At 53.2% G+C, this 72,089-nt stretch overlaps 1 protein-coding gene across 1 annotated transcript; it reads left to right on the top strand.

Moving 5' to 3' along the window:
• Positions 1-23,069: 23,069 nt before the first annotated feature.
• Positions 23,070-60,867, top strand: LOC144937830 (netrin-G1-like). Its single transcript, XM_078865336.1, has 10 exons — positions 23,070-23,535; positions 28,747-28,977; positions 31,657-32,072; positions 37,710-37,882; positions 39,021-39,047; positions 43,366-43,494; positions 47,553-47,621; positions 49,712-49,879; positions 53,261-53,395; positions 55,787-60,867. Exons 1-10 carry the CDS (start codon positions 23,143-23,145, stop codon positions 56,062-56,064), a joined length of 2,019 nt encoding a protein of 672 aa, XP_078721462.1. The 5' UTR covers positions 23,070-23,142; the 3' UTR covers positions 56,065-60,867.
• The last annotated feature ends 11,222 nt before the right edge of the window (positions 60,868-72,089 follow it).

Raw genomic sequence — 72,089 nt, 5'->3', positions numbered from 1 at the left:
CCGCGTGAACTGTGACCAATGGCAAGGCCACGTTGCGCTTGTTTCTCCGGTTACAAAAAAGAAACGGCCCCATGCCATCATTCACCCAGACACAAATGGTGGGGCTTCGCAGAAGGGCCATCGCCCGAAACGTTGCCTGTTATGAGTGTATTTTATGTTGACGTGGCAGTATTATTAACAGGGTACGTGTTGAGTTGTTATTGTGAGTTGTGTTTGTTCATCAGTGCCAGCGTAGCAGAGGAAGCAGCGTCGCCAAAAACGCGTGCACGGTGTGAGCCACCACCACCACCAACACCACCACCAACACCACCACTAACACCACCACCAACACCACCAACACCACCACTAACACCACCACCAACAACACCACCACCAACACCACCAACACTACCACCAACACCACCACTAACACCACCACCAACACCACCGCCACGAACATCACCAACACCACCAACACCACCACCAACACCACTACCACTACCAACACCACCACTAACACCACCACCACCACCACCAACACCACCACCAACTCCACCACTAACACCACCACCAACACCACCAACACCACCACTAACACCACCACCAACAACACCACCAACACCACCACCAACACCACCGCCACGAACATCACCAACACCACCAACACCACCACCAACACCACTACCACTACCACCACCACCACCAACACCACCAGCACGGGTTGTGGCATTTTATGAATCGTTCAAGGCGGTGCATTCATGTCCATTACAGCCGACAGTTCCAAATGAGATATACAAAAAAAAGTTCATATTATTGGGGCGGGGGATGATTAACGTTAATCGCCGTTTACCGCAGGCCACATTCATCATTTCCAATTTTCCCAACCGCTGCTCTCATTTCGGAGCCCTCGAGCAGAGCAGAGGAGAGAGAGAAAACACCCCACGTGGCTAAACGACGCCGTTGTTCAAACGATCGCGCGATCATCGTCGCGTAATGAACGACACGTGTCGATGGTGGTCACGTGTTTGTGTCAACTGCGGTGGCGCTTTGTGACGTAATAACGATGCAAGGAGCCCCCCTCCCCCTCCCCCGTGTGACGCAATAACGAGGTGCGGATCAACTCCCAATGCTCGGCGTACCATGACGAAGGGAAACTACGACAAATACAAAGATCCCCCGTATAGCCTTTAACAGGCTGCTGGGGCAAGTGCTGTTAGCGTGCGCATGTTATTAACGCGGGTACGGCACACAGGGGGGGGGGGGGGGGGGTGGCAAGCACGATGCCTTGCCGCTTTACACACCGTGCCAGGTACTGATTTGAGGCTTAGTCGACCTAGGGGAGGCCCAGGACCGGTTTAGATAATCGTCGACGGTGTTGATCGGAATCAAACTCGGGCCGCCGGGTCTGCAGTGTGCACACAACTCACCCACAACTTGATAAGCCACTTCGTTGAGCTACCACCTGTTGCCAGGTCGCTTCTGACAAAGAAGCTAATAGCTCAGTGGGCTTTACCTGGTAATTAAAGTAATGTGTAGATACAAGGTGCTTCAATGAAATGTTCACACTCCCGAGAATTTGCAACAACACCACCACAAGAAGTGCCCCTGCGGGCTCTGGAGACCACCTGGAGACGATTCCAGGCACGCGTTGACAACGATAGCGAACGAGTGGAGACTCTTGGACTTTTTGAAGCTATTACCATGCATTTGTTATCATGTCCATTAACAATGATAGTCCCATATGAGTGCTAAAACAATGTTGAAGCATCCTATATTTAATAGCTTCGTTTACCTTTCCTATACTATGCACTGCTATCGTGTTTTTGTACTATTATTACTACGTGTTGAAACATTATGACCTGCTCCAACTGGACATATGTCGAATAAAAGAGCTTTACAGCTCGCCGGATTCCTCCAAGTATAATTAAACATTCTGATGATTCTGACATTCCCACTTGGGCCGACGACGAGGGCAGTGGCACTGGTTGGCATGAGCCGAGCGCGTGCGCCCGCAGCCCTCGCCGATTGTCGCCAGCGCTCATTAAGCCTCGCGTGGCGCTGTGCAAGGCGAGGTCACGGGCCAGACCCCGGGGCCAAAGGAATCAGGAACCGCACGGCGAAACAATTACTAATCCCACGGGCGGATGGGTCGGGCGGGGGAGGGAGGGGAGGGAGGGGAGGGAGGTAGGCAGAAAGGGGAGGGAGGGAGCGGAGGGGAGGGGAGAGAGGGAAGGGGAGGGAGGGGAGGAAGGGGAGGTAGGGGAGGGGAGGGAGGGGAGAGAGGGATGGAGGGAGGGGAGGGCAGGGAGGGGAGGGAGGGGAGGGAGGGAGGGGAGGGGAGGGAGGGGAGGGAGGGAGGGTAGGGATAGAGGGAGGGGAGGGGAGGGAGGGGAGAGAGGGGAGGGGTGGCAGGGGGAGGGTTTGTATGCAAACATATTCAGAGCCAAGAGCGGCCCATCTAAGGTGGTACCGCCTCGATTCTGCCCCGGGCATGAAGACCACAACGGATTCGAACCACGTGCGTGTGTCCTTGCACGTACGTGCACGAGTGCAATTGTCACCCTCGGTAATGTTTATTGTGTCTGTAACTTCTTTGTGTAATTGTGGCTATGCTCGGTGCTATGATTAGAGCTGCGCCAGCCGATTTGCGATTACTGGAACACGCGGTCACGCACATGACCTGTGTGTGTGTGATATTTGCGTGTCTGTGTGTTTGTGTGTACGTTTACACGCGCGGTGGGGAGCGGTGGCGCAACGGTTAGCGCACTGCGCTTAGAGCTGGTCGAAATTGAATCCCGCTTACCAATCACAATATTTGAGCCGGTCTTGGGCCTCCCCTAGGTCGACGCAGCCTCAAAAAGTTGTACCTGGTGCGATGTGGTAAATATCGCCACTGGGGAGACAAACGCGGCTGGGCGTGGTGTTGGCCACCCGCCCCGAAATTGCGCCGTCCCGACCTTCATGGGTGCTCGCTAACAGCACTAGCCCCGACAGTCTGTTGAGGCTTTACGGGGGATCTTTGTCTTTGTTTACACGTGCGTTACGTCGCGATTGTGTAGATGGCAGGAGAGAGAGAGTTTATCAGCGCTGCACGTGGGCTCGAAGGAGGATGCTGCTGAGTGCTACCGTTTAGCAACACGGGGTGTGACGGTGGAAGCAATAAGGGCAGAGTGACAGAGCGACGCAAGGAGAGGCAGGGGCTGGAGAGACATGGCAGTGCTGGATCATCAGTGAGATGAAACTTTCCATCGGCTTCCACAGAAAAGCTCCAGTGCCGGCTTAGACAGCAGGACTGTCCTGCACCCGCCGCTCGCTGTTTGACTATATAACTATCAACACCTGCGTCGTCGCCATACCGCTATTAACAAATCAAATGTTTCAACAAAAATACTCAACACATGTATTTGATCATACGTTACCACGCGCTGACCGGGCGTTTTGAAAGAGTTGGCAGTGCCCACACTTTACCTCCACCACGCACTCGACCTGCCGATCGGGTGGGAAGGAAGCTGGGAGATTTGAGGAACTCTCAAACTATTTCGATTAACTGCCCCACCAGGAGATTGAACAGCACCAGCGAGCCGTGGAATGCAGTCCAGGGCGCCAACAAACCCTTCCATCACGGCCCAATTCCAAGCCGACGACAAGAGACGCATAAAACGAAAGAAACACTCTTGAACCTTTTTTTCCCCACCCATATTTTTCTAAATATGATTAACAATTCCCAGAACGGCTATCTCCCTCTCTCTCCCCCACTCTCTCTCCCTCTCTATACGAGCTTCGCCGGAAGTTCGTCCTTTCTGTGCGGCTGTCACTCAATTTCTCCCGCGTCTCAGAAAACCCAAATCTCCAAAGACTCAAAACAAAAAAAACACCCCACTATAACTGGCTGCGGCCGTTCCACTCCGAATGAGATTTCACGGACTCGCGTTGGCAGTGGCATTTAATATGAAGCGCAAAGAGGGCCTGAGAAAACGCCGCCTCTGCGAGTTGCAACCAAAGGCAGGGCCAGAAATACCCCGGCAAGGAGCGAGGGCGGATTCATTGTTTCCGTCCCAACGTCTTGCACCTTGCCAGGGGGATAGCGACGACGGGTTTAATGTGCACGCCTCCGCGCACGGGACCCCACGGATCCTTGCAAAGCCACGGGGCAATACAATACGCCCCACAAACCGCGAAAACTCATGCTGTGGTGTTTCCGTAGTAGCGATGATAAGAATACTAATAATACAATGTGGGATTATACGGCGGTAGAGAAGACATTTTTCGTAAAATAAAATAAATAAATAACTGGAATCACACGCCGTCTGCTTTCACAGTGGACGTTAAAAATAGTTTATTTATTTATTACCAGCGTGGTAACAACTTCGGGTTTTCGTGGTCGATGCCACCGTCCGTTGTTAGTTTTTGTTTCGTAACGAAGGGCGGTGACGCACGGGCATGCCATTGCGTGCCCGCGATACAGCTCCCAAATCTGCCAAATTGCCCGCAAGATAACTCAGTCATCACGCCCACCTGGCACACCCTGATTGCAGGCCCGGTGTTGAGTCAATCGCCGTGCGACACACAGGGACAGCTGCCACTGGTGGGGAGGGGTGCCCCTTACATGATGTAGGTTGCTTACCGCGTGCAAAGCACTCGGAGGACCCTACCGGCGTAAACATATATATAATTAGAAATGCGATCGAATGTAAAGATGCCATTGATAGAGCCAGTCAGTCATCCATTGGTCTCCATGTGGGTCTATGGGGTTCTATATCAGCCTATAAGATCCCTTTGTGGGTGTATGGCTTTAGACAAGTCTATGGGGTACATGCGTCTCTGTGAGTCTCAGTCTATGTGCGAGTCGATAGTTGCTTGTGCGAGTCTACATGATAGAATGTGAATTTATATGGCATCTAAATTTGGCCACATTTCAATGCGCCATACAGATACAGTGGGAATATGAATTTTACACAGCACTCATAGGTCTCCATGCAAGTCTATGGGTCTCGATCCAATATACGGGTTTCTACATGAGTCGTTTGGTCCCAATATGTAAACAGACAATGACGTATGATGTCAACTGCATATATTCATGTCCGTTTTCACTCACTCAGATGCCTGGCAGAGGCACCACCGGTGCTCCTAAGTGCACCACCGTCGCTGTGTTTAGCCGCACCGGCGCTCCGCTGGTTGTTGTGAGCGTCGCTCCTCCACCCATCCTCCACCCAACCTCTCGCAAAAAAGCCTTCAAGACAAACGCTGTCGAAACGCGAAAGTAAATCGTCAAAGAGCCGACTCGAGATGATACATTAAATATATAAAATCACAACGCCTTCGTAACTTCAGGGACACACCAGACAGGGTGCGGAATTGGATTCATTTTTCGCCTCTTTCCCCGCCCCAGATAAAAACCTAAAAATCTGGCGACAAAAAAAAATAGTGCCGCTGAACACGGACGCGGTGGGGTGCCGGGCGACTCGGGCTACGGCGGCAAACGCGCGAGGGTGAACGCGGAGTGATCTTAACATCGCCCCCCCCCCGACCCCACCACCCAACCACACACGATCCCCCACGACCCCTCCCCTTGCCCCCTCCCCCCTCCCCTTCCCCCCAATGCCATCGGCCCTGGTTGCTTGCACGGGAGACTCATGAGCACCGCTGGTCCGCGAAAGGCAGAGCGGCACCTCAGCTGCTCTCCGATATTTTTAATATGTTAGATAACTGTTTCGTGTTGTACAAGTGTGATGTTCGGCACGAAGTACCGACGTTTCGCTCCATGTGCCGAGAGCTCTTACTTCGCCGGCACAGAGTCGACATTGCGCTCGGCAAGTTTGTGGAGCAAAAGAAAAAACGAGACGCGTGTGTGCACATATTATTATTATTATGTATTATAAATGGACTCGAGTGGCGTTAATATTAAACGGCTCATTTATTTCCAGATTTTTCAGATCTGTCAATCCAAACATTTGTCCTGGCGGTTTCACGGCAAGATTGAGTGTGCTTGGCGACCGTGCATGTGGCGGGGGGGGGGGGGGGAGCCGACGCCGTGGTGATGGTTCAACGTGCTTGAAACGTCGTTAGGCACACACGAAGCGCGGAGAGAATTTCCGCTTAATCATGAAAAACACCTCCGCCGTCAAATACTCATCTTGATGAGAACAGATCTCTCTATGTGTGCATCTCGCGTAATATTAATATCACTCACACACACACACTCTCTCGTGCTCTCTCTATCTCTCTGGCTCTCTCACTCTCTCGCTCTCTGTAGTCTTCGTGATTTAAAGAGGCTGTCGAGGTGTAAATGGTTCTCTCGATCGACTTGGAGATCCAGAGGTCGCCGCTTCCACGTCCCCAGGCGGGCTGTTGAAAGCTTTCGGCAAGTTTCGAAAATCGCCACCGGCTCCGTCCATCCGGAGGCACCGATGGCCCAAGTCACGCGCGTGGGCCGGGTGGGGTAGAGTGTGGGGTGAGTTCTACAGTAATTGATGAGCAGGTTTGAGGTCATCAATTTGCTTGGCTCGAGATCCCGGGTTGAAGCAACAACGGTATGGCCGTAGTCTGGAGTCGAACCCAGGGTGTCTGCGGTGCGGCTCAATGCTTCTGACACAATATTAGAACCGCCCCAACCACCCGCTCCCCACCGAGCTACCGGGATACTTCAAAAACACGAGTTATTTTATAGGTCAGATGTTGACGCTACATCTCCTTACATTAACCGGTACGAATGAATTGCAGTGTCTCCCTCTTAGCCTCTCGAGACACGCCATGTCAACATATTTCATTTACGACTTGTGTGACATTTAAAAGCCGAATTTTTCAACTGACGCTGTGGCATTCTTGTCGCGTGGAACAGCATGCGAATGGACATGACGCATCTCGGCCCCATGATTACACCGTTACATTCGTTCACAACGGTTTGTCAATTGACTGCTGGATAAAAGCCCCCTCCACAGTGTGAAATTGGTTGCAGTTCGAGCTCTTTTCCAACTGGCACATCCGAGCTACGGCGGTGCCGTGCCAAGCCAGCACATCGTGGCTCACAAAGGCGCCAGGTTGATTGTTTCCACTGCAGAAGCAGAGCCGTGCCGCTCACGTTACACGCAAACGAACCAGCCGAGACGCGTGGAGATGATGTAGTAACGCCGCATCCTTACGACGTACTGACTGACATCGCATGCAATTGACGCATCATCAGCTCCACCTCTACGTCTGCTTGCCACCCTCCCTGCCTCCACACGGCCAGATTCAAATGTATTTAGGATAGTGTATGACGGTTCGGTTCTGGCTCGTCACGGCAAAATAAAAAAAACCACGCAAACCGTGACAACCCCGTGCTGTCTCGGAAGTGCCAGTGGAAACGGGTTATGAGAGGACACGCGGACACACACAGACGAGGGCACAGCGTAGGCGGCACCATGCGCCGCCGTCCTGGTTGTGTATGCGCTGTCGCCTGACCGCGCGCTGCGGGTCCTCTTGAGAGGCGGCACCAGCACCGAGCTCACAAGACGACGAATTAAACGGCGCCTCGAGCGCGCATCCATCAGGGTCGAACGATGATTAAGAATTGAATGCGCCGGGATGGTCCGCCGCTGGCAGCCGCAGCGCTGCCGAATTTTAATCTGCACATTGAACGCCGTGGCCGCTGCATCCTAAATAACCCCCCCACCTCCCAATTCCCCCCCCTCCCCCCCCAGCAAATTCGGCCCAAGGGAAAACTTATCGGTAAGTGATTAAGTCATTATTACCGCACGTCACGGGTGCTGCTGGTGGCAATCTATTACGGTGCGCGGCGAGGGGCGGGGCCGGGGGAGGTGGTGGAGGATGACGGGAGTGGGGGGGGGGTTAAGCGGCACGCTCGGGAGAGGTGAGATCGACCCCTTACGAGCACCCCCGCTTGGAGGGTCAAGCGCGACGCGGGCGAGCGGGAGGGGAGGTGTTAGCGGCACGGTGCCTCTCGCGCTCCGGGCAACCCTGGCGGGCACGGCCGCTTCGCTCGGTGATGGAGCAGCGAGCGTCACTAAAGTGGCCGAATCGCAGGGAGTGGAGGCAGGGGGGAGATATATTTCAGCTGCCCGACATTGTCAAGCCAAAGAGCAAGAGGGGGGTAGGGGGGGGGCGTGAGCAGATTCATTAATTCAGCACCGAATGATGTCGTGTCGCTGCTCAGACTCGGGCAGGTGCCGCTTGGCCACTTAGTAGCCACACCGGACATAGCGAGGGGTATCCTGGATGTGGTGGGCCGGGTGCCCATATAAAACAGCTCTGGCTGCTGCGAGGTTGCGATTGGGCGTGCTGAACGACTCGCCTGCTGTCACCCCCCTCGCACCATCCTCCCGTAAGATGGGGAACCACCCCACTGGTTCAAATTAAAGTGAGTACAGCTTCGCATATTCGACCGTCACATATCCGCCCTGACCAATCGAATTCATCCACATCCCAGTGCGGCATTTGTACTCGGTGTTAACGTTCTATCTACCTCGGCTTGGGGAAGCCTTCATCCAGCAGTGGATAGTTCATGGCTGCCGATGATAATGGTGGTGGTGAAACATGCCGGGATTCATATTGTCCAAGCAGCGTGTAGTTCAGTAGCTCACGAAATTGAAACCGCCGGACATGCAGGAAATTCATTCCGAAATAAACATGTATGTTGAACTTCTTTCGCACCGTACGTAGCCAACCGTGCTGAAGATACAAAGCAGATGCAGCTCACAAGGCATGGCAGCACAGCAGAGCGCCATCGCCATCCTCATTCAAATCACCACCACTATCATCATCACCGCCACCATCATCACCATAAACAACACTGGTCAACAAAAAAAACTTTTTTTCTGGCCTGGACTTTTGCAGCTGTTTTAGACTCATTTCAGGGTGCTGATTCCAAATCTGATCTCAGATTTGCTCTATCACATCTCATTTTTATGCTATCGGCATACCCCATTTTCATTGATTTTACCCGAAATTAACTCTGTCACTTATGATTGCAAGTTGTTGTGAGTCAGTGACTGCTTTAGTGTTAAAATATGGTGCTGTATTTTTAGGATAGTGTGTTTATAATATCATTTTATGTAGATATCCACATTTATTTAATATTCTTCTTCTGCAGTTTTTATTGAAAATGCAATATTTGAGATCTCAAAAACCTGATGTGATAGACAAAAACTGATGCCAGATTTGGAATCAGCACCCCAAAATTACCTTCAAACCGTTGGAATACCTTATACCAGAAAGAGTGTGTTGACCAGTGAATCATATCAGCGATGGTCAATCCACCGCCGGATTGAGGCCACCTCCATAAGTCACCAATGCCTCACCCCCCTCCCGTCGCGAATTAAACCCGTGCCACAAAAATGCTGATGAACAAAGCCGGGTGTCGTAATAAAAAAATAGGGAGGGGGGGGGTCGATATGTACTTCACCCCCCCCCCCCCCAGTCCGCCCGGCACCTCCCTGCACCCCCCCCCCCCTCCACTAATTGGCAAGCTCAGAAAGTGATTGACCCGAACCTGCACTGGCACAGCGAGCAGTCACCGGCTCGCCTGCACAGAAGAGGCCCCAGCGGTACCGGGAAATACAGGCAGGCCACTCGTGTGCACGTGTGTGTGTACTTGCGCATGTGTGCGTGTGTGTGCGTGTGTGTGTACTTGGTGGGGAGCGGTAGTGTAGTGGTTAGCGCGCTGCAATACGGACTTGGCGACCCAGGTTCGATTCCCGCTCACGGCAAACACCAGTGACGATTATCTGAACCGGTCCTGGGCCTCCACTAGGTCGACTAGGGAGACAAAGGCGGTCGGGCGTGGTGCTGGCCACCCACCCCCTCGTGTACCGTTCCGGCCGTCATAGGTGCTTGCTAACAGCACTTGCCCCTACAGTCTGTTAAGGCTATACGGGGGAACTTTATCTTTGTCTTTGTCTTTGTACTTGCACGTGTGTGTATGTGTGTGCGTGGTGAGCGGTACGAACCCAGTTAACCGAGTTCCATTCCCGCTCACGGCCACCAACGCCAGCGACGATTATCTGAACCTGTCCTGGGCCTCCCTTAGGTCGACTCAGCCTCAAATGAGTACCTGGTGCGGTGTGTAAACATCACCACTGGGGAGAAAAAGGCAGCTGGACGTGGTGTTGATCACCCACATCTGCCGGCCTTCATAGGTGGTGCTGGAAATGTCGTGGTGGTGCTAGTGGTAATGATGATAATGGTGGTGGCGTTGGTGTTGGTGGTAATGATGATAGTTTTGGTGGTGGCAGTAGGACTGTATGTATCTTTCCCAAAACAGTTTTGGAATCGGCATCACCTTGGTAGGGTTTGCAGGTTTTGTTCGGCTGAATTGTGCAAATTCCCAGCACCGGCAGCTTGACAAGGCATTACACGTGAATGTTTCTATGCAAGTGAATATTATAATCGGGTATTGTGACAAGGGTGTGACATCAGAAAACTAAGCTCATGATCCACGCAGTCGTCTTCAGCTGGCATTGAAAGAAAACATAACAAATATGTCAATTACTTTCATATTTCAATGTGAATTCTCATTTACATACAGCGGAGAACAAGAGAAATCCACACAGGATTGTCAACCTACTTAGTTATTACGATGTGAACTATATATTCACGACTCAAATCCCCAATGCAGTTCCCAAGTGCTGGAAATGAACATTCGTAATTTAAGAAGCACAGGGTATCAACACGCATTGAAACCAACCGTAAATGGTAATAAATAAACAGACTTGATTGAAACTTGTCTTGAACGTGTACGATACTGACGGGTGGATGTGTACGTGCGTTGACGCTGCTGTTCTTGAGACGTGGATTAGCGATGGCGGAGAGGAGAGAGACGGTGATGAGAGAGTGGCGAGAGGAGAAAAAATGTCCGACGTTTCGCTCCACGTTCAGGAACTCAGGCGACATCCACCAATCACCAGACACTCACCAGATGCTCACAATCACCAGACACTCAGCTCACCATTCGGTCACAGCTTCGCAAACACTGACACTCACTGGACACATCACTCAGCAGGCATTCACAGCACCACTCACCGGACACTGGAACTCACAAGACACAACTCACCACACTTTTCAGTTTTTTTTTCAGTTTTCATTTATTTGGTATGTGAGCCATTCGGCTCTTGAATCGGGTGCAACCGCAACAAACAAAACAAACATGAACAATAAAACATCTTAAAGTGACTATGCGCAAACAGAAACACAGTTCCTGCAGTGAGTCCATGAGTGTCTATGTGACCTGTGTGTGTCTATGCAAACCTATGGGTCTCTATGTGACCTGTGTGTGTCTATGCAAACCTATGGGTCTCTATGTGACCTGTGTGTGTCTATGCAAACCTATGGGTCTCTATGTGACCTGTGTGTTTCTATGCAAACCCTATGGGTCTCTATGTGACTATGTCTGTTTCTATGCAAACCTATGGGTCTCTATGTGACTCTGTGTGTTTCTATGCAAACCTATGGGTCTCTATGTGGCCCTGTGTTTCTATGCACGCCTATGGGTCTCTATGTGACCTGTGTGTTTCTATGCAAACCTATGGGTCTCTATGTGACTCTGTGTGTTTCTATGCAAACCTATGGCTCTCCGTGTGAGCCCGTGGCTCTCTCTTTCTGTTTGTCGCTGGTAACCAGGTTGCGACCATCAACTCTGCCTGTCACATGGTCCTCCCCAGTTTAATATTCACATTCAAGCAATGTATGTATATTAAAACTCTTTCGCACCGTACGTAGCCAACCGTGCTAATACGAATTCATGTCCTGAAGAAGTTCCTCACCCAGCACGTGCAGCAAAACGTCGAACATCGTGCCACACAACACACGGGTAACAACCCGAGCTCACACACACACACCACACACAGAGCGGAGACGTTATTATTAATAATATTACTATTTCTGGCCCATGTTTTATCATCTCCGGCGCCGTGCTCGTTTGCTGCTCACGGGGGCCAAACAGGCGCAGAAGGCTTGTGCCATTTAAAACTTAAGTTATGGACGAGGCACTTCACATTGATCTCGATGGGAGTTACGCGCCCGCTGTAATACATATTGTAAATTACCCCCAAGTCATTTCCAGGCCATAAAAAGTATTTTTCCTGGAGCCACTCAGCCCCCCTATATCGCCCCCCCCCGCTTCCCCCCCCCGCTCCCCCCCCCCACCTCCCCGCCCATCGCCACCCCTGTAAAGTGAGATATGTATTCCAATATGCGACCGTAATTAATTTAGTTACTGGCCAGAAGAGAGAAAAAAGGCAAAGAATTTCATTTGGTCCGCGTGAGTTATGGGTCGGAACGGAGCCGCGCGTGAGGCCTCTGCGTGTGTGTGTGTGTGCGTGTATGTGTGTGTGTGTGTATGTGTGTGTGCGTGTATGTGTGTGTGTGTGTATGTGTGTGTGTGTGTATGTGTGTGTGTGTGTATGTGTGTGTGCGTGTATGTGTGTGTGTGTGTATGTGTGTGTGTGTGTATGTGTGTGTGCGTGTGTGTGTGTGTGTATGTGTGTGTGTGTGTATGTGTGTGTGTATGTGTGTGTGTGTATGTGTGTGTGTGTGTATGTGTGTGTGTGTGTATGTGTGTGTGCGTGTGTGTGTGTGTATGTGTGTGTGTGTAGTGGGGAGCGGTAGTGTAGCGGTTAGCGCTACGCTGCGCTATGAACCTGGCGACACGAGTTCGATTCCCGCTCACGGCCAACACCAGTGACGATTATCTGAACCGGTCCCGGCCTCCCCTAGGTCGACTCAGCCTCAAATGAGTACCTGGTGAGGTGTGTAAACATCGTCACTGGGGAGACAAAGGCGGTCGGGCGTGGTGCTGGCCACCCACCCCCTCGTGTACCGTTCTGGCCTTCATAGGTGCTCGCTAACAGCACTTGCCCCTACAGTCTGTTAAGGCTATACGGGGGATCTTTGTTTGTGTATGTGTGTGTGCGCTGGGGATAGCACTTGCCCTGGCAGCCTGTTCAATGGTTATGTGGGGGATCTTTGTCTTTGTGGGGATTATTGTGCTTTTGGGCAGCGGAATTGTAGTGGTTAGCGGAAATGCGCTACGAACCTGGCCACCCGAGTTCGATTCGCGCTCACGAACAATAAACAGTGGCGAATATCTGAACCGGTTCTGGGCCTCCGATAGGTTGACTTATCACCACCACTTCCACCGCCACCACCATCATCCATCAGAGTGCAGAGCTTCATGTTCTACAATAGCCCACGGAAGCGGATGTCAGAGAACCACGTCAGAGATAATGTTATGTGACTTTGAATCCGCGAACTAGGGGACAACGCTTTCTCGGAATAATGTTCATCGCATGACGGTCAAATCAAATTTATTTTTTATTCTCACAGCTGAAATGTTGCCAAATTATGTGCAGAACCATATTTAATATGATGGGGGTGGGGGTGGTTGTCCAGCCAGCTATTCATTGGTGACCTGGCGGAGACCATCAAGCCGCTATGCATCTTGAGGGTCCCGTGCAATCACGGTGGGCTGAAACCTGGATTCGAACTCAGGTTCTCAGCACGCGGCAGCTCAGAGCTCCGACTCTGCGGCGATGCCGAGTTCGGACTGTTGGTGTCGCGCCAGCAATTTTGCATCGCATTAAACACCTGCTGGGTTAAGATTTCAAATCAGCCGTGGGATGCAAACGACTGTGGCACGAATGTGACTCAGGTCCTGTGGGACCAGCCGAGTACACATTTCCCTGGCAGTCAATCACAAAAAAATCATTTTTTTTTTTTTACTCCAATTCAAATGTTAATAACGCAGCGCACATTTTACACACCACGTGATGTACGCACGGATAGACGGAATGGGATTGCGGGGCTGCGTGTGTTTATCTATATGTATAGTGCGTATCGCCCGCTGTGACATGTGGTTCGACAAACACGGTGGGACATTGACAGCAAACATTGGAACAGAAAAGCTGAAGAGTGCGCAAAGAAGCGCGGAGCGAGGGTGCAGGCGCGGAGCAGGGCAGCGAGAGACTTGAAAGAGAGAGAGAGGCCGTCGGGTAGAAGACGTCCAGAGGCTGGTGGGAAGAGCGAGCGAGCTTGGCAAATGACGCCTCGTTGGAGAGACGAACGAGGCGTAGCTGTTGACGTTCAGCACCGTGGAGACGGAGCGATACGATCAGTGCGGGGAGCGACGTGAATTGCCATCCGTCTACGAAATCTTCTCTTTTAATCTAAATTCCTTTTCAAATTGTATTATCGACCTCTTGATTGCAACGGGACAAAGAAATTATTCGCGAGTCTCGCAGTGAGGAGCGAGAACCCGGATTGGAACCCATGCGCTCTCTCACCGGTAATCAAATCTGTGAATGACAAGGAATTCCATCACATCAGAGCAATTGTGCGGGCCGGAAGACATAAAACAATAATAACAACAACCCTCATAGGTTTAACACAAGAGACACGGACACGTCGTGTACAAAAATCACTCGGCCTTTGCAGAGTATGCTACAACAAAAACACCCATTAGCAGTTCCCGAAGAATTGCGTTGTGGTCATCTTGTCTTATAGGTGGTCACCATCACAATAGATATTTTTGGGTCTTTTGGTAAAGTCACGGAGATAGGTTAAAATAAAATAATAAATATAAAAAAACTACGATGTTTCGATCGCAACACAAGCGGTCGTCTTCAGGAAAAGGGGGGTTAGCTGCCAAAGGCAAACTGTTTATAAGGGTTTGAAATGGGCGTAGCCCAAATGTCAGCAGCCAATGATAATGCGAGTGGTGGGCAGCCAACCCGACGGTGGTTGGTTTTCCACCAATCAAAGGGCTGCCAGGTGAAAGTTAGCATGTTAATGGGAGATTAGCATGTTAATGTGGGGTTAGCATGTTAATGTGGGGTTAGCATGTTAATGGGGGGTTAGCATGTTAATGTGGGGTTAGCATGTTAATGGAAGGTCGCAGAGCCGCCACGCACGAAGTGGCTGTGTGAGCGTGAACCCTGTGGAAGCGCAAGTTTGAAATGGGCGTAAAGCACAACTCACATCCGAAGGTGGTAGGATGGGAACATCACAGCCAGTTATGACTTCAACTGGTTGATAATATTCTTCCAATGACTGCTCAGTTTGTACCCATCTTCTCGGTTCAAATTGTGTCTGTATCTATATATATGTGTATGGCTTCATGGACGAATCTTTGTTGATAGCCAGTGGGCTTGCAAAGCACCTTCGTCTTAGAGAAATCAATTTCAATAGATTTGAGACAATGTCACCAATCTACAGGCAGCAGTGACGGAGAGACAGGCAACTGTGGACAGGTTTGATCTTTTACTAGGAATCATCAACATGGCATAGTCACCGATACTCGCTGCTGCCGAGTCTGCATCTGAGAATCACAGATACATGGTGCAGTTCCCACTCCTACACTGCGGGGGACCGCATTGGCTTGGCTAACACCAGCACTGATCACGCTGCTGTGGACCTCTGAGTCAATCGGCCACCTCCGTCTTTGAGTCCCGTGACAAGCGGTCAAGGAGGTCTTGACGCGAGCGGCCAAGCAAGGCGAGTGAACGAGACGCCTCAGCTGATGAAACACGAAACGCGAGATCGATTTAGTTTTTTTGTTAAAGCTGATCTAATTGCAATTAGCCGGGCGTGACGACGACACACGCCTGTGATCCAGTGTTTAAGAGACAAGGAAGGGGTTGGTGGCTCACGTAGAGATCTGAGTATTGATCCTCCTCTTGGTAAATGTGCATTGGGGCGCCACGGTGGCGAGATGTTGACTACTTCGCCTGGTATGCAGGAGGTCGTGGGTTCGATTCCGACCCTGACACCTGCGTATTTGGATTTTGCGTGTCTCTCTTTCTCCAAAAACACGCGTTCGGAGTTATTTGGCTGTCTTACTTTTCCACACGATAAGCCACTCCGTTGAGCTATCATGTGTGGCCAGGTGGCTTCTGAAAAAGTGGGGCCTTACCTGGTCAAATAAAACAAAATAGATTAAATAGTTTAAGCAACGGGAACGTTCCGCCTCCACCTGTCCCCCCCCGCCTAGTGCGTTCCCACGGCACCCGTGCGTCTCGCCGTCACCGTCTTTAACCGGATTCTAAGGGCGCCCTATACCCAAGGTAGTCGCGTGTCAGTGAAAGTGTGACCAAATTTGCGTCACTTTATTGACACACGTGCACGTGCGCGTGTGCTTTGGGTGATCAGATTTGTATAACTTTATTAGGTGTGCGTCTTATCATCCGAGAGGCGTGCTTGTGCCTCTGCTCTGGGTGTGTGATCTCAGCTTTGTAGAACTTTACTCACACCGAGTCACACGTTGCGTGGGTGAGACGCGGTGGGGTGGGGGGGGAGGGGGGGTGCGTCTTACTTTCCGGAGCGCGTTATTAATCCAGAAACTGCGGTGGTCGCTTCAAAACCCGGGGCGGCGGGCGGGCGGGCGGGCTGGTGTGCGGTTGATGTGAATCGATCCGCGGGATGGGATGGAGGTGTATTGATCATCCGTCAAAGCGCGCCGCTATGATCGCCTCGCTCGATAGTTGCCCCCCCCCCCAACCCATCCTCCCCCTCTCCTCCCCCTCCCTCCTCCTCCTCCTCTTATCTCGCCCGTCCTCATGTCGCGTGTCTTCGCCAACGGAAGAGACAACTTCGCAGACGCGTCCCAGCCCGCAGGGTCCCCCACGTGTGTCCTCGCTTCGCCGCCTCGGATTGAAGTCACTCCTGCCGTGCGCATTGATTCGGCATCAGCAGCAGCAGTAGCGACGGCAGTGGCAGCAGTGGTAGTATAATCAGTAGTAGGAGTAGAAGCAGCAGTAGTATCGACCTGTAGTTGCAGGAGCAGCAGTAGCAACAGGAACATTAGTAGTTGTAGCAGCAACAGCAGTGGCAACAGCAGCAGTAGCAACAGTAATAGCAGCAGCAACAGCAGTAGTGGTAGCAGTAGAAACAAACGCATCAGTTGTAGCAGCAGGCGCATGTTGCGTTTATGCGGAAGCATCAACAACACAACTCCATACGAGATGAACAAAACAAGAAACAATAGAAACGAGACGGACGACTCAAGAAACAATAGAAACGAGACGAGTAACGCGGAGCTCACATTTTAGTTTTCGCGACAGTTATTCCAACAATCGCCACCGCGGTAACATTTTGTTCCACACCTGCCGCGGGCTGGCTGTTGAACCTCGCTGCTCAGCAGCAACGAGGCAACGTGCGAACCGCCTGCCAAAGGCGTCGGTCGAATTGCTGCGTGAGACCCGGCAGGAGATGGTGCAGTGGTGTTACGCTAATTAATCAGCCTTGGTGGGTATAAGGGCGACTCACCACACCACCCATTCGGGCCTTTTGACAGGTGCACTCAGACAAAAACAACCGCAATTCGCCACTAAGTGGCGGTGACGTCACCACGACGCTTGTGCCAGGCTATGTGCACCTTGAGGCCACGTGAAGTGTTGAACGCCCGCTGGCAGGTCACCGGGCAGACCCAGGTGCCACGGGTCGACTGACTGAGACGACTGGCTGATGCACCACCTGTGCCCCCTACTGTGCCAACTTGCTGTGCTTTAGCCACCCGGCGCTCCGCTTGTTGTTGTGAGCGTCGCTCCTCCGCCTCCGTTGTTGTTGGAGGGCGACTGCCTCCAACTGCCCAGTAGCGTCCTTCACGAGCCTCTTCCACAGAGGCCGATCTTGACACCGCTGGTACCAGTCATCGGCAAGTCCACTCAGCTCCACGTCCTCCTGTACTACATCACTCCATCTCTTCTCTAGTCCGTGCCGCGCCCGTTTAGCCCCCTTTATCCGGCCGAACAAAAGCTGTTTAGGCATGCGGTGACTTGGCATGCGGACTACATGGCCCAGCCAACACAGCCTTGCCTGCCGGAGGAGCTCACCGATGATATTTTGTTAGATCTTTGCACCCAGACACACACACCCGTACACGCTCTAAGACAAAGATCCCCGTACAGCCTTACACAGGCTGTTGGGGCAAGTGCTTGTGAGAGCACTTACGATGGCCGGCACGGCACACGCGGAGATGGGTGGGTGGCCAGCGCCACGCCCGACCGCCGTTGACTCCCGAGTAGCGATGTTTACGCATCGCACCGGGTACCCATTGAAGGCTGAGTCAACCTAGGGGAGACTCAGGATAATCGTAACTGGTGTTGGTCGTGAGCGGGAATCGAGCTCGGGTAAGGCGGGTCCGTAGCGCACTGCGATATACACTACCGCTTCGCACACACGCGTACACACAAATACGAAGATCCCTGATGTGGCCGCACCTATGAAAGCCGGCACGGCACACTATGGGGTAGGTGGCCAGCATCGGGCTCGGCCGCCTTTGTCTCCCCAATGCTTATTTTTCCATGCACATAACAAAACTCCATTCGCGGTGACGTCACCACGGCGCCTGTGCCAGGCTAGGTACATGTTGAGGCCACGTTAACACACACACACATATCCACAGAGACACACACGCACGCGCGCGCGCGCCCCAGGGAGTATCGTCTGTGTGGACGAATGCGGAGAGGCGAACACTCTTTGCGCAAAGACTCCCATGACGGGTTAAAGATTTCTGCTCAGCGCACCTGCGCGCAGAGAGAGACCCACAGCGGGGATGGAGGGGATAAAGTGAGGATGTATCCACACACACACATATACTCTCTTACACTTACGCATGAAATAAAGGCAAAGATCCCCTGCATAGCCTCAACACGCTTGTGGGGCAAGTGCTGTTCGTGAGTAGAAGCTTTGAAGGGCGATACAGGCACGTGACAGCGTCACGCCCGGCTACCTTTGTCTCCCCAGCGGTGATGTTTCCACACTGCACCAGGTACTAATTTAAGGTTAAGTCGACCGGTTGAGTCGACCGGTGCCCAAATTCTCCACCGTCATTGGTTCGTAGCGCATCGCGCTAGCCACTCAACTACTGCTCCCCAACGAACACAAAGACAAAGACCCTCCCCGTATCGCCTTAACAGACTGTTGGGGCAAGTACTGTTAGCGAGCACCTTTGAAGGCCGGCGCGGCACACGAGGGGGTGGTGTGGCCAGCACCACGCCCGGCCGCTTTTGTCTCCCTAGTGGCGAAGTTTACACACCGCATTAGGCACGCACGCACACACACACCAACAAACACACACCACGCACACATTTGTAATATCCGTAAACATAACGTACAAACACCGACGACTCCCCCCTATCACCGCGCGTAATTCACACTCACACCACACCACACACTGCATTATTCTCCTCCTCGCTGCTGTCCCCCCCCCCCACGCTACGGCTCCCTCGCGCGGGGAGTAATCACAGAGGAGGAGCAAGCGAGCGGCGCGCGCTCGGATTTGTATTAGCGGAGTCGAGGGATTATCCTGAGCGGCGGGGGAGGGCAGGGGAGCTTATCCCGCGAGGGGTGCATGGGAGGGTTAGGGGTAGGGGCTGAGAGGTAGGCACGGCCGGCGATGGCGCTCCAGGGAACGCGCGCGGCCGCTCCACCACCATCGCTTACGATCCGTCACGACACCGTGAGTAACCGACACGCGCATCATCATCATCATCATCACCACCACATCATCATCATCCATCATCATCTACTACAAAAGCAACGCAACAGCGTAGCGATAGCGGGACAGAGAGCACGCAACAAGTCGAGATCGTCACTCGCTTGTGGTTTAATGAACACGGAGCAGCATCATCATCATCATCATCGTTGTCGTCGTATATCAAGCAGAGCGATCATGAGAGAAACGGTGCACGGGAAAAGTCGAGCTTTGAACATCGCTCGCTCGTGACTTCAGGACGAGTGTGTGCCGAGTGAGAGGCGCTGCGCGATTTGTGCATCGGCCTCCGCTCGCAGTCCCCGCTGCTCGCGTCATCGAATCCTCATCTCGAGTTTCGCTCCTTTCCCGTCAGCCCGGGCGGCAACTCGTCCCTCTGACACCCGTAGGCTCGTCTCGCGCGCGCATAGCGGAGGCATCACAGCGATGCTCCGCTACTGCTCCTGCCGCGGTTCCCTGGCTCAACCGCCTGAATGTGAGATTGTGGTCGTAGCTCTGCGTCTACGTCAGCCGTACGAAATAAGAAAGACGTTCTTCACAGAAGAAACGCACGAGGAAGATCGACCACAGGAGAGTTGCCGAGAGAGTTGCCGAGCTGAACCTGGCACACTCATCGCGGTGCCCAGGGCGGCTCAGCACTGACTGTTGAGCTCTGCGTGAGCGTCTCCCTCTCTCCTACTCAGTCCGGTCACTTGGCCTTTCTAGGCCGTGAGGGGCATGACCGCTCTGTCGACGCCTCGCTGTGACTCTTCAACCGAGGGGGGCGCAATGACTACCTGCCCGTGTCGTGTCGACTGTCCTGCTTTGCGCTTCGTCGGCTGCTCAGCCGGACGATGAGTCGCGCGTCAAGCTCGCCAGCCGTGCAGTCCGCGCACGCTGCGACCATCGATAGAAGCGCCCCCCCCCCGCCCGCCTTGCTGAGCAAACATCGCAGCGATCTACGTGTCCGTGGTGTTCCAACACAACGCGCGCGCTAAACAAAACAAACGAATCGCATGATAAAGACAAAGATCCCCCGTCTAGTCACGCAAGCTGTTGAGACAAGGGCTATTCGAAGGGGGAATTCATCCAGGGGGTTGGTGTTGCCTGAAACGAGGCTCACACGCGGCACCAGGTCGTCTAGTCACTTAGCCGGAGGAACCATGATCGGTTCACGTTTTCGTAACTGACGGATGGTTCGCCGTGAGCGTGAATCGAACGCGGTTGTTGGGTGTGTCCGCAGCACTGCGCTATGGCGCTCCACGATTCAGGCACACTCCGCAACACCGCGCGGGCACGCCCCTCGTCTCGGCCTCTGTGGGTTCGCTTTCGCTTTACGTTACAAGATCTCGGAACCACGAGGTTCGCGTGCACGGGTGGTGGTGGTGGTGTCGCGGGATGTTAAAGACTCGCACAGCATCCGAGTGCGGCATCGGCGCAATAATCTGTCGCGTGAATGCGTAAAGAGCGCGACGGGGAGTGAACGCTCGTTCGTGGACCCAACACGGTGCCACCCGGGACAGACGACAGTCCGACAGACAGACAGACAGACAGGCAGGCAGATCAACAGCCCGCTAGACCGTCAGGCAGACAGACCGACAGACCAATAGACAGACCCCCAGACCGACAGACAGACCCACAGACTGACAGACAGACCCACAGACTGACAGACAGACCCACAGCCCGCTAGACCGTCAGGCAGACAAACCCCCAGACCGACAGACAGACCCACAGCCCGCTAGACCGTCAGGCAGACAGACCGACAGACCGATAGACAGACCCCCATATCGACAGACAGACCCACAGACCGACAAACAGAGAGAAAGAACGACCGACCGAGTCGCCTGGGTTAATGTTGGAGGTGTGAAGACGTTTGAACGAGTTGCGAAACTGCGTGCCTCTTATTCACGCATGGAGCATTCTAATTAAACCGAATTCATTACGAGCCGGCCGTGTGGGGCCACATTTGAATGCAGACACGAAACTCAATTGGTGGAGGGGGGGGGTTGAGTTTTAACCGTGAATACTAAAGGACTTCGCGAGATGACTCGATTCGTGGTGTCGAGGTGTTGCCAACCCTAGGAATACATTTCTCACGCGGAATTTTCTGGAATGCTGCAACATTTGGTGGCTGGCAGCATCATCATCGACACGGACACGATCAGCACCATCATTGCCATCATCGACAAGGACAGCATAATCATAACCGCATCATTGTGACCACTTCATCATCTTCATCGTCACAACAACCTCATCATCCGTCATCTACTACAACAGCGTATCGATAGCGGTTAAAAAAACCCAGCAACAACGGTTGTGGGGTTAATGCTGTGGGCCACTCCATATCGGGGGTAGCTGATAGGAGCAGTCCACTCGTTCCACCAGAGTACACGTGGTTGTGTTGGGGTAGCTGAGTGAGTGAGCCCACTGGTTCCACCAGGGAACACGTGGTTGTATTGGGGTAGCTGAGTGGGTGAGCCCACTGGTTCCACCAGGGAACACGTGGTTGTATTGGGGTAGCTGAGTGGGTGAGCCCACTGGTTCCACCAGGGTACGCGTGGTTGTATTGGGGTAGCTGAGTTCGTTCAATCAGAATCAGTGTATGTATGTAAGTATTTCAGTATCGGGGAGTGGTGGCGCTGTGGTTAACGCATTACGCATCACGCGCTAAGCACGGCTAACATCAGTGGCGAGTGCTATTTAAAAATGCGGTCCCGTGTCTCCTCTAGGTCAATTCTACCTTGAGCGAGTAACCCCAATTCAACTGCGTGCGCCACTCCACCCTTGACACGTGCTCACTAACAGCCCCCCAAACTGATGAGTGATGTCCGAACCGGTCCTGAGCACCCACGTGCGTGGTGAAGTATGGTCATGCAGCCCCACCCCCCACCCCCACGACCCACAGACGAGGGAGCCCTTCTGCACACTTCAGCACGGCGTATTTATAACGGGGGCGTGCATTGTTACAGCATCGTCACCTTTAGCCATGGTCAATCCGCTGCTGGATGAAGGCCTCCACAAGCCGCCGTCACCTCTCGCGATCCTGCGACGTGATGTCATTAGATGATATCTGTAAAGGCGCAGCGCTGCAATTAGCTCGCTCAAGCCACTGCTGGCGGAAGAGCCCTCACTAGAGACAGAGCGGGGGGGGGGGGTGTAAGAAACGTGCTTATTGCTGCTACTGTCGCGCCGGCAGATCGAATCTAACCGGGTGTCGTCTGGATTGCAAGTCCGATGTGCTAACCACGACACCCACTTGGCCACCTCAATTGTATTCATCATATTGTACAAGCTCTGTATGAAAAAAAATGTAAACCACGTTATTCACCACCATCACCATCACCACCATGTCCCGTCTGCTCTCTGCCAGATCGTAGACAAGTCGCACGCGTCCATGGCTGACCTGGCGGAGACTGAGGACGATCAACTCACGACACGGGAGCCACTTGCCACCTGAATCTGTGACGGCGACTCCAGCGGCCGGGACTAACCCTGGACACTGACGGACAGCTCCCTCCGCCGGGCTGCATCTCCACTCCTCCGTCGACTCGCAGCAGACGCTGTTTGGTGGTGAGAGGATTTGGGGCAGGGGGAGCGGGGGTGGGGGTGGGGTGGTCGGGAGAGGCGGGGGGGAGGTGGTGGCGGTGGACAGAAAAAAGGCTTCCCCCCCCCACCCCCTCCGCTATGGCCGTGATGTCGAGAGGATGCGTCGACACCAGCGGACGCCACCGATGAACGCACGAGCCCGCCGGAGACCCCAAGAATTCCTCCTCCTACCCACGAGGGGGTCGCCGCAAATGACGGCCCGACGTGGGGTGCGAGTCCCTGTGCGGGTCGCTGTGGCTTGGCCCACGCTGCCGCTGCTGCCGCCGCTGCTGCTGCTGCTGCTGGGTCTGTGTATGTGCGGCCCCCGCCGGGCGCTGGCGCAGTACGACGTCTGCAAGAGCACCGTAAGCTGGGACTCGAAGCTGCTGGCGCCCGCCTGGGAGTACTCGGCGTGCCAGCCGCCCACCGCCGACCTGGGCCGCTTCGTGCGCGTCAGCCTCGAGCCGCCCGACATCACGTGCGGGGACCCGCCCGAGCGCTTCTGCACCCTGGTGAGGGGGGCGGGGGAGAGGGGGGGCTGGGAGAGGTGGGGGGCTGGGAGAGGCGGGGGGGCTGGGAGAGAGGGGGGGGGGCTGGGAGAGGGGGGGGGCTGGGAGAGGTGTGGGGGGGGGGGCTGGGAGAGGCGGGGAGGTTGGGAGAGGTGGGGGGCTGTGAGAGGCGGGGAGGGGGCTGAGAGAGGCGGGGGGGCTGGGAGACGTGGGGGAGCTGGGAGAGGCGGTGGGGGGGAGCTGGGAGTGGCGTGGGGGGGCTGGGAGAGGCTGGGAGGCTGGAAGAGGCGGGTGGGGGGCTAGGAGAGGCGGGGGGGGGGAGCTGGGAGTGGCGGGGGGGGGCTGCAGGGGAGAACCGCCCGAGCACTTCTGTGGGAGGGGGGCGGGCGGAGATGGCGTGTGGGGGGACTAAGAGGGAGGGGGGGTAACTGTTTGAGAGGGAGAGAGAGGGGGGTCCTGGGGGAGAGAGAGGAACCTGGTTGGAAGAGGAGAAGTGGAGACCTGGGAATGAGAGAGACCTTTTTTATTCAATCCACTACTGGATGAGGGCCTCCCCACGCCGTGCAAGTCGTGGCGACGTTCCTGTGACTTTCTAATATCGGAATGAAGAGCGTTCCAGACGGCCGCAGAAGCGCATATGAAAGCGCGCGATACGTAACCATCTTTGTTCGATGGCTAGCGAACAATCACGTTACAGTGAGGGGTGGTTGAGCCAGATGATGACGATGCAGCCTTCGTATTCGCGAATCGGTTATCGGGGCTCGTCTTGATAGTTCCTTGTTTCTGTGCTGGATTGATCACACCATGGGTATGTCGTCTCGGCATGCCCACACAGCGCGCTTGCTTCGTGGGTGCGTGGGATTCCTGCGATGTCTTCATGTTCACCTCAGCTTAAATAACGCCACCACGTTTCGCTCGGGAGACTGCCCGCGGACACCATATGTGCATTGGATCCATGGGGGAGCAGTCTTGCTGGGTCTACTGAGGCAGGACGCGCACTTTCCTCTCCCCCCCCCCCCCCCCACTTGGCAATGAATGGAGCGAGGGCCCTGCCCGCTAACATTTTATTGCGGCACAAATTGACGTCTTCAGTTGCTGTGGTCCCATGGATTGTCCTAGCCCCTGCCATGGGAATGTGGAATTTCCACAACCGCTTGCTCGGGGGCTGTGGATAAAAATATGAGGAAGTGTAGGCTGTGTTGCTCGTGTACGGTTGGTCTGTATGTTGAACTTCTTTTGCATCGTACGTATCCAACCGTGCCAACTGGAGGTGCGGGGTAAGGACAACACACACAAAAAGCACTTTTAGAAGAAGCGAGTTTTAATTTTTTTAAATGTACGCGTACAGGATGGAAGCTGCCGGGGCGTAATGGTCATCAAACTGAACCGTGTAATCCAGAGGTCGCAGGTTCGATTCCACCTCCCTGCACACGCAGCTGATGCAATGCGGCAAGGTCCTTGAACTCTCCCACCTCTGCAGAGTCAGCTGCGCAGTGAACGTGCGAACGTTGGAACCTCAGCGTTGGGCCATCGTTGTGGCCCAACGTTGGTGGCTCAGCGTGGTTTACTGGCAGCATAACTTGGGCAATTGCAGGGCTGCGCATTTACCTCTTTGCATACGCAAACACATGCATTTATGGCTGGAGGAATCCGATAAGCTATAAAGCTCTTTTTCACAGATGTCCAGTAGGAGCACAGGGTCAGAACGTTACTACAACAAACAGTACACAAGCACGATAGGAGTGCAAAGTAACGGAAATGTAAACAAATCACTTTAAAAATATATACAAATAAAACTAAACTATTGTTTTATCTTGCCAAGTGAAGCCCACTGAGCTCTTAACTCATTTCTGAGCAGCGACCTGGCCACAAACGATAGCTCAACAAAAGTGGCTTACCACGTGGAAATTAAAAGCGCAGCCTATAGCACCTGCATACCAGGTGCTATAGGCTGCGAGTCGCATTCCCCGGGTGCGTGATCTCGTCGCGGCAACTTGCAATGCTGCCGTCTTCGCAGATCACGCGAGCGCGAGGCTCGTCCTAAGTTAACCTTGGGGCCGAGACGAGCGTTTACAGCGGATCAGATAGCAGCACCGAGACCACTAATGAAGCGATACTCAGACTTCGCTCCACTTAAACCACCCACACCCCCCCCCCAACTAGCCCCCCGCCCCCCCCCCCCTACCTTAGCCCCCCACCGCCCACACTTTAATCCAATCCATCTGCCAGTGCCGAGCGCCCTGTTGGGCATCTCTCGCTTCAACCCGAACGCCCTAGCGGGGAATTCGGTTAAACGGACGGAGCGGAACGGGCAATCAAACGCCCCCCCCTCTCTCCCTACCATCACCCCCCCCCCCCCCCCCCGGTCAACACCGGAGACCGATAACAAACAACCACATAAAGAGACGATTGCGATGATAAATTATAATAATTTAAACACTTTGTTCTCGCTCCCAAAGACGAGTGGAGAGGGGCCAGCAGCCAGATAAGTGAGTCGGCGCGACCAATACTCGCCCCAGCTTTGCGGTCCTCTATATATTAAGATATTCTCGGCCAATTAATGAGGGGTGTTTACACGTGAGTATGAAACTCAAGCACCCGGAGAATGCCCCGCGGGTGCGAGGGGGCAACACTCAATCCCGTAGTGATGGGTTGCACAGTTTGCTGTACCGCCTTCTGGCGAGCCAGGGTACGGCTCCTCCTGGACCCCCCCACGGGAAGGGAGTCTCACGACACCTGTGCGGCGATTCACCAACCCTCGCCTTCACAGCGCTGGGTCGCTGGCCACCGAGCGCGTCCACCGCTCCCCGATCCACCACTCCCTTCGGAGGCAGTGCAAGGGCTGGTGGATCACGTGAGGGGCCGTCCATGAATGACGTCACGCAACTAGGGGGGGCTGGGGGGGGTCAGACATTTGTGACGATGTGTGACGAGGGGAGGGGGGGTTTGAGAAATGTGACGTCGCATCAAAATGCGCAAACTTTAAATAAATATAGACAACACGTTCTACTTAATTACATAGACTTTTAAATAAATGTTTTCTCCTACAACATCAGAGTGCAGCGCCACATTAAAGACGCACTACAATGACAATAGTTTAAAGCATGTTTAATATTTTTGTGTGGGGGAGGGGCAGAGCTTTGTGACGTCATATTTGAGGGGGGGTCTGACTTTTTGTGACGCCGTGTGACGAGGGGGGGGGGGAGGTCAAAAATCGCGTGCGGAGTGGATGGGCCAGGAGACGGCAGTACAGCAAGTGGGGGGGGGGGGGGGTCGTGAGTCTGTGTTGCCGTGACGTAGGTGCGAGCGTCATCTCCTCGTGCGCGCAGTGCGCGTGGCGGGTGGTTCCCCAAGGCCCTCCAAATTTCCTCCCAACACGAAAACCAAACGACGCGGTGCACAGGTCGCTACGCAAACATGCCGACGCACGTGTGCATGTACCGCATGCTGAACTTCTTTCGCACCGTACGTAGCCAATCGTGCTATTCGGAGGTGCGTGGATGGCGTAGTGCTGTCCAACATGCGTGTGGCCCTCGTAAGTGTTTAATCGGCAGCCGGGATGAGAACGTGGCAGTGCTGTAGATACGAGCAACAACAACAACAAGCGGTAGCCGCTGGGTGGGGGGACACGTGATCAGGGTGGGGGAGGGGGGTGCCGTGACTGACGGGCAGTGGAGTGGTGCCCACGTGCCCGGCGACCAATGGGAAGAGCTATGGCCAAGATGACGCGGTGCTCTTCGGGAAGAGCTATGCGTCTCCGTGTGAGTCTACGTGTCTCCGTGTGTTTATTATGAGTCGCTATACAACTCTATATAACAGCAGATGGTGAGATACCATCAGGGCAGATATATTGAGCTATTTGTGAATGTATGCATCTCTTTATGAATCTATAGGTCTGTGTGAATCTATATGTCTCTATGCGACTCTCTATAAGAGCAGATGGTGGGATACTGTCAGGGCAGATCTTGAAGGTTGCGATGTGTTAGTATATGCGTCTCTATGTGAACCAGCGCGTCTCTGTGTGAATCAACGTGTTTCTGTATGAATCCGTACAGTAGGTCGTTGCGTGAATCTGAAGGTCTCTGTGTGAGTCTGTCTCAGAGCAGATGGGGGGACACTGTCAGGGGCGATCTTGCGGTCTGTGATGTGTCTGCTGTGCAGCAGCTGTTGGACCTGGCGGAGTGTAAACGCGTTGGTGAGATGAGGTGTGATGATGGCATGAACGCCTGTGGCCACTGTGACATCTTGATCTTGATGCGAGCCAACAGGAATGTGGGCGAGAGAGGGGGGGAGGAAACATTTTCTCTCGTGTGTGGTTTCCACTTTTTTTCACGCCACCCTATAATCGATGTGACTGCTTTTGTCTCAGGGGAAGTCCCTAAAATAGCAGCACAACTTCATGCGACAGTTTCATCCGCATTGGATCATGGCCAGAGTGGCCCCTGATTGGCCTGTTACAGACAGACGGACGGAGAAATGTGGAATGTCCACCACTGGCTCTCCAGAGCTGTAAACAGGAGATGAGCACCAATGCCTGATTGCTCATTTGAGCATGGAAATTCACTTTGACTTGGCACCTGAAGCAGACGCCCCCCCCCCCTCCGACATCACCTGGCCGCCCAGGTGAGCCGCAGGTGTGCGCATGATTCCCAGCTCCGCCTGATGGTTACGCGCGCGACTCAAGCGCTCGCGTGCACCTGGCCCCGTCGATCTTGTTAATGAATCGAGATGATTGCGATCGAGGTCAGTAAGAGGGTTTGGACGGTCTATTCTCAGAGCGCATAAAGCCAGATTAGCGTCGCGCCGCAATGCATCGTGCCCAGTGGTCTCGCAGAAAGCAAATACGAAAACAAACATTAACGCGCCACCATCACCACAATCACCACCGCCACCAACAACGCCACCACTGCCGCCACGACCGATAACAGTGGCTAATATCTGGACCGGTACTGGGCCTCGACTTTATCTAACTTGCTGACCCGCCCCTACTGGGCATCTGTGAAACGGAGCTTCATAGCTTCATCGCATTTCCTCCAGCACTGGGGAGACAAAGGCGGCCGGGGGCATCGAGTTGACCGACCTACCCTTGGCCTTCGCTGGCGCTACTGCTCGCTGGCGGCACTTGCTCTAACAGTCCGCCAAGGGCGACGCGGCGAGGTGGGCGATGGGGACGACATCTGTCTGTGTCTCTGGCTTGCCTTGTGCGCTGGGCAGGAGAACCCGTACATGTGCAACAGCGAGTGCGACGCGGCCACGCCCGACCTGGCGCACCCCCCGTCGCTGATGTTCGACCTCGAGGGCCGCTCGCCGTCCACGTACTGGCAGAGCGCGTCGTGGCGCCGACGCTTCCCCGAGCCGCTGCAGGCCAACCTCACGCTGTCGTGGAACAAGAGCGTGGAGCTCACCGAGGACGTGGTGGTCACGTTCGCGTCGGCGAGGCCCGAGGTGAGCCGGCCGGGAGCCGTGTGGCTCATTCCCATCTCTCACACCCCCCTCCCCCCCCCCCCCGGTCTCCCACCCACGCACCACCGATTGTCTGCGTAGGCTACGAAAGAGGTTCAACATGCATAACATACTTCTGTGTAGAAATAATTATTGTTATTATAATTTAGAACACCTGCTAATTTGCGCCACCCTTATAGCGCGAGGCTGTCGCGAAAGGAAGACGCTTTAATTCACGGATGGATGTTTCACTAACTATTTAACTCTTAATGTTTCCAGTTCTGGCCCACTGAGCTGTGTAGCTCTTTTTCAGAAGCGACCTGGCCACAAGTGATAGCTCAACGAAGTGGCTCATCACGTGGAAATGTAAAGCAACCAAATACTCTAAAGGCATCTTTCTGAATGTGGAGTGAAAAATGGGAGGACCCGGAGAACATGCGAACTTCAAATATGCAGCAGACGTCAGGGTCGGGATCGAACCCATGACCCTGTACACCACGTGGTTAACATCTCGCCACCACGGTCGAGACTAATGACACAGCAGAGGCCAAGGGAAGGAATGGGCTCACGTGCAGGCGCTAGATAGACTGTCGCACGAACCTCTCGTTAGCGGGGTTGGCTGCGTACGATGCGAAATGAGTTCAACATACATACGTGACATACTGTGGCGATTTAGAGAGGCCTTCATCCAGCAGTGGACAGATCGTGGCGTGCCACAACCGTATTGTTCGTCCTTCACGTTGGACACAAAGGCACAGATGCTTCCATCCCAAGGCAGCGCGATAGTTATTTTACAATTAAGGTTTTTTTTATATTTTAGAAAAATAAAAACAAAGCACAGAACCGCGAGAGAGAGAGGGAGAGCAAGCAAGAGAGGGAGAGATTATTTTTTATTGTGTTGCAAGGTTGAACGAAAATTTAATTCTCGAAAAGCCCGGGTGAGTGTCGATTGTTTACGTATATATGGTCCCAGCATGGACATTGACACAAAAATAAAACACGCACACAGACGCGCGCGCGCGCATCTTAGGACTCATTAACGTTTGAGAGCAGAGGCCGTAAACAAGCCGAACAATGGGAGACACTCGGCGTGAACCGAACCGATAGCCGTGAGCATTTACAGCCCCACATCACGAATTTGTGCTCCCAAGGATTCAAAGCAATTTCGGGAGAGAGAGAAAAAATAAAAAGAGAGATAATTTTTTTTTAATGACCAACAAATCTGATTGCAAGGACAAACGGACGGGGGGAAATGCGCACACAGACGCACACCACAAGACACTAACACACACATTTTAACTGCTTCGCGTATGGAAATGAAAGTGATATTTTTGTTGGGTTGGGGCGGGCGGGGGAGAGCTTGGGAGGTGGGTGGGGGGGGGCACAGGGGTGGGGGGGCAGTAATATGGAAGGTGGGTGGGGGGGATAGGGGAGGGAGGGATAGATATTTTTTGCCGTATTCTCCACATGAAGGCCCACTTTGTTCACCCACCTCCTGCATTTGAAAGCACGACTAGAGAGGGGAGAGTCTGGCAACCATCGGGAGAATACGGCAATGCGGCACAACTATGAACGGGGCCGGGCAGAAGATGAGTGGAATTCGTGGACTGGACGGGGCTCGTATTGGGGTCAAAGGGCGGATCATCGCGACCGCAGCTTCGAATGTTGACCCAACTCGCGTTGAAGATTTCATCAGCCGAGAGACGTCTGCTTGGGAACAAATATAATTTTTTCAAGTTTTTTTTTTTACCGCAAGCAGTGATATGTCGTTAATGCCGGCTTGATGATGATGTCTATTTGGTATTTGAACATGTTAACACCTCCTGTATTCTTGCCGGGAAGTGAAAAGTCTTTTCTTTTATTCTCACCATCTTGATACTGGGGGAAAAAATGCGTCCCATATGTGTATTGTATTTTTAGTTTGACCGACGATTGTTTAATCGTGCCCTGACGTCACCCTTCGTGTCGTTTGATTTCAGTCCCTTTTCTTTTTTAAACGATGTGGTTCGTATTGGTCTTGAGCCTTGAAATAAATTACTTTCTTCATCTCTCTATTTTTCTTGTTGGAATTTGTTCGCACGGAAGAATGCAATTTTAAACGGAGACATTTTGAAAGTAAAATAGCAAAACGTGTTGTTATAATAGTCGCAAAATCCCACACTGTTAGATTTAAACAAACGTGTATGTCACATCGATTAGAGTCAAGAACGTCTGCGGTGCTCAGCCGACCGTAGCAGTTCCTCGAGACCATTTCACATTGCTTAGACAATGCTGTAAATTCCACATTACTCTGGCAGAATCCAGTTTAGATTATTGCAAACACACTTCATTTTCACTTAAACAATGACTATCCTTGAAAAAAGGTTTTCCCCTTTTTTCTGGCAACAAAAAAGGTGTTCAGATGTTAAAACACCAAACTGAAACATTTTGCAAGGAATCATGTCTGCATTAACCACAATGCATATATTATCAGAGTATGTTTTTTGTTTGCATTCTGACCACAAGTAACATCTCAGCACCTGTTTTGTTGCCAGAAAAAAGGGAAAAACCTATTCTCACATTTTGGTACTGGCAAAGGAGGTCCCATGAAATGACTATCTTTATAAAAAAAAAAAACATATTGTGAAACCCTTGACCCGCACCCTCTCCCCGCCCGCCCGCCCCCTCCGCGTCTCGCCAAAGGTCATGGTGCTGGAGAAGTCTCTGGACTACGGGCGCACGTGGCAGCCGTACCAGTACTACGCCGACGACTGCGTCGACGCGTTCGGCATGGAGGCGCAGAACAGCCGCGAGCTGCCGCGCTCCGCCGCCCAGCGCGTCATCTGCACGGAGGAGTACTCGCGCGCGTACGTGTGGGAGGACGCCAAGACGGTGCGCTTCGAGGTGACGGACCGCTACGCGCTGTACGCGGGCGCCGACATGCAGAACCTGGCGTCGCTCTACGGACGCCTGGACACCAACCGCGGCCTGCGCGACTTCTTCACGCTCACCGACCTGCGCCTGCGGCTGCTCCGCCCTGCGACGGGCGGCGTGGCGGTCGACGCGGCCAACCTCAGCAAGTACTTCTACGCCGTGGCCAACATCTACGTGCGCGGCAGGTGCGTTCGCCCGGCGGTCCGGCGGAACGGCGGCATCGCGGTCGAGGTCCCGCACGGGTGTGGTTATGGCCGTGGTCGTGGGGATGTATGTGTCTGTATGTGTGTCGAGTTTCTTTCACACCGTACGTAGCCAACCATGCTATGTATGCATGTTTAAAGTTATTTTGCACCGTACGTAGTCAAGCTTTCTATGTTTTATTTCGAACTTTTTTCGCACCGTATGTAGCCAACCGTGCTAATCGGAGGTGCGGGGGGAAGGACAACAACACTAAACACAAAAAAGCAGCTCTAAAGAAATACGTTTTAATCTTGATGATTTAAAAGTGCATAGCTCTCGTTGGCTTCCTAACATCGGAAAGGAAGAGCGTTCCAGACGGCCGCAGAAGCGGGAATAAACAGGTGGCGGCAGCCACCCTCTCATGTCCAGGGTGATTCGACCCTTAATAGAAGAGACCACCAGCATCCTATCTCTCCTGGTAAAATACTAAAAATACAAAAAGTGTATTTTAGTTTAGAGTGGATGGCCGGGGTTGTTCTGATCATCGAGGTCGAGTAAGGTGACAGTCGACGCCGTTGGGAACAGCCCTGGGTAATGTCGGCTGGCTTAGCGAGCCCAATGACTTGTGCCCGCTGGTCACGGTTTTTCTTAAAATGACCCCACGGTCACCGCGACTTAGCGACGTCACCCTCCACTGCAGCTCACGGTAGAACTCCACGCGGTGACGCTGCTCACAACCTCCCCCAACCTCCTCCTCCTCCTCGTCTCTACGCCGAGGCAGCGGCACCGCGGTCACAGCCGCGCGTCGTTTCTCCGCGGCAGCCTCCGACGTGTGGAACGCGGCCATCGTCGTATCCAGCAGCGGTCACTCTGACTTGTAAAAGTCGCTCACTTCTAAGATTCGCTGACTTCTAAGATTTTGGCTTAAAACTTTCGTGACTGCAGGAATTCATATTCTTGATTCTTTCGGTAAAGTCACGTAGATAGAAAATAAAAACAAATTAAAAGTAAAAAGTGAAAATGATAAAAGCAAAAAACCCACGACGTTTTGATCGCAACACAAGCCGTAGAAACGTCGTGGGTGTTTTGCTTTATTTAGTATATATTTATTTATTAGAAAAATTTACATTTTTATTTTCTATCTACGTGACTTTACCGAAAGAACCAAGAATAATGACTCCTAAGATTCTCTTCAAGGCCCCACCTCCTTCGCCCGGCTTTCAAGCGACCACTGAACTTGGCTCCACTCCCCAGAGTCACGGCCACTTACGTCTGTGGAGAAAATAAAAATCCTCGTCATCATTGTTATTGTTGTTGGGGTCGTTACAAGCAGCAGCAGCAGCAGCAGCCGCAACAAAAACGAAGTCTGCTCATCAGAAAAAAACATCGCAACTAAGAATCGACCTTCAAAGTTGTGGCTTGGGTGGAGTCAGGTAGGGCAGTGGGGGTGATGGGGGGGAGCTAAAGTGGGGGGAGGGTTGGGAGATTGGGGTGGGGGGCGATACCAGTAGTAGCCGCATCACCCTCGGGTGCTCGGGAAAAGGCGGCCGACTAAATGCTCCCAAAAGTTTATATTCAGCGGGCGGCGCAAACGGCAATTACAGGACGGGGTGACGTGCCCCGGCCTTCGAGCCAGAGGCCGGCTCCAGGGAAGCTCCGAGATTTCCACGGAGGGTTGCCGGCCAGGCCCGTAATGGATCAGCGGCTGATGTAGGCAAACATCTGTAATGGGATTAGCCCCAGAGACAAATGAGTGTGGGACGGGGCGAGAGGTGTGAGCGATAATGGCCGTAGCATTGCTTCTCTCGCAAAGAATAGCCCGCGCGAGTGGCGAATGCGGCGTTTGTGTTGTGCTCGTTGGAGGCAATCGCCCCCGACAACAACAACAACTGAGGGCGGAGGAGGGACGCTCACAACAACGAGTGGAGCGCCGGGCGGTTAAAATGCAGCGAGTTGGCACAGCGGTCGGCACAGGTGATGCATCGGCCAGTCATCTGAGTCAGTCGACCCAGGACACCTGGGGTCTGTCCCGTGATCTGCTGTTAGCGAGCCTTCGACACTTCACGTGGCCTCGGAGTGCACCTGGCCTGGCACCACCGCCGTGGTGACGTCACCGCCACTCCGTGTTGTTGTGTGTATTGTTGTTGCGTAGTTCGTGTTGTGTAATTTGTTGTGTGTTGTGTGTGTTTTGTGTGTGAGTTGAGTGTGTGTGATGTGTGTGCGTGTTGTGTATATTTTTGTTGGTGTGTGTGTTGTGTTTATTGTGTATATCGTTATTGTGTGTTGTGTGTAGTGTCTGTGTGTTGTGTGTGGCTTGTGTGTTGTTGTGTATGTTGTTGTTGTGTGTTGTGTATATTGCTGTTGTGTGTGTTGTTGTGTGTGTTGTGTTTGTGACAAAGGCGGCGGGGCGTGACGATGCCCTCGCCACCCCTTCGTGCGCCACGCAGTCCATCCCGCGACGGTGCCTGCTAGTAGCACTTTGCCCCAATAGCCTATGGCGAGGCTATACAGGGGATCTTTGTCTTTGTGTGTGAGTGTGCATGAGTGTGGTGAGCGGTGATGCACTGGATTGTGCCCTGCGCTACGTACCGGACGCCTCGTTTACAACATCCCCCCCGCCCCATACATAATTATGACATGGTGAGGCCTTCATCCAGCAGTGGATTGACAACTAGCTGTCAATTATTCTAAGTCAAGTGAGACATGTCCGTGTACAGACGCACACACACACACGTGAGCGCGCTCGCCATCTCCCTACGTAACCCGGGCCGCGATGACTTCTCGTGCCAGGCGAAGAGCGAGCCAAACACGAGCCAAAGAGCTCAAAGTCGTCAAGGCGCTGTCACTACCACGACTACCGCCACACGCACACACACACAGCTCGCCAAAACACCACAAACGTGGCCTCGACGACATGGCAACATGTCTCCTTCCGAATGCCGGTCACTCAGCGGGCGGAACGGAGCGAAGCCGTCAAATTCGATCGCACAGTTTCGTGATGGCGCTTCCTGGCCAGAGCGCACAACAAAAAAAAACCGAGAGAGGGCAGAACGTAGCGAAACGCGGCCCCTTCAACACGCGTGGTGGCATCTCACCCCCCACTGGCCTCCGAACGCCAAAACAAAAACATTTCGAGTCTCCAGAGACTGCACCCGCGATTTCCAAACGGGGGTGTGCGATGATTCTCTTGATGGATATTGAATGTGAAGTGGCTTCGTTGCTGCCACCGCTTCTGCTGCTGCTGCTGCTGCTGCACGCGAAGCGATCAACCGGGCGTCTCGTAGCGGCAGGATGGGTAAATGACTGCGTGACCCTGAGACCCAGGAGGGTGCACGCGAGTCGGCATGAAATCCTCATCACGGGTGGTTGAACGTTTCAAAAAGTTGCTTTTCGTTTTGGTTGTTGCGGATTTTGTTTGTGTTAGCGTTCTGAACTGCAGCGCGCATCGGTTTATTTCTTGAACTGAAAACGTTGGTGCTTCGTAGGTGATTCGTAGATGTTTCGTAGTCGATGCAATAGGTCCGCGTGTGTTTATTTGTTTGTTTTGAGTCCGGCCACTCCGGTGGTAGTTTTAAAGGCCACATTCTCGTCAATAACCCTCCACCATCCGAAAAGGTTGTCACGTTTACACGGGCGTTATTTTTCATTATCATTGATACGTTCCAATGAATCGATCAATACGTTGGCGCGTATTAATGGCAAGTGAGTAAAAGTGGTCATCTTGTCACGTGGTGGAGGGGTTAACGACAATACTTTTGGTTTAAAAGCCACGACCAACGCGAACACAACCGTGGATCATCTTCCATTCACTTCTGTTTTAGTGGAGGGCCATAGAATCGACACCTTCACGCTGCCGCTGCAATGCGCGTGAAATGCCCACATGGGCACGGAGCTTTTGAAGGCAAGGGTTGATGGATAGCATAGAGACCTGTGGGACTTTGAAGCTCGTTGTTGCTGTGAGGTGGTGGCCAGACGATGGTAGCACAGCGAGTGGGGCTCACGAGCCTTGAGTGCGATCCCCTTGTGTGCTTGGTGACTTTTCTCCGGGCACTGCCGTTGCCTCGTTAGCGCAAGGCCCATCTTTTACCGGGTCCGTCGAGAAATCTTGAGATTCGCGCTGCCGGGCGTGTTGAATGCCTCACTCTGCGTTGACGGAAACCAGCCACAGAGATGCCGCATCGCGACTTAAATTCAACCAAATCGATTGCACGGGGTTCTCCTCTATTTACGTATTCATGAAACCAATTCTAGATTTGAAGCTTTCGTGACTGCAAGGATTCATACTCTTAGGTTTTTTCGGTAAAGTCACGTAGGTATTTTTTTTATAGAAATAAAATAATAATAAATGAAAATAAATCTATTAAATCACGACGTTTCGGAGGCAACACAAGTCTCAGTGTTGCCTCCGAAACGTCGTGATTTAATTGATTTATTTTCATTTATTTTCATTTATTCATGAAACCTCCTCACTTTACGACGCTCCATCGACCACGGCTTCCTGTCGAAGCACCCCCCCCCCGCGCCCAAGTGGTCCGTGGCTCAGCGGGAGGTCGCTCGCTCTCCTCTGGCATCCCTTGTGCGACGGAATTCCCCCTTCCCCAGCCGTCGGTGCCGTCGACTCGCTGCCCCTGATCGAGCCCAGGATGAGCAGAGCAAACGTGAGCGCCGGCGGAAGCCAGCAGCTAATTAGCAACAGTGACTGACAAAACCTCGACGCGGAGGGAGGCTGAGAATAACTCGCGTCTTGGCAGCCTCCCCCCCCCCAGCCTCCCCCACCTCCTTCACTTCCTTCCCTCCCACCTCGCTCAACTGCAAGGGTTCTGTCTACCAGTCCACAGTGGAGGAAGAGGTCGGGGGGGGGGCGAGGAGTCCCATGCGATATTCAACTCGATAATGAATTCTCCCGGCGACGATGGGAAAGGAGACGATGGGAAGGCATTGGAAGGTTGAGCCGATTCGGACCGAAGTGGTAAACTCTGCGGGCGGATCGCCGCGGCCTTGCGGGTTCACCTTTGGCTGCCACTACATTCTTTGTTTCAACCGCGGGGCATCATGGGAAAAGGGTGCCTGGGAATATTCGTCGAGGCAACATTTTCTTTCGTCGTTGTACTAAATTCCACGCGTTGGCTTCTCGCGACCGCTGTCGTTATACGAATCGTGATTGACATTTGCTGATTGGTAATTGATACTTCGCGTCACATTTTTAAGAAGGCCCAGGATCGGAGGACCTTTGAGGGGGGGAGCGAGGAGGCTCTCCAGGGGACCTGGTGTGTCTGTGTGTGTCTGTGTGTGTCTGTGTGTTTGTCTGTGCCCGCAGTGCGAGCGGTTGGGTAGCGGTTAGCACGCTGCGCTACGAACCCCGCGACCCGAGTTTGATTCCCGCTCGCGGCCAACATCGGTGATGATTATCTGAAATGGTCTTGGACCTCCCCTAGGTCGACTCAGCCTCAATTGAGTACCTGGTGTGGTGTGCAAATATCGCCATTGGGGAGACAAAGGCAGCCGGGGACGGTGTTGCCCATCTCGTGTGCCGTACCGGCCTTCATAGGCGCTGCTCGCTAGCAGCGCTTGCCCCAACGCTCTGTCGAAGGCTACCACGTGGGGGCGCGTGGGGGTTCTTCTTTGTCCTTTGCGCGCAGGTGCAAGTGCAACCTGCACGCCAACACGTGCCTCTTCAACGACGGGCGCCTCGCGTGCGACTGCGAGCACAACACCATGGGCACCGACTGCAGCCGCTGCAAGAAGGGATTCCGCGGCGGCGCGTGGAGGCCGGGCTCCTACCTGCCCTACCCGTCGGGCACCGCCAACCCGTGTGGGTGCCCGCACGGCGCGCCGCGCGCGCTGCCCACAGCAGCCTCGACGGATTGTTGAGGCTGCGCGGGACACGCCGGTGCAAACACACACACACACGTGGGTACACGGCTACACGCATGGAGATTATATACATGGACACGTGGACACAAAGACTAAGATGTCCCGTACAGCCCCGACAGGCTTCTGGGTAACACGGGCGTGCACAAACGTACGGCAGTGCAAACGCGAAACGAAACTAACAAAAACAATTATTTTTTGTTTGTTTATTTTACCAGGTACGGCCCACTGAGCTCTATAGCGCGGTTTAATAAGCGCCCTGGTCACAAATGATACCTTAGCGAAGTTGCTTATCGCGTGGAAATGTCAAGCAGCCAAATACTTTCAACGCATATTGGTTCTAAATGTGGAGGGGAAAACCAGGGATCCGGAGAAAAATCCACGTGTCGAAGGAGAGAGAGACACACAGACTCCAGATAAGCAACAGGCATAAGGGTTGGGATCAAACCACGACTCGTGTGAACCAGGCGAGGTAGTTAACATCTCGCCACCGTGGCGCGGACACACGCATGGAGATATGCAGATACAGGGTGCTTCAAAACAATGTGAACACTTCTGAGAATTTGCAACAACACCACAAGAAGTGTGCCTCCGGGCTCTGGAGACCACCTGGAGAAGATTCCAGGCATGCACTGACAACGATGACGAGCGAGTGGAGACTCTTTGATTGTTTGAAGCTATTAACAAACATTTTTTTTTTATCATTCATAATAACGGTTTTTGGGTTAGATCGAGTTATTTATAAATGTGTCGTAACCCTCCACCACCCGACACGGCCAAACAGTAAAAAATGTGTCACGTTTTCAAAAGACAGTGCTGATTCTTACTTGCTGCATCAAGTACTGATTTGAGGCTGGGTTAACCTATGGGAGGCCCGGAATCTGCTCAAATATTTGCCACTGTTGTTTTTCGTGAGCGGGAATCCAACTCTGGTGTCTGCCGGTGGTTAACACATCACACCGCTCACTCACAAACAGATGTCCCTGTGCGGCGTCCATGCCACCATGTAAACATTCAAACTCATGCCCCCATCTGCCCCCCCCCCCCGCCTCTCTTTACCCGTGTCGCTTTCTCTGCAGGCACCGCTTCCGTGTCCAGCCCCGCGAGTGAGTACGCTCCGACGGAACACGGGGGGGGGGGGGTAGCGGCGGGGGGGAGGGCACGTGAGATGTTCGATTCATGACTTTCACATTTCCGACACCGCAGATAGACGACGTCGACATGACGGCGCGCTCACGTGGGCTGAGCTCACTGACGACGGCTGCTATTGTGACGAGCTCGGTGGTCATGTGACCGCCCGTCATTTGCCACAGACCACGCTTGAGATTCATATTTGAGATCTTAATTGCAATAATATTTGAGAGAATGACTGTAATAATATTCAATTTTCATTGCTATTGATGCCCGTTTCATGTTAGATGCATTTCTTAATTGATGTGTGAACAAAAAAAATCTGTGATGCTGCCACTGCTGCTACAACTGCTGTGTTTGGGTGTGGTGCACAATCACAGGCAATAACAACAACAACAACGACTCAACTCGTTTCGCGTCATTTTAGCCGGACACAAATGCTGGCCGGATTATGTTGGTCTGGAAAGCCAAGAGGCCAATGGGCTGAATTAAAGGTTCGTTAAATTTTGCGGAAATTCACGGAGCTGCTGCACGTGAGCTGATTTCATTGCTCCGAGCCTGCAATGGACGTCCTCTCAGCCTTTTTTGTCACCTTTGAATGCCACTCCGTCGCTAGTCTCGACCACAGACCATAGTCCCATTGTAGCCGTGATATATTCAACATAGGAGCACTCTTTTTTTATAACAGTATGAATGGTGTTTTCATAATAATTCTAACAAGTGCTGGCTCAATTATATGTATCTGGAAAGCCAATAGGTCCATGGACAAAATGAAATAAATGTGTACGTGGAGGTCTGCTTATTTAAAACATGACAATTGTCATTGGCCCTGTTTTTGCGAGTATCAAAGTATGCAAAATAAGAATAGGTTTTACCCTTTCTGGCAATACAACGGCAGATGTTTAGATGTTCAAACACCAAATATATATATCTTCTTGCAAGGAATCAAGTCTGCATTAACCACACGTACTTGTGGTGAGCATGCTTAACGCAACGATTGCATAAATGTGTAACTGTGTCGCCAACGCTGCTGCTGCTGCCCAGCTGTGCCGAAGCCGGTCAAAGCTTCGGCAGCAGAGGTCACCAAAGTCGTCTCTAAAAACACTCCAAAGCCCCCGCCAAAAACCACGCCAGGTACCCCAAGGGCACAGAGCCACGGAGATTGACTCGCTCCTCGGCCACGTTGCCCACAGTCGTGGCGAAACGGCCGAATCGCATCGTACCACACCTCGGGTTGCCACCTCTGAGATCCACGTAACATGGGGGGGAAGGAAGAATTAGAATAATAACTCGCGATACGGTGGGATTGTCCTGAGTGGCGTTGCAGTGTTGTTGTTGTTATTATGACACAACTGACAAAAAACTTGTGTACCGCTGCTGCACTGGCAGTGAAGCTTAATTAACCAGACCACTCAGCACGCTCGTCAAAAACACTGTGACCTTCGAATAAATAAATAATATAGAATCTGTGTTGTTTTGGGACAATGGCTCTTCTGGATAGCACACCGACAATGTGCCGAGTTTTTTTTTTTTAACCGGGACTGTTCTTAATATTCAGAAAGAGAAACAGATTCTTCCTGGACGGCAGCAACCCTCTCACATGTGCATTACCTGTGGAAGAAAGGTAATGTACACATTACCTGTGGAAGAAAGGTAATGCACACATTACCTGTCGAAGAGAAAATAATTCTGGGGAGAGAAAAAAACATCTCGGCACAGGTGGCAACCCGAATCTCATCACCGCATCGGCGGTGCTGATGACGGTGATGACGGTGATGATGATGGAGATATCGGAACGATTTTGTCCAAAGAAAATACGCAAATGAACATTTGCCAAAATGTGAATTTCCCTCTTGCTACAGTCTAGAACCTGCCAGCCTCATGGGCTATGAATGATAGTGGCACCCCCCCCCCCCCACCCCGTGTGAGGAAGATAGTTTGCTCCACACCTGTGCCACCGTGTACTCTTGAAGCTCTCAGGGTTTGGAGCAAACCACATCTTTTATCGGAGTGGGGGAGTTTGAAATATATTCAACGTCAATGCTGTCCTGTAGGGCTGGCGGGTGTAGTGTAACATCGTAGACATGTGCGCGGCGCATCAAGATTCAACGGAAAGCGCCACCTTTCGTTGGATAATTGTGATTGCGTCTGCTTTTCTCTGTGTTGTCGTATAGAGTTCTTCAATTATAATTAAAAGTGGTGACCGGGTGGCTTCGAGGTCAGAGAGTTAGCTGAGCTGGCACCACTGAGGCACTTGGTTCGAATCCAAGCAGCCGTCTGTGATTAAACCGGGTGCTCCGGTGTGTAGGGTTGATGGCATCAGCCCCGGTCACGCATCACATTAACATTTGTTTTGCAGTTAATTGGGCTAAATTACTGCTCTAAGAATTAAAAATGTCAGATTTACTGTCACGCAAAGAAACCTACTCTCATATACAGAACGAATGGGAAGTGCTGCCCACTACTCCGTGAACCAGGCGTCACTCGAGTGAATCTCTGTTGTAGCTCAGTGATGTCCGCTTCCGTGGGCTGTTCTCGAACGTGAAGGGACGCACTGCGCTGCGAGAGATCCGAATCGACTCTTCGCCTCGTGACGCGACGCAGATTGCGCGATCGGAATAACATTGGGGGACAGAACAAACACCAATTAAGGTTAAAATAAAAAAACAAAAATAACAAGGCTGGTCTCGCTCTAAACTTATGAACACAAGGTCGCGGACTTTAATTTTGGTCAAGATTAACTCGGCCCGATCGATCGGCACGCTCCCTAAAAAAGAGCATCGTATGTCAAGGCTTCACTCTCAGGTGGCACATCAGCAGTGATCGTACTGGTCCTTGTCGTCCGAATATGGAAGCGATACATGAACCTGCACATGATGTGTGGGTCACAAAATTTAATTTCCAAAAACAAATAAAGACGTACAGCCGATGAAGCAAAGATAAGTCAGAGCAGAAGCAACCGTGCAACAACGAGAAATCGAAAATAGTGCACGAATATAAATCAACGTTAAATAACGCAATTCATGTTGCGTGATTCGACATGGGCAGATTATTTCGTAGAATAAGCAGAGTACGATTACTCAATGCAGCTCCATAAACATTAAATAGAGAGGGGGGGGTTGCTATTGCACTGATATGTAAAGAGACGAGGAAACACAAGTCGAATGCAATTGCACCTGATCACAGGGGTGGTAGATCAGCGGATTGCTCGCGGTGGGGGAGATTGACGGGTTACAGGAATTCTGGGCCCGAAGCTGAGTGGCCTGTGCATTGAGACCCAGCCCTGGGCTAATCGCCGTATTCGCGGTTTGTTTTCGTATCGATGTTATTTGTTATTTTGTTGTTGTAGAATTCCAGGATCGGTCGATTGGCCACCAGCGACTCGCAAAGATCTTGGAAATAAATATCGAGGTGCACTTCACGACATGGCCTGGATATTGGGTTTTGCGGTCTTACTATCCGTCATTCTGTAAGAGAGACAGTGTTTGTATAATTGCGTAACAATTTGGCTTCATAATAATATCTGCATTTAGCTGACTTTGCTGAGACCCCGAGTTCAAATGTGAGTTTGAACCGCCTCTAATGAAGCAAATCATTGTTCTCAAGCCTCGCGAATTGATTATGTCAACCAGGACAACAATGACTGCTATAACAACAAACACCGAATCAGATAAAATTTGAAAAATTTTAGGAAGCCATCACAACTGCAGTGGCGGTTTCTTGAAGTATGTATGCATGTTGAACTCCTTTCGCACCGTGTGTAGCCCATCGTGATAATTGTCGGTGCGGGGAAAGACTCATTGTAGCGGATTTTGGCTCGCAATCAAATAAAGACGGTGGTCACCGCATCGCGCGCTTTCAGATGCGCTTCTGCGGCCGTCTGGAACGCTCTCCCTTCCGATATTAGGAAGCCATTGGGAGCTGGGCACTGTTAAATCTAGATTGAAAACAAAATTCTTTAGAACTGCATTTTGTGTTCAGTTTGTTATCCTTCCTCCGCACCTCCGAGTAGCACGGTTGGCTACGTACGATGCGAAAACAGTTCAACAAACATACACGCAAGGACGGAAGTCAATTTTGAGCGTAAGCTCTCGAGGATTGGGGCCGGCGGGACTTTGCCGATCTCGCGCCCGGCGCACTCGGCCGCCGGTTGAGCCGCGGTCTCGCCCGCCGTGGTTCGGGCACTGCCGTCACTGCACGCTTTCTCTGTCTCTTTCTCCCGCACCCCTCTCTCTCTGTCTCTCTCTCTCTCCCGCACCCCGCCTCCCCCCCACTCCCGCCGGCTGCTCGTAGTGGCCCCCAAGGCCGACCGCGTGTCGGCGATCCAGCCGGATCCGGCACCTGCGCCGCCACCGCCGCCACCTCCGGCCGCGGCGCAACCTGCACCACCCGCTCCAGCCCCCAAGCCAAAACCCCCACCAGGTACGGGCTGGGAGAGAGAGAGGCGTGGCGCGTCGCCCGGCGTGCCGGCAGGGAGATGTATTATAACCCGTGTTACTCTCTGGTTCTTTCGGTAAAGTCACGTCGATTGGAAAAATGTACCTGATGACGGACGCTTGTGTTGCGACCGAAACGTCGTGTTCTTTTATTGTTTTTTTCTATCCACGTGACTTCATCGAAAGAACTTCTAGATAATTGTTTTTTTACCCTCTTATCTGGCAAAAAAACTGAAACCTTTTTTAAAAGGAGTCATGTATGCATTGACCACAATACCTGCGTTCCGACCGCAGGTATTGTGGTCAATGCAAACATGACTCAGTTTTGTTGCCAAATAAAAGGGTAGCAAAACAATTATCATATTTTGCTACTGGCAAAAGAGATTACAATGGTATACATAACTTAGAGAGTATGGACTCCTACAATTACGAAAGCTTCAAATCAAGAACTAACCTGTGGTGTTCATTGCAAGGCCCCCACGGGTCAATGGGGGCCCCCGGTGGCCCCTTAGGCGTGCACCCCCCCCCCACCCCCCCCCCCCCCTCGTCAATACACAAATGGAGAAAACACCCCCAATCATCGTGCAGTTGTCAAACCCCCAATGGTTTCAAATGTGTGGCGGCCATCACACTGAAGATGTCTTGTCGGCCCTCACAGTGATGATGTCTTATTGGCGACAGTGCCCCCCTCACCCCCCCCCCTCTGAGAATGAGTGAAGAACGCTGGGATAGCGCATTGAGAGTGTGCGAAGGGCGGAAATGAACAATTAGCGAATACATTAACTGAAATAATGGAAAAAAAAAACATTTAAAAAAACATGCCGGAGAAGTTGAGCAATAAAACAAGTAGACAGAGATCCTGCGAAATTATGTTATTCTTCTCATTAAAATAATGCGACAACATACTTGTATTATTAGTAGCAAATACACACAGGCGTCACAGCCTTGTCGCTGGTGGGCGAGCGGATACCGCGAGGGCGCCTCCCAGTGGTGGCGCGGCCGCCGCTTGCTGCCGGCGGCGGCGGTTCTCGGTTCGAATCGAGCGGCCGCCCCGGTGCAATAGCGCGGCGGTTGTGCCATGGTATACCGCGTGCCGTCCGCGTCACAGCGGACGTGCGATACCCCGGGGAGGTCGTTCGCACGAGTAGGCCATTGTGGGATTATGTCACGGCCAACATTCGATAAACGAATCACGGATTAATTTATTAATTTGGTATGACGCATGAGCAATCATCCTCCCGCCCCCCCCCCCCATATTGCGTCAACAAAACGTGAACACGGAGATTAGCGCACGGATTGCTCGCCATCAGCTTCAGGTCCAGATTTTCTGTAATCCGTTAATTTCAGTGAAAAATATATTGCCCAGCTTAATTCGCGACAACACTGCGTATTTGTTTTTTCCTGCGGTTGTGCTAGATAGCCCTTTCGATGTGAATTGTACAGCGCGTCAATTGAGTGCTCACTTCTTGAAGAAGCTCCCGGCACGTGGTTCGAAACGTCGGATATGGCGGTACAACCCCGAAAACGTGGCGGAGAGCTAATTGGACCGCGTGTGGATGTGTTTGTTTATTTTATTTTTATCACGACCGCCGAATAACCAAGCGTTGTCTGCACTCGTACAAAAAAGTCAATCCTAATTAATTAATTGCTTAATTATATTTTTTAATGAGTGCAATGTTTTCTCTCTTCGGGTGGAGAGGGGGGGGGGGGGTGGTGGGGGGTGGAGGGGTTGTCGCGCTGTCAAACCGCGTCGCGCTTTTCGACGGCGCGCTCAATGTCAGGCCGCCCCTGAGATCGGGCGCTTTCATTCGAGCTGTGTCCTGACCCCGTGGGGGAGGGGGGGGGGGTAATGGTGGGGGGGGGGGGGGTTATGGCGGGGTGGGGGGGTAATGAGAGGAAGGGAGCCGAGAAGAGTAAAACTGTCTTAGCAAAGCACGACCCGGGTCAGGCTAATGAGAGTGAGAGGGGGGTCACAGGTCAATGATATTCGTGGGCCCTCTGTAATCCCCGAACTTCGCACCGTAGTAATAATAATAATAGTTACCCATTTATAAGGCACATTATCATGCGTAGATACCATTGTGCCGTGTATGTAAATCAGGAAATAAACAGAACCTGCTGGGTAAATGGCCAGAACTAGGGGGTGAAGGCCAATTTACAGAAGTGAGTTTTCAAGACAGACTTCAATATAGCCAACGACTATGATTGTCCTACTTACGAAGGGACGTGGCTCGGGGTGGCTGGGAGACTTCGTGGAGTGTTTCACGGTTGCGTGCAGAGACAACCGGTGTGCGTGTCTGTGCGCGTGTCTGTGCGCGTGTCTGTGTGCTTGCGCGTGTCTGTGCGCGTGTCTGTGTGCGTGTCTGTGCGCGTGTCTGTGTGCGTGCACGTGTCTGTGTGCGTGTCTGTGCGCGTGTCTGTGTGCGTGTCTGTGCGCGTGTCTGTGTGCGTGTCTGTGCGCGTGTCTGTGTGCGTGTCTGTGCGTGTGCGCGTGTCTGTGTGCGTGTTTGCGCGCGTGTCTGTGCGCGTGCCTGTGTGCGTGCGCGTATCTGTGTGCGTGTCTGTGTGCATGTCTGTGTGCGTGCGCGTGTCTGTGTGCGTGTCTGTGTGCGTGTCTGTGTGCTTGCGCGTGTCTGTGTGCGTGTCTGTGCACGTGCGTGTCTGTGTGCGTGCGCGTGTCTGTCTGCGTGTCTGTGTGCGTGCGCACGTCCGTGTGCTTGCGCGCGCCTCGCTGGCGCTGCGCTACGAACACGGCGACCCGAGTTCGATTCCCGCCCGCGGCTAACACCAGTGACGATTATATGAACCGGTCCCAGGCCTCTCCAAGGTCCACTCAGCCTCAATTGAGGACCTAACGTGATGTGTACACAACGGCAGTCGGGCAGACAGACACGGGCCAGGCTCGGCTCTGGCCACGCTCTTCATCACGTGCGCCGTTTCGGCCTTCACAGGTGCTCGCCAACAACGCTGGCTCTATGGGGGGGGGGGGGGGGTCACCTTTGTCTTTGCGTGCTCGGAGCGGTGAGGCGAGTTGGTGTGGGCGGGTGAGCGAGCGAGGCAGCGTCCGCCCCGCGTGAGACGCACGCGTGCGAGCAAAGAGGCGAGTGTTTTGTGAGGCCAAGTGTGAAATGAATGGAGGGCCGATTGAAAGTGACGGCCTAACAGAGATGAGTGGACTCTGCCGTAACCCAGATTACACCGCCAGGGCTGCGGGAGGGAGGTGGAAGGGAGGGGAAGGTAGCCACCCCAACACACACGCGGCCCTTGCGTTGTTGTCTCGACACACACACACGCGCGCGCGCGTAGACTTTTGTCGTAAGGGTAAAGGGACCTCGGAGGTAGTTCTGTGGTGTTCCCTTCTGCGGCCCGTTCCCTCCCACACGGAGGATTGCGCTGTTGTGCGAGATTCCTGAACTGATTCCTGAACTGATTCTTCATCTCGCGAGCTGATGGTGGCGCCGTCGGGATAGAATCCCGGGAGCGAGATGAAACAGATGACACTTGTGCATTGAAGATGAAACCAGATCACACTTGTGCATTGAAAATGGCACATAAACAATTCTCAACAATCAGTGCCGAATGTAATTAGACAGTAATTAGACAGTAATTAGGCAGTAATTAGGCATTAATTAGACAGTAATTAGGCAGTATAGAAGGACATGATATTTCCCGCACCTCCGATTAGCACGGATGGCTACGTACGGTGCGAAAGAAGTTCAACACACGTACGTACAACAAATGAAAGAGTAAAACATACTTTGTAAAATAGAGATGGGGCAGCTGTGTGATGGCTGTTGGTATTGTTGTTGTTGATCAGTGTTTAAGTTGTTTGTTGTTGTGTTTTTTGTTGCCATTGTTGTTTGCTGACGTCACGTGTCGCTATTTTCGCTTCTTCTGGTATGTATCCTGAACCTCTTTCGCGCCGTACATAGCCAACCGCTCTTGTTGTTCATATCGTCACCGTTGGTGGTGTCGATTGTTGTTGTTATCAATGGTATTGTGTCATGGCTGTTTGTTGTTGTTGTTATTGTTGTTGTTATTTAGCTGCCCCAAAGGCGGACACCCCACGGCCACCCAGCATCTTGGCGGAGGAGATGTACGATGACAACCCAGGTGACTCGCGCCGTCGCCACAACAACAACAACCGCCATTCGCCACTAAGTGGCGGTGACGTCACCACGACGCACACACACGGAGACACAAGCTCCCCGCCTGTAGCCTGTCAACACACTGTAGGGGCAGGTGCCGTGAGCGAGTTGGGGGCCGTCCATAAATGACGTCACGCACATGGGGGGGGGGGGGGGTGGGGTCAGACATTTGTGACGATGTGTGAAGAGGGCGGGGGGGGTTTGAGAAATGTGACGTCACGTAAAAATGCGCAACTTTAAATAAATATAGACAACACGTTCTACTTAATTAAATATACTTTTTGATAACTGTTTTCTCCTACAACATCAGAGTGCAGCGGCACATTAAATACGCACTACAATGACTAGTTTAAAGCGATTTGAAGGATGTTTTATTTGGGGGGGGGCAGAGCTTTGTGACGTCATATTTGAGGAGGGATCTGACTTTTTGTGACGCCATGTGACGAGGGGGGGGGGGTCAAAAATCGTCTAAAATCGCGTGACGTCATTTATAGACGGCCCCTTGCACCTATGAGGTCTGGCACGGCACACGAGGGGGATGGGTGGCCAGCACCACGCCCGGTCGCCTTCGTCTCCCTGCACACTACACGAGGTCAACCTAAGAACAGAGGCCATTCAGTATCGCTCATCGTCAGCGGTGTTGGCCGTGAGCGGGAATCGAACTCGGGTGGCCGGGTTGGCAGCACAGCGCGCTATCCGCTGCACCACCGCTCCGACGCGGACAGGGGCACAGGCGATTGACGACGATGAGGTCAGTGAGGCGAGGGTCAGGTTTAGGTTGTTAGAGTGAGGGGTAGGGCTAGTACGAGTGGCTGGTTCGGGGTGAAGGGGGAGGGGATGGTCCAGAAATGTCAAGCTTTTTAAACAGAGCCCACCATGAATACTATTTAAATATAATCAACGTAATTTCTCTCAGCTACATATCAATAAAATACTTAATGTTCGACGTGCATGTCACCTAAGCGGCGTGGCACGGCTCCGTTCCCGCAGTGGAAAAACAAACTTGGCGCCATCGGAGCCGCGCCAGGCCGGATCGGCACGGCCTCCCCCCGCCCCGATGCAACCCAATAGCGCATTGCCCCCCCCCCCTCCCCCTACCCCCTTCCTCTCGGATCTTCCGCACGGCTCGGGATAATTCCACACGTCGGCCGTGGCCATTAGAGCTAATTGACGGGCTAATTAATTACGCTTCGTTCAGATTCGCGTTAAGCCGCGCGGAGGCCCGGGAGACGTTCCCGCGGGGTTGCTGCCGTCACGATTTCCCGTGATTAAGGAGCGGCTCCGTCTGCTTGCAAGGAACGTGACCGCGCCCCTTCAAACACCGTTACAGTGTCCGCGATTAATTGGGTGTGAGACATTAATTGCCCGATGACCAACACCTGTTCATTACGGGGAATGTGCCATGCTCGTTGTGTTCGCGTTACGGAATGCACCATGTCAGAGTGTGAGGCTAATTGAGGTGGTGGTGGTGGTGGTGACACCAGCGGTGTGGGTTTGTAATCCAGAGGATGTCCGGCGTTTGGGCAGATCACGGCTCATGAGGATGCTATAGGTCAGGTCACAGAGGTCAGCTGGCATAGATGAGAGGGTTCAGGTTGCAGTGAGTGGTTAGTGCACTCCGCTAGGAACCCGGCGACGCGAGTTTGATTCCGGGCCACGGCTGACATGAGTGGCGATTGGCGTTTGAAGCGGTCGAGGGCAACTCGCAACATTTCATGAACCGCGCCACTGACCAGGGCGATTCCTTGTGATGAAACAACCCCCAAATACGAACACTGCCGGGAGGGGGGGATAATCTAGCAGTGAATTGAGATAGTGCTGCGAATTATAATGTACGTCGCAGTCGCCTAGCGCAGTTGCACCGTCTGCACACTTGACAGCCGCGCAAATTTCAGCCGTAGGCGGAACGGTTCGGCTTCTGCAGTGGTGAGGAACAACGGAGATGCGTGAGCTGAATTTGCGTGACCAAACTAAACCGATTTCCTCCCGGTCCTCCCCGTTTACCCCCCGCGCGTCACGCTGCCACCGCCACCACCGCCGACGGCGCTGCGACAGAGTGCCAGTGCTACGGCCACTCGAACCGCTGCAGCTTCATCGAGCTGCTGAGCGCGGTGACGTGCGTGAGCTGCAAGCACAACACGCGGGGCCAGCGCTGCCAGTTCTGCCGCCCAGGGCACTACCGCAACGCGTCGCTCCCGCTCAGCCACGAGAACGTGTGCATCGGTCAGTGAAGCCCACACACACACCACACAACCCCTTTCACCCGCACGGGTTCGTGGACTCTCTTTATCCGCTACCTGCGCAACCGGGGTCGTGCCCAGCCACCCCGGCGTGGCTCTGGTGGCACCCGGTGTGTTTTTCCACTGCAGATGGCGAGCCGTGCCGTGCCGCTCACGTTACACGCAACGAAGAGAGTCGAAGCGCGTGCAGTCCACGTGGCGACGCTTTGTCCTTTACAGAGTTATGTGGCTTTGACCACCTGAATGTTAAATTGTAGTTCGTGCTCTGCATTTACATCAGCCACACTAGCGTCGTGCGCAATTAAGTTTGTGATTTGCCCAACTCCCTGGCCCTGCTTGGCCCCGAGCCGTATTCAGATTTCTTCGAATGCCAGCATATCACAGTTTGGTTTCCGTCTCAGCTCTGCAGATAGGCAGTGGAAGAACCACGCGTTCCGTCAGCGCCCCATGCTCCTGTAGCTACGTGTCCCCCTCCCAGCAGTGCTCATCTTGCAAGGTGGGCTGGGTGGGTCAGAAGTCGGGCACACTGAGCTGGTGTGACAGGGGTTTGTCTGTTACTCAATAACTACTGGTCATCATCCGAACATATTTTTTTAAATGTAATTTCAATCGGGCTTAAATCTTGTATCTCTATTTAAGTGCGATGAAGAAGGGCCATTACCCGAAACGTCCAAATCCGGGTTTCATCAACCCGTGATTAAACCGGATTATTCAGATCGTGAGTTGATGGAATCACACACACACACAACAACAACAACAACCGCCATTCGCCACTAAGAGGCGGTGACGTCACCACGACGCTTGTGCCAGGCCAAGTGCACCTTGAGGCCACGTGAAGTGTTGAACGCCCGCTGGCAGGAGGTCACGGGGCAGACCCAGCAGGTGCCACGGGTCGACTAACCGAGATGACCGAGATGACTGGCTGATGCACCACCTGTGCCCCCTACTGTGCCAACTTGCTGTGCTTTAGCCACCCGGCGCTCCACTCGTTGTTGTCACACACACAGACACACACACACACACAGACACACATACAGACAGACACACACAAAGGAAACCCATCCAAACGCATTTGTTTTTCCACTCTCTGACTTCGGATAACGGTGCAAGCTGTCACGGGATTACAAACCGCGGTTGTGATTGACGCCGCGTGGTGGCGAACGCTCCTTTGATGGGCGCTCGAAGTTCGCTGCCCACACAGCCCCCCCCCCCCCCCCCCCTCGTGTGGACCGGACAGTTCCATTGAAGCGACTTCACAAGTCGCTCTGCTTCATCTCCCAGCGCCCATCGCTGCCAGCCTCGACAGTTCGCCGCTGACGACTGTGAAGTCCCCCATGGGGGGGGGGGGGGTATCTCTTCATCGTGTTGACGCAGCGCCGCTAGATTACTTAATTGGAATTCAATCGCAGAAATAGGCAACTAAATAAATACATCAATCGTCAGCTCTCGTCCTCAACAGCGGGCCTCGCCCTTCTCGCTCGAGCCAGAAACTCTTTTAACAATGTGAGCGGTTTTTGGTTTTGTTTTAAGCTCCAAAGTCATTTTTGATTCTCTGCGGCTAACAGGAACCCCGGGGAATAACGAGTGTGTGAGTGTGTGGGTGTGTGAGTGTGTGAGTGTGTGGGTGCTGCAGGTCATTGTAACATGTAAGGGGGAGCGGTGGCGCACTGGTTAGCGCACTGCGCTACGAACCCGGCGACCCGAGTTTGATTCCCGCTCACGGCTAAACACCGTTGACGATTATCTGAACCGGTCCTGGGCCATCCCCTAGGTCGACTCAGCCTCAAATCAGTACCTGGTGCGGTATGTGAAAAAAACATCGCCACTGGGGAGACAAAGGCTGCCGGGCGTGGCGCTGGCCACCCACAACCTCGTGTGCCGTGCCGGCCTTCGTAGGTGCAACTCGCTCACAGCACTCGCCCCGACACTCTGTTGAGGCTACACGGGGGATCTTTGCCTTTGCGAGGTCAGTGTAACCTGTTTTCAACCGGACAGGTGGCGGCCCAATAAACGATCAGCAAGCAGCAGAGCCGCGCCGAGAAGGAGGGAGGGGGGGTCTGCTGCCAGATTTCCATCCCCCAAACAAAAGCCTCTCTTCAAATAAGAACGAATTGTTACGCGGTGATCCCCACTGGCACGCGGCGGCACTCCAAGTCAAGCAGTAATGACAATCATAACGAGGCATGCTCAGTTCTAAGCATGCGATGATGCGTCTGAGCGCAAATGAAATCGCCCTCTCCGCTTTGCGTCGTTGGCCGCTTGCCGCTTCCCTTGCGGGTGGCATGGGCGTCTGGAGCAGCGTCGTTGATTTTGATGCCTGGGTATGGGGAGCGGTGGTGTAGCGGTTAGCGCACTGCGCTCACGGCCAATACCAGTGACGATTATCTAAAACCGGTTCTGGGCCCCTCCCCTAGGTCGACTCAGCCTCAAATGAGAACCTGGTGCGGTGCGGAAAATCATCTGGGGAGACGAAGGCGGCCGGGCGTGGTGTTGGCCACCCACCCCCTCGCTAGCAGCACTTGCCCCTACAGCATGTTAAGGCTATACGGGCGATCTTTGTCTTCGTCGACAAGGCAAGGGGTTTCACGGTTGGCGAGATGTTAACTCCCTCGCCAGGTATGAAAGAGGTGGTGGGTTCGTACTCGACCCCACTGCTGACGCCTGCTGCATATTTAGAGTTTGCGTGTCTCTCTCTCCCCGTGATGGTCGCGTGGATTTTCTCCGGGTCCTCCGGTTTTTCCCTCCACATTTGAAAGAATGAATATTTACAATCTCTGGAAAAGAGCCACATAGTTTAAATAGCGAATCGCTGTGGAGGTAAAGCCTTGCCCTATCCCGGCTTAGCCCGGCTCACAAACTCAACAATCGATCGGAGTGAGCCGAGTTGTTTCCCTAACTCCTTAAAGGAAACTCAGTGCGCGAAAATCACACGTATAAAGTGCCCTGCTAAGCTCCAGTGAGACAATCTGACTATACGGAGCATTTCAAAATTCCTGACACGGGAGGCACCAGCAAGAGAAGAAACAGCCGCCAACGCCACAGACTCACAGCTGCCAACCCATACGGGTTACCCTGCGTTCTTGTCGAGGGATATTGAGTTTTCAGGTCCATACGGTTGTTTGTTTGTTTGTGTTTTTCATTTGTGATGGGACTTTGTGGGGCGAACGTTGAGACACATAAGGGCACGGGGTGACCATTGCGGTGTGAATTGGTCCGTAATAAGGTAGGGCACTGATAAGGGGGTGACAGGCATGCAGACTCGTCGCTGGAGTAGAGGGTATGAATCAGAGAGGAGGGTGAGATGGGGCGCTGCTACGCTAACCGGGCGAATAATCATCATCATTGCTTCCTTTCCACGTTGCAGCGTGCGAGTGCAACCCGTTCGGCTCGGCGAGCGATCGCTGCAACGGCACGGGGCAGTGCGAGTGCAAGGAAGGCGCGAGCGGACTCAAGTGCGGCGAGTGTCTGGCCGGCTACTACTGGAACCGCGGCTGCCAGCGTGAGTCTCTGCCCCATCGCACCGCACCGCACCGCACCACGGCATCACCGCATCACCGCATGGCATCACTGCACCGCACCACCGCATCACCGCACGGCACCACCGCACAGCACCACCGCATCACCGTACGGAACCACCGCAGGGCGTCACCGCACCGGATCACCGCATCACCACACGGCACCACCGCACCACGGCACCGCTCCACTCATCGCCGAGCCCGCCGGTTTGCCACAGATCTGTGGGCGACGCAAAGCTCCTCCGTGATGTTGCGACGTTGTGCCCGCGTCCAGGGGTTTCAAGAATGAAGCGTCAGAATGTTGCTTTGTTTTGGAGGAATCCGATGAGCTATGAAGCTCTTTTTTTCACAGATGTCCAGTAAGGGGGCACGGAGTCATAACGTTACAACAACAAGCTATTAAAAAAACACGATAGGAGTGAAAAGTATAGCAAAGGTAAACACATAATTTTAAAATATACAAATAAAACTAAACTTTGTTTTTTACCAGGTAAAGCACACTGAGCTATTAGCTTTTTCAATAAACGACCTGTTTACAAATGATAGCTCAACGAAGTGGCTCATCAAGTGGAAATGTATGGCAGCAAAACTATATAAAAAGTCTAAACGCATGTTTGTAAATTTGGAGGGAAAACCGGAGGACCCGGAGAAAAAAATACAGGCATCACGGATATGATATCCCATATTCGATATCTGAATCCGGGTTGCAGCCACTGAGCCGTGATCAAACCGGGTTCTGGAGTGTGGTGAGTGAATGGTCTCAACCTGGTCGCCAATGAGTGCACAAAGGCCTCCCCCACATCACATTGGATGCGGGGGGGGGGGGCGGTGTGATCATACTTCACCATGCTAATCAGTGGCCGGCTGGCAAAGGAGAGACCCAGGACCGGTTGAGATATCACTGTCGATAGCCGTGGACCAGTCATTGAACACCGGTCGCCAGGTTCATCGCAAAATTCAGCAATAAAACAAAAATCTGCGCCTCCGTTATGGTTGCCACATCCCAAAAATAGTATTAATCGGTGACGTTTCGGGCAATCGCTCTTCTTCATGACACAGATGAGACCGATGTGCTGGTTGCGGCATGCAGAAGGGCCACCGCCCAAAACGTCACCTATTACACACTGCCGAACGTGTTGAGTTTGTTTGTTAATTGTGCCTGTGCACCGCTGCTAACGAAGCAGCAGCAGCAGCAGCAGCAGCAGCTTCATCGCCAACTAATCTTTGTTTGATATCAAAAAGAGGACAATTAGTCCGGGCGATCCAGCACAGGTGACAACCCCCGCTATTCAGCCCATCTCCGCACGTCACCTGATGAACTAAAGCGATCTATTAGACGAGCAGCGTCCATCCCTCCGTGAAGTCTGGCAATTCATTAATGTCCAGGTGATTGCGTTAACATAATGAAGAACGCCCGGGCAATATAGGCAGCGGTTGTCGCTAGGGAAATATGGAGGCCCAAGCAGATGCGGAACCTCAGAGTCGGTTTTTGCCACGTGAGCCCTTTGCTGGCTTACGGGGTAATTAAATGCAATAATATGAGGGGATTAAGCCTGCGATTTTCAAAAGCTGGAGATGCCCCCCTCCCCAGGCACAGGGGATTAGACAAAGGCAGTGGCCGTGATTGCGTGAGTTGCGGAGAAATAAATACATACATAGCACGCGAAATCGCAAATGGCAGTGGGGCTTGACTCGTGTTGTTTGCATGTTTATTTACTTCTGCGACAAGACCAAAGTGAACATCTTAAGAACATGCGTGTTCAGTGCAGCTTCGTTTGCCAACGACGATGCACTTCTATGGGACGATCTGGACGATCCTGAATGACGCCATGACGATAACGCCCTCGTCTGCCTCGTCTCCCTCTCTCTCTCTCCCCCCCTCATCTCCCTCCCTCATCCCCTCCCTCCCTCTCTCCCTTTCTCGTCACCCTCCTTCCTCGTCTCCATCCTTCCCTCCCTCGTCACCTTCCCCCCCTCATCTCCCTTCTTCTTCTCCCTCCCCCCCCCCCCCTCATCTACTTCCCTCGTCTACCTCCCCCCTCATCTCCCTCCCTCTCTCGTCACACTCCTTCCTCGTTTCCATCCTTCCCTCCCTCGTCTCCCTCGTCTCCCTCGTCACCCTCCCCCCCCCCCCCTCATCTCCCTCCCTCCCTCGTCACCCTCCCCCCTCATCTCCCTCCCTCCCCTGTCACCCTCCTTCCTCGTCTCTATCCTTCCCTCCCTCGTCACCCTCCCCCGTCACCCTCCTTCCTCGTCTCCTCCCCTCCCTCATCTCCCTCCCTCGTCTCCCTCCCTCCCTCGTCACCCTCCCTCCCTCGTCACCCTCCCTCGTCTTCCTCCCCCGTCTCCCTCCCTCCCTCCCTCCCTCCCTCTAGAGAACGCGTGCGACGAGGAGCTGCTGCGCTGCCAGAACGGCGGCGAGTGCCGCGACCGGCAGCGCTGCGCGTGCGCGCCCGGCTACTCGGGCGCGCTCTGCGAGGAGCGCAGCAGCAGCTGCCGCGGCGGCGGCGGCGCCGGCGGCTGCGGCTCGGGAACGACGCCGCGCCCGGACCCCCGCGGGCTCCTGCTGGCGCTGCTGCTGGCGACGCTGCTGCTGGTGGTGGTGCGGCCGCTCGAGACGAGCCAGGAGCTCGGCCTCGCGCCCACCGTGTGAGCGTGCGGGATGAGCCGGCGGCCGGGATACAGAGTAGATTGTCCACCGCGAGGGCGAGCCGCGGGTCGGCCGGCGGCCTCCGCTGCGCGCGGGAGGCGGCGCGCGTCCTCTGCCGGCCCCGGGGGCCACTCCCGAGGGCCCGCGGGGCGGAATTCTGCAAGTGGTGCCGACGTGCTGTGGCCACGACTCGCGATGAATATCACGATAATAACAATGATGACGATGATAACAACATCGATGGATAAGACTGTCTACAGTAATGGAGGTGATGTCACCAATGATGATGAAACAGTTGAATCTATGGCTATGGTGATGATGATGATGGCGTTGATGGTGATAATGAATGGGATGCAATATCACGATGATGATGATGATGATGACAGTGATGATAATGCTGATAACAACATTGATGAAAAAGGCAGAGTCTACAGTAATGGAGGTGATGTCACCAGTGATGATAAAACAGTTGGATCTATGGCCATGGTGATGGTGATGATAATGGTGTTGATGGTAATGATGAAGGGGATCGTCCAAGCGCAGTCAAAATTACTTAAATGAACAAGAGATGGGGTTCTTCTGCATTTAAAGCCCCGAGCTCAGCCAAAGAGCACAGAGTCATGGTACAGCTGTGAATGTGAACATGTGCGATGATGATAGTGATCGCAGCGGTGATAAGACTATGAGTCACAAAGCCTCTTCATTCATTGACCAAAAATGTTTTCCAAAAAGTTTCTCAAACGCTGCCACTCCGGAAAAAACGTCTGCTCTCCTCAACCTGCAGGTCCACGCAATGCATGTTGGGTACACGGCACCACTTCCCGACATATCTTCTCTCGTTTCAACTCTTCATCCCATCGCAGAGCAAAGTAGCAGGATGCTCACCACAGTGAAACAACAACTCACGCGTCGTACCAAACGGCAAATGAATCACGAGAACAAACAAACAAAACACCCCGAACAATTACGATCGTTTCAATGCCTTCGCAGCTATCAATTTGTTTGTGCGCGTGGTAACCACAGCAGCAATTGTCCCCCACGTGAGTGGGAGCCGCGCCCTGCCCGTGTAAATATCTGTACATCGACCGCGTAACACCGACCAATCATGAACTTTCGAGGGCCGTCGGTGAGCCCACGAGCCGCTCCCAGCGGGCCGCATACGGCGGCCTGGCTTGGAATTCCTCGAACGCTCCAAAGTCGGCGAGCGATGCGCTCGAAAAATCGGCGACGATGCAACGATGAGGGCCGCGCTCTGCCCAGCGGCGCGACTTTGGTCGTTGAGCGCGCGGTTGGCATCGGCCCTGGTGGAAGGAATTAAATGGGGGGGTGGAGGGTGGGGTGCTACCTCCCTGTCTTAATGTTCTTCCCACCCCCCCCCCCCCTCTGGGTCCCTCTGGCCTGTCCGGGAGTCCCGGTGCAGTTGCAGGGCCTGCACACTTGCTGGCTGTGCCGCTGGTTTCACGTCGGCGATGCAAGAGGAACCGTTCCCTCTGCAAATGTGTTCCCCCATTAATGTTCGTGCCCCCGAGGATCCAGTATTTGGGAAGCGGGGAATGTTGGTTCCCCCTTTGAATATATTTACCCCGTAAATTTGTTGTAATGAATGTTTAATTGCATTTGCGATTACAAACTACATTTTTAAGACGATGTTTTCGAACTTTTTCGCGAAACTAGTTGCCTAACTCTAAACCCTAAACCCTCACCTTTAACACTCATTCATAACCCTAACCCCTAACTTTGACCCCTTACCCATAGCTCTTAACCCTTACCCCTAACCTTTAACCTTATCCACAACCCTGACCCTAACACTCTAAACCCTAATTCTTGGAACACTTATCTGTAACCATAACCTCAATCCCATAACTCCTAACCCCAAGCCCTAACCATCGAATCTTAAACCATTGGCCCGATTCCAGAGTTACAAATAAGTATGGCAGAACTAACGTTCGCTGGTGGGAACACAGTTTGTTGCCATGGAACTACAAAATATCGCGAAATAGTTGCATGGTTCATTTCTTCAGTAAACTATTTCACCTTGAGGATGGAACGTCTCGTCAGCCCGGGGGTCCGATGAGCACGGCTGGCTACGTACGGTGCGATAGAAGTTCAAAGACAAAGATCCCCCGTATAGCCTACACGGGCTGTTGGGGCAGGTGCTGTTAGCGAGCACCTATGAAAGAAGTTCAATAGACATACATACGCGTCCAGGTATGTCAAGTACCAAGAGCAGACACTGAAAAGACCCGCGCGCGCACACATAGCCTGGTGAAGCGTAAACCTTCGGGGGAGCCGATAAACAGGTCATTCAGACGGCGATACCGAAGTGCGCTTCCCTCTTGCGGAGTGTTCCATGTGCAATGCTGGTGGCCAGTAGCGCAACGAGCGTGGGGGTGCCTTGCCCCCCCCCCCCCCTTTGCGGCCAGAGCTACGCGTTTGGGCCCTCTTGCCAACCACGATGAGATTTGTTTTCAACAGTTTTCGGGGGCCCCATCCGCCCGGTTGCCGCGCCCTCTGAGCTGTTAATGTTGCGACGACGCCACTTCTGGTGGTGGCTCACGACTGCAGGTGCGGAAGGTTACAAAAATCCACCTCGGGTGGGGGGTCGATCCGGGTCTGCGTTAAGAGTGAGTTGTAGATTCTACCCACGCATTGAGTGATCACGGCCTCCATCCTCCGGCGGACATGTGGCGATCTTAGAGGGCCGGCCGTGCGTGCAGCTCACGCGGCTTGCCAGGGGAACTAGTGGAGTGGGATTGCAGCACCGGCGCATCATGATCACGACCATATTCGTCACGATCATCATGATCATTATCACCATCATAGCCATCATCAAGTTCAAGTTCATTTATTAGGTATAGCCCTGTGAGCCATTCGGCTCTTGAATCGGGTGCAACAACAACAAACAAAAAACTAAAACATGAACAAAAAAACATCTTAAAGTGAATATGTGACTGAGTACAAACAGAAAATCAAAATAAAGACAGCAAAACATTGCAGAAAAAGCACCGTACACCAACACTGTGTGCAAACATTTCAGTGGGATGCAAGTCAAACATCATCACCACCACCATCATCATTACCCCCATCGCCATCATCAACACCGTCACGATCAAAACCAGCATCATCGCCATCATTTTCATCACCGCCATCATCACCATCATTATCAATGTTTGTTCCATCACCGCCACAAGCTGCCTTCACGTTCCACGCATCACCTCGCCCAACCTGGACGCATCACCCCCGCCACTGAGAGACCCTGATTCGTCGCAGGGCTGCCACCACATCTCGCACCACTCCCCCCCCACTCCGCCCAACCTTGACGCACTCCTCGCCTCCCCGTTCAGCCCCTGCGACGCGTTTCCTCCGGGTCGTGCCCCCGTCGTGATGTCGGTTGTGGTTGTTCGGCTGCGACGTCCGACGTTCCATTTCCGCGCCCGCGCGCAGGAAGCCTCTTTGAGTTGTTTTTTTCTCTACCGAAGAGCAGCAAAGCCCGGAACGAAGACTCAGCGGAGAGCAAACAAGGCGACAGCACGCCGTGGCTCTGTCGCTCAATCGGCCCCAGGGCTCCCCCCCCCCTTCAACGCCGCAAGTGGCCACACATTCTAGAACGTCTGAGACACTTGGGGCATCGGTGCAGAGGAATGGGCTCACTCGCGACAATTCATCGCCTGTTTGTTTGTTTATTTATTTTCTTTTCATGTTAACGACGCAAGAAGGAGCCGTGCCAATTTGCAATGACCGAGCGGGTGTGTACAAGTGTATCATGTTAATCATATTGATTACTGTTGTAACTGTGCAAAGTACAAATGAGCTCATTAATCAGGGGGGTTGGGAGCAGACGGGAGGCGGTAAGTTGCGTGCGTAAGCAAAAATAAAAGAAACATTAAAGAGCGCATGGAAGAACACGCAAGTATTTGTAGGCGACCAAGCAGACAGGTCGCGCGCGGTGGAGTCAAGTGTGGATGGTCCCAGTGCTGTCAAGGACCCTCTGGCCGAGCGTGGAAGAGTAGGCCCAGCATGGCCTCTTCGATTAACTCCTCTACAGCTCAATCGATAGTCGAAGACCCTTCTGCCGGCGGACGATCGGCACGGCTGCGCCCCCCTTACCTCCAACGACTCGCATTGAGAAACGATCAGCGTCCACGCAGCCTTTGCCGTGTAAATGAAATAAAACACGCGACTTTTTGCCCGGCCTTTTATCGAGCCGCGAATTGAAATCGTTACTGCGGACGCCGAAGTTTTACGACTCGAGGCTTTCGTCCATCCTCTTTGGGGATTCGCAAAACGAGCGCGAGCGTCGTTGAGTTGCGATCGAGAGCGAGCGGGCGAGCGGGTCGGCGAGCGTGCGGGCGAGCGGGTCGGCGTGCGTCGTGAAATCCCCACGCGGAGCTCCGACCGGTTCTCGCGCAGAATCTCAACGTTGCTGCGTCTCACGACAGCTCGTTACAATTCACGAGCTCGAAGGGACATATGACAACTTTGACGACGTTTCAATGTTTTACCACGTTCTGTTTTTTTATATATAAGTGCCCTCATCCAGCAGTGGATTGACAACGGGGCTTGCACGTGGATGTGCGAGTTACCGACATGGGGGAGGGAATCACAACAACGAGTGTTTCTGGGAAATTTTGTCCGGATGGAAATCTGATCCAAAAGTGGTCTCATTCGTAAAAGGGGGACGGACATTGAACGGAACTTATCTCTGCTGGTGATGAATATTCCACATTCCTATGTGGGACGCAAGTTTATCCATGGGACTTTCCACAATGCGGTACCTGTTTTATCCACCCACGAAGAATGACGGGCCGCGTTGACTTGCAGCCAGGATTTTGAACTCGCACAACGCTTCTGGATATTTTTCTCGTCTACGATTAGCCTCATCATAATTAAATTTTCGTCTCCTGTTTGACCAAACCTCGATTTCTCGATTCCTATTCCTTTGCGCGAGGGCTATATCAAGTACCCTCCAACAGCGGCCAGCGGTCGAGGCTAACTATGGAGTGGCAGCAGAAGGAGGAAAAGAAGCCCGTCAGACGGACGTCCACTGTGGAAGTGGGTCAACGAAATCGGCCCGTGCACTGGCACTAAGATGGATTGTCACAACGCTGGACCGCGAGAGATGACGACGGTGTTGGTGGGGGGGGGGGGTGTGCGACTTGTATCCATCCCGAGATGTATCATGGCTTACGATGATTACGATAATGACAATGGTTGATCTATGTACCAGCTGTTGCCGGCGGTGAATCCTCACCTCGCCTCTAGACCTCGCATAATTCTGCTCTCAAAAATTAAAAAAAATATTTCAGGAGCCAATCGCTGCTGTTTATGATTTACTCACGAAAACAGCTGTTGTCTGCATCGCCGCCAGTGAAATTTCCACCATAAATCACAACAACGAGCGGAGCGCCGGGCGGATAAAACGCAGCGAGTCTGCACAGTGAGAGCACAGTTGGTGATCTGCCAGTCATCTCAGTCAGTCAACCCCATGGAACATGGGTCTCTGTCCCGTGACCTACTGCCAGCAGAGAGCCTTCGACACTTCACGCGGCCTCAACGTGCACCTAGCCTGGCACAATCGCCGTGGCAAATGGCAGGTATTGTTACGAGACCTCCCTTGCCAGTTCCCAAAACATAGGAATAGGTTTTACCCTATTTTTGTTTGCATGCTCACCACAAGTATGTGTGGTTAATGCAGCCATTATTGCTTGCAAAATAAGGTTTCGGTTTGGTGTGTTAACACCTTGACACCACAGTTGTGTTGTCAGAAAGGGTTAAAGCGATTCGTTTAGGCACAGGCATTGTTGTTCGCTTTTGTCTAGATGTCCTTGGAAGACGCGTTGGCGTGCGGCGGAGTATGTCAGCGCACCGTTCCGCGTGCCCGATCGTCGCTACATTTGGCCAGAACGCGAAGGGATTCGAAGTGAATTTGGTGGCCACGAGTTGAAATTAAACGGTGCCGCGTTAGGCCGCCACCAGCCGCTCGCTGTGTTTGTGGGCTCTTTGGAGGCCGGCTCTTTGGTGGGTCAGGGAATTTATAAATACGAATTGAGGGTTATGACGAAGGAAGGTTGCGATGTTTCACACAGTCTGCAGTCATTTCACAGTCGGGGGGAGGGGGGGGGGCAGGGAGTGATGTTGCTGTGAAATCGAGTCATGTGCGAGTAATTTGTCAACAATGTGAATAGACCGCACCACCGGCACACGATTGGCTGCTCCTCTACAACGACGCAAATTGCCCTGTAACGTGTTCTACTGTGCAGCAGGCGGCGCGAACAGCGTTTAAAGCGTGGTTAATAATTATAATAGTGCACCCCGCGGTGTTAACCAGGGCGACCTGCCGGATTCGAACCGCGAGGCTCCCGCGGCAAGCGGCGGCACGCGCAGCCGCCGGGCTGCCGCCAGTTCTCCGTGGAAGGTCTCTGAAGCTCCCACGCTCGCTCGATTGAGAGGTGGGCCATGAGATATGATCCCCAGCAATAAGAGATACAAGTTGAATTAACGTTGCATACAGCACGCCAAGACTCAGTAAAGAAACGGTGGGTGTACATATACACACACATCACTTAGAGAGTAAGAGACAGTCGGTCATAGGGAAGAATCCGAATTTGTAATTATACTGGAAGAATTCGATGAGCTATAAAGCGTTTTTCTTCACAGATGTCGAGTCGTGGCACGTACTGTAGATCTTGAACCCGACTTGAACAGGGGCGGCGAGTCAATAGCACGGACGACCCCGGGAGAGGAGGGAAGAGTTCCAGACTAAGAGGGCAGCAGTGGAGAAGGAGCGACCGCCCACCTCGCGAGTAGATTCGTGAATCGGTCTGTGTGGCGCTTTAAGCGTCATCTCCTGCTTATCCGTGGAGGTTCTCCTCGTATCCCGGGGGTGTTCTTAGAAAATGCAACAAACAACAACTCCGTAAAATATTAAAATTGGCCAAACATCGCAATGCAGGACCCTCCTGAAAGCGAGTCTTGAGACTTTGTGAGGTTTTTCAATCAATCGATCAATATGTATAGAATACACTTCACTTCAATACAAGTTACCTTGAGTGCTTTGCGTAAACTACATCTATATGAATGCCGCATCACTTGGAATATATTGAATACAAGACATTCCATATGTTAATCAAGGGCAGTACTGCCATACTCTTTGGTTCTTTCGGTAAAGTCACGTAGGTAGGAAAATAAAACAAAATAAAAAATAATGTATCACGACGTTTCGATCGCGACACAAGTGGTCGTCCTCAGGCAGTGGAGCTGCTGAACGAGCGAGAGAGCTGGTACAACAAACAGCAAACAGCATTCTCTCGCGGCTTCAGCAGTGGAACAGCTGAACCAGCTCCACTGCTGGATGATTTTTTTACACCTGAGGACGACCGCTTGTGTTGCGATCGAAACGTCGTGATATATTTTTTATTTTGTTTTATTTTTCTACCTACGTGACTTTACCGAAGTACCAGGAGAGTATGCATTGCTGCAGTCACGAAAGCTTCAAATGAAGGGCAGTACTGCTATTATCATTCTTATTATTTTACCAAATTGCCAGCGTGTGTGGACCTAAGACTCTATACAGCCACGTCCAGTAAACGCTTGCGACTGTGAGACCTGAAAAACAACTCAACTGCAAAACTGAACGCCCTTTAATCAGTTTTAGCTCTTTTTACATACTACGGGCATCGTGGAACTGAACAAAAAATAATAAACCAGAGCAGCTGACAACAATATTACTCAACACATGATATTAAGAATACATTTGAGTTGATAAGCCTGTGTGAGAGATGCATTTGTAATCCTTGGCGGGTGATAATTAATACGATTTAAATGGCACAGCTGGTGATTGGGAAATGTTGCGAGCGTGCTCGGAGCAGAGTAAATCCCTGGTGCTCCGTGCCGTGTCCTGGCATCAGTTCGCCTCCATCCGCCTGTCTCTCTGCCCTGCTCCGCGTCGTGTGGACACGGACACCAGAGGTCAGGCGGTCACCGCAGGCAGTGGTGGTAGCGGCCGTGATGGTAGCCGTTTTGGTGACATCGGTTCGGGCCCTGGTAGCGATGGTGGTGGCCGTGATGATGGCTGTGTTATTGGTGGTATTAGTCATTGGTGAATTGGGTTAGAATCTCGGTGGTGGTGGTGGTGGTTGTGGTGGTGGAAGTGGCAGCGGTGGTGGTTTGCGAGGACTGGTGTTGATGCTGGTGGTGGTGATGGGTGTTGGCGATGGTATTGGTGCAATGATGGTTGAATTACATTCCTGGTGATAGAGGTCTGGTTGAATGTGTTCTTAGAGGTGGTGGTGGTGGTGGTTGTGGAGAGGTGTTTGTATGTACTGTAGGTGGTAGTAGTGCTGGTACTGGGCGGGTGGTGTATGCACGGTGGTTGAGGTGGTGGCGGCGGCTGTGGTGGTGGTAGTTGGTGTGGTGGTAGTGGTTGTAAGCGATTATATGTATGTCTAAGTAGAAGTGGTGGTTGTATGTGGTGATGATGATGACGATGGTGGTGATGATGCTGGTGTGCATGATGATGATGATGACGATGGTGATATCAGTTGTAATAACGATTACGGTGGTATTAGTGATGCCGCTGCTGTAGCTGAGGCCCGGGTTCATTGTCTTGCCATTTGAAGCTAATGTGCATTTTGACATCCATCACAGAGCGAGACCCAATTCGCAATTTAATCCGGATTTGTGTGATCTCCCAGTATTTAAATTCACAGCTGCATTAATCCCTTTGTTTGCACGCGCCGGCTTTTAATAACCCGCGCACTTTCAATCATTCTGTGCGACGCATGGACACATCGTCGGAGAAGCTGCACACACACAGACAGAGAGAGGTAGACGTTTCGTTGTGGGGTCGTAGCCCAGACATCACGCCGAGCGACGCGTAACGGAGGGGCACGGCCGCGAAAAAGCCCCACGCAGTGGTAAGAACAACAAAAAAAGCAAAGTTCGACCGTGCCCAGGTCGGCACATGGAGCCACGACGTTCATCTCCATTGGTGACCTTTAGAAACGGTGGTGGAAATTCCATATTCCTATGACGGGGATGCCCGAGTTGGCGGGGGGAGAGGCATGGGAAGCTCTTGCAGATGACGAATCCGCGTCGCTCTGACGAATTTCTCCTCTTGTTTGAATCTGCAGCTCGGCCTGCTGGGCAGGAAGCCGAGTGGGTAGGGATTTGCGATCGACCGACCGTCGTGTAAAAACCCCAATTAACACGCGTGGTACCACATGGTGCGCGTGTGCGGTGGATGTCGCGGGGGAGCGGTGGCGTAGTGGTTAGCGCACGGCGCTAAGAACACGGCGACCCCAATTCGATTCTCGATCACGACGGCGAATCTCTGAACCGGTCCTGGGTCTCCCCTAGGTCGACTCGGCCTCAAATGAGTACCTGGTGCGGCGTGTAAAACATTAGCACGAAGTAAGTTGGCCAGTCATAGTTGCTGGCCAGCCAGCTCCCCCTCGTGTGCCCTGCCGGCCTTGACGGGGTGAAGGTTTAAATCCCATCCAGTCGCGTATTTTGACAAAGGGGGTCTACATACAAATGATTGCTATGACACCTTGGGAAGACCCAACCCAGGTGCATATACAACTGATGTTATTCGTAGCTCGGAGTCGAACTCAGGTTACCAGGTTCGGAGCGCAAGTTCGTGAACCACATAGCACCACACTCACAGCACGTGTACACACCTCCTCCTCCCACAGACAAATACGAAGATAGAGGCAAAGCACCCCGTGTAGCCTGCATGTGCTGTTGGGCCAAGTGCCGCCCACATGCACACACATACAATGCAACCGGTATTGGCCAAATATCCCAAAGCTGAACTATGCACCTGCAGATTACTCATTTGGGATTGCGAATAGATAACAACGTCGCCCCTCGACGGCGAAGAGGTGGCAAGGACCCTTGTGAAACAGAGTCCTGAGACTCAGTTGACCTCTGCCTGGGTAACCAAACGTACCCAATGCTACTACTACACACATTCTGCAATGTGTTCACAGGCTTCTTCACCAGTCTACTCGGGTGGCGTTTGTTTTATTTTCAAATGCAAACAGCAGGGGGGAGGCATTCGCCTAGCTGGCAGGTTGTGCATTGCACAATTATATCGACGATGAGCGATCAGTTGCGCAACGCGGTTGCATGCAACGCAGTCGCTTGCCCTGTATGTGCAGGTCTCCTGCAACGACTTGCCAAGCAATCGCGCAAACCAATTGCTTGCTGCCACAAGTTATAATTTAGCACTCGCTATAAGCATCTTTGACACGCGTATCGGGTAGTAATAACAACAAACATAACTCTGATAATGTATGCACTGTCCTTGAAGTTGTTTGGTCCACACCCGAGACAGCTTTTCTTAGAGCCTTAGAGCCTAGTATCACATGGTGTTGGACCAGATGACGTCAGAGTTATGTTTTTTGTTTGCATTATGACTGCAAGTATTGTGGTCTGTGCAAACATGGCTCCTTGTATAAAGGTGTCAGTTTTGTTTCTAGATAAAAGGGTAAAAAACCAATTATAATATTTTTTCTTCTGGCAAATGAGGTTCCAATGGTGAATGCTAATAGCAGTCAGCGGCCGTCTGTAACTCGAGGCCTGCACTGTGGGGAGTGCTATTGTAGTGATTCGCGCCGGCGATCCGAGTTCAATTCCCACCCACGGCCAACACTCGTAATGGTTATCTGAACCGGTGCCGGGCATCCCCTAGGTCGACTCGGCCTCAGCTGACTACTGTACCTGGTGCGGTGCATAAACATCAGCACTGGGGAGACAAAGGCGGCCGGGCGTGATGCTGGCCACGCACCCCCTCGTGTGACGTGCCGGCCTTCGTAGGTGCTACTCGCTAGCAGGACTTGCCCCAGCAGTCTTTGAAGGCTACACGGGGGATCTTTGCAGCTATCTACGTTGGCACTTCAAGGATCGGTCTTCGTCTAGGTGGACTGAGCCCTAAATGAGTGCAGAAAATATTCCGCCTGGGAGCAAACGCGCACGAGGCCACTGCTGTTTCCGCTGTCCTTGGCCTTCTCTTCCAATGCCGCCCGATCCTGGTTGGGTGGGGGGAGGCGGTTGACTCAGCCCATCGTCCTTTATGGGGGGGGGGCGATAAAATCCGTACCACTCTGTGGGGAAGTCAACAGGGGCTGTGCTCATGGATGGATGTGGCTCTGCAATTGGAACATGAAATTCCGCCCACTGGCAGGCGCGGGACGACAGTCACGTTCATACCCGCCCCGACTGGACTTCTGTGAATTAAAAAGAGATGTATAGCCCATCGGATCCCTCCTCCAGTACAAATATTCGTCTTCTTCTCCAATGTGATAAACGGGCTTCTGTGAGCGCCGCCTCAACACTGAACCAGGTCGGCGTTTTGCGACGAGAGCAAAAGTTGGGGGAAGCCACGCACGTACACACGCACGCACACACACAGACACACTTACACACGCACACGCACTCACATACATGCGCACACGCACACACACAGACATACGTACACACAACAACAACCGCCATTCGCCACTAAGAGGCGGTGACGTCACCACGACGCTTGTGCCAGGCCAAGTGCACCTTGAGGCCACGTGAAGTGTCGAACGCCCGCTGGCAGGAGGTCACGGGGCAGACCCAGCAGGTGCCACGGGTCGACTGACTGAGATGACCGAGATGACTGGCTGATGCATTACCTGTGCCCCCTACTGTGCTAACTTGCTGTGCTTTAGCCACCCGGCGCTCCGCTCGTTGTTGTGAGCGTCGCTCCTCCGCCCTCCGTTGTTGCTGGAGGGCGACTGCCTCCAACTGCCCAGTAGCGTCCTTCACGAGCCTCCTCCACAGAGGCCGATCTTGACACCGCTGGTACCAGTCATCGGCAAGTCCACTCAGCTCCACGTCCTCCTGTACCACATCACTCCATCTCTTCTCTAGTCCGTGCCGCGCACGTTTAGCCCCCTCGATCCGGCCGAACAAAAGCTGTTTCGGCATGCGGTGGCTGGGCATGCGGGCTACATGACCCAGCCAACGCAGCCTTGCCTGCCGGAGGAACTCACCGATGGGACTTTGCCCAAATCTTTCAAAGATTGTGCGCTCCTCACACAATCCAGCCTGGTTAAACCCAGGATGGATCGTAGGCAGGCCAGCCGAAATGTTTCCAACCGGCGAAGATGGAAACATTTAGACTGGCCTGCCTACGATGCCACACACGCACACACACACACACACGCGTCCGCTGTTGCGCGACTCTAGGGAACTGACCTCATGCAAAGTGCAATACCTCAGAGCCATGGCCGCGTCATCGGTCAGAATGGGCAGTTCAGGATTCGGCTTTTTGTCCCCCTCCCCTGAGATTCTCTGCGATTCGTGGGGGTGGGGGCAGTGGGGGTGTCTTGGCTGTGAGGGGGGGGGGGGGGTTGGGAGGGGGTGGGGGCAGTGGGGGTGTCATGGCTGTGAGGGGGGGGGGGTTGGGAGGGGGGGGGGCAGTGGGGGTGTCTTGGCTGTGAGGGGGGGGGGTGGGAGGGGGTGGGGGCAGTGGGGGTGTCATGGCTGTGAGGGGGGGGGTTGGGAGGGGGGGGGCAGTGGGGGTGTCTTGGCTGTGAGGGGGGGGTGGGAGGGGGTGGGGACAGTGGGGATGTCTTGGCTGTGAGGGGGGGGGGGTGGGAGGGGGGGGGCAGTGGGAGTGTCTTGGCTGTGAGGGGGGGGGTGAGCGAGGGGTTATAGGTCAATCAGCAAAGTTGGTCTTGCCAGAGGTTTACGATATCATTGTAAATGGTCACGGAATGTTCAAACGAAAAATGATACGGAATCGAGTATATAAATATGAATGCAATTTCATCGTGGGTGGTAATAAAATAGATTTCGAAAATGCTGAAGATGTGTGTTTTCGTGAAGCAGATAATGGATTACAACTCACTCTGACATTTCTCTCTGCGAGATTATTGACGATGCAAGCGTGGACTTTTTTCCCCAGTGACCGCTACGATATTTCACGCCGCTCATGCCCCATCACACTTTGATCCGCAAATTTTAATCTTTTAAGGGCACTAACGTCCTTCTAACACGAGCAGCACACAGAGATTAACGATTAACGCCTGCAAATTGTTAATTATCAGTGCTGTAATTATCAGTCTAAATTAGTCACACTCATCTCCTAAGCCTGCTGAGTCTCACCTGTGTATCGCACATTAGAATGACTATAACCTTTAAATGAAACTAAACTTCCGAAACTTCCAGAGCTGCGTGAAATGTAACAACTTGTAGCAGAGCTTCACGCTTTGAGCCCAGGTGCCGCCCTGGTTAATCCTGATCTCTCTTGGGTTCTCACCTGGTTAGGCAAAATAAACTTGAATACTGCGAGTGGATGTAACTTTCAGTCATCATCAATAAATTGAGCAGATGTGGTAAGCCAACGTGCAGCGGTGAGACAAAGAGACCGCTGTAGACTGCCTTCATACTGCTTAGGACTCATCAGTTCGGCACAGTCACCAATTCTCACTGCTGCCACGTCTGCCTGTGGAGCAGTGCGATGCGAAGGAGCAGAGCTGGTAGTGTTACGACCTGCAGTGTGGTGAGTGCGAGTGCGGCTGGCTGAGTGAGTGTACGAGTGAGTGATTGGGTGACTAAGCGAGTGGGTGAGTGGGTGGATGAGTGAGTGTGTGAGTGGGTGAGTGTGTGCGACCTGAAGCTTGGTGAGTGAATGAGTCAGCATTTGAATGAATGGGTGAGTGGGGTCTGAGTGGGGTGTGAGCGGGTAAGCCTGCCTTCGATCCATCCCGGATTTAACAAGACTGGATTGTGTGAGGAACTCACAGATGCTTGAAAGATCCGGACACAGTCCGATCAGTGAGCTCCTCCGTTAAGCGAGGCTGCGTTGGCTGGGTCACGTAGCCTGCGTGCCCAACCACCACATGACAAAGCAGCTTCTGTTTGGCTGGATAATCGGACGTGGTACGGGCCAGACAAGACATGGGCTGATGCAGTTCAGCTCAGCGGTACCAGCGGTGTCAAGATCGGCCTCTGTGGAAGAGGTTCGTGAGGGACTCTGCTGGTCAGTTGGGAGGCAGTCGCCCTCCAGCAACAACGGAGGCTCAGAGGAGCGACGCTCACAATGAGGAGCACAGTTGGTGTACGTGCCAGTCATCTCAGTCAAGTCAACCCATGGCACCTGGGTCTATTTCGTGACCTCCTGCCACCAGGCCTAGCGTGGCACAAGCGTCGTGGTGACGTTACCGCTTCTGAGTGGTGAAAGGCGGTTGTTGTTGTTGTTGTTGAGTGGGTGTGGGAGTGTGACCTGCAATTGGCGTGGTTGAACGCAATGTGGATGAGATGTCAAACACAGTCCTCAACATGGGTGGCGGGAGAGTCAATGAGTGAAGTTCACGGGAAATGTACAAAGTTAAGGGAAACGGATATCGCGATGATCGTCATATCGTGGAAATTTAATATCGTGTCGTGGAAGATATTATGGAAACCCCAGGAACGTGTTCCACGGTTTTATTTCGATGAACACACATATACCGCACCTACTGGATTATAAGACGCTCCGAAAGACTCATCCCAAACTTGTGCCCGGTGTGAATAAAGTTACACAAATATGGTCACATGCACGAATCTCCCGGATTATAAGACGCGCCCTAGAACGTAATACAATCGGGTGGCGCAAACACACCTACCGGATAAAAAGACACCCCCCCTAACTTTCGGTTTTAGAATACAGGAGAAAAGGTGCGTCTTATATTCTGGTGAATTCATCAGACGCAGACCCATCCGGCCAGGTGGCTGAGCCAGTGGCAGAGCGAGCGGCTCGCAATGAGAAGGTCACGAGTTTAAATCCATTAAAGGGGTGATAAAATAAGTACCAGGTTGTGGGCAAGTCAACAGCGGCTGTCCGATTGATGGACTCGCCCCTGCCACAAGAATGTGGAATTTCCACCACTGGCTCATTATTTCTTTCCACTGCTGGCTGTAAACGAATGAGCATCCACCTCATTGCTCAGCCGAGGGAGACGCGACTTCGCAAGACGCGTGCCCATCTCCACCCTGGCCTACTTGATCTTCCCGTTGAGACGATCTTCAGAGCTCGCTTCTGACCCCTGCTCGGGCAAAATGAGGCGCAGCTTCTTGCCGCTGCTGCTGCCACCGCCACCGCCCCCGGGACCCGGAGATTCGCCGTTCTCCGATTCCCGCAACGCTCCCGCTTCGCCCGTGCGCGCCGCCAGTCCCGGCGTCGTCCCCACGTTGTCAGCGGCCGCTGCCTTTGCCCGTGGAGCGCTGCCTCCATCGAATGTCGTCGTCAGACCTGGGTGGGACTCGGAATCCACCGTTCCAACAACAACAACAACGGGCTGCCGTGCACCCGAGAGCTGGTGTCTAACTCCATCCGGGCCTCCTTGGTGGCCTGCTCCTCCTCCTGCTGCTGCTGCTGCTGATGTGGTGCTGTCCGGCGCGAACGTAATCACTTCTATGGAGCGCGGGCGATGGTGCGGGTCAGGTCCCGCGTGCTTCTGCTCCGTGACCTGCGGCTCCTCCTCCGGGCCGCTGGCGAAGCAGGAGGATGGGCCTTCTGCCGCCATGGAGTACTTCCCCGTGCACTCGTCGCAGCTCGGTCGAGATGGCACCACGGGCGCCGACTTCGCCGAGCCGCCGCTCGCCTCGCCTCCGCGGGCGTCGTCGCGATTGACCCCGACGTCCGTGGCGGACCAGGGCACGACGGGAGCCTCGCCCTCTGTAGGCGGCAAGCCCTGCGAACGCCTCGCTCCCCGAGTGACCGTGCCGCCGAACTCGGCAACCGCTCCACCCGGTGGAGCCGCCTCGCCACCACCGCCGCGGCACTGCGCCTCATCTCGCCGCGCTGCTGACGGTTCGCCCACCTCGTCGCTCGTTCTCGAGCGGTCGCCCCCCTCCGTCTCGGGGTCCCCGGGTAGAGGTCGCACGTGGGGTCTGGCCGGCGTCTCGCCGCCTTGCACCGGCCGCGCGATGAACCTCACGACGTTCCCCGTCGCGGCGGCGGCGCCGCAGGCCGCCTTGCCGCCAACGCCGCCCTTCCTCGACCCCGC

This window comes from Lampetra fluviatilis, chromosome 20, assembly GCF_964198595.1.
Source record: "Lampetra fluviatilis chromosome 20, kcLamFluv1.1, whole genome shotgun sequence".
Taxonomy (NCBI): Eukaryota; Metazoa; Chordata; class Hyperoartia; order Petromyzontiformes; family Petromyzontidae; genus Lampetra; species Lampetra fluviatilis.
This window is presented reverse-complemented; position numbering and strand designations above follow the sequence as displayed.

Coding starts and splice junctions, on each gene's coding strand:
- LOC144937830 (XM_078865336.1), top strand. CDS start 23,143: ATGCGTCGACACCAGCGGACGCCACCGATGAACGCACGAGCCCGCCGG. Junction 28,978..31,656: donor TCGCGTCGGCGAGGCCCGAG/GTGAGCCGGCCG, acceptor GTCTCGCCAAAG/GTCATGGTGCTGGAGAAGTC. Junction 43,495..47,552: donor CAAGCCAAAACCCCCACCAG/GTACGGGCTGGG, acceptor GTTGTTATTTAG/CTGCCCCAAAGGCGGACACC.